A 51,330-nucleotide genomic window follows, 5' to 3' on the forward strand; every position below is an offset into this window, starting at 1 on the left:
GTGAAGTGATGCTGCAGTTCCAGGTGTGATTTCATGCGTGCTACAGAACTGATGTTCCTCACTTGTGAAATTCAGAGATGCCATCTCCTGCTGGACTCAAAACTCCACCAGAAATCTCTTGCTTTTACTTGCTCTGGTTTTTGTCCTTGTGGCTGCTCCTCTCCTGGCGGTGTACAAGGTGGCACCACTGGCATTTCTGCTTCCATGCCACCCTGCTGGGAAGAGCCAAACTAAGCAAACTGAGAGAGGACTGAAGCATCTCTCTGGAGCCATTTAGTGCCATTAACTCCAGTTTTCATCAGAGAAGCAAATAATGTTTTGTAAAGGTTTCATCTGGGTCCTGTTATAAAAGCAACAAACAGGCTTGTGCTGCTTTGAAGTGCCCTTGTGCCGCCTCCATTCCTTCTAAGTGAACCCAGATTTCCACACAGATGGTGACAGAAGATCATTAGCACTTTTATGGAAAAATCCTCTGAAATCTGTATCAAATTTGTCCCCCTTAGATTCAAATTTCCTAAGCTGTAATTAAGACTGGGCTTGGTTTTTTTTCCATTTTTTTAACCCAGTTCAACTGAATTCAAAACCTGCAAGTAAAGAGTTTCTTCATTCCTTTGAAGTAGCCCAAGGTCTTGAGAAAACTTAGAAAATACTTCAATGCTTTTGTTCATCCAGAAAAAAGAACGTAAACCCTGTACACTCTGAATGCCGGACTTCTTTTTCAGAAATTAGGATTCCGTGAAATCGCATTGGTTTTGTACATATTTAATATAACCTCTCAAAAGTTTCACTCTTTTCTAGCAAGTAATTCACATATAAATTACAGAATCTCTGGGCTGAAATTTCCTTCTCCCAGATTCATCATACAAATTAAGGCAACTTTTTTGTTATAATTTCTCATCAAAGATGATTTTCACAGACATGTAAAAGTAAATTCACTATATGTTCTGTTCCACAGAAGGTATGTTTTTAAAGCTCTTTACTAAGTTTTCCAGTGTGGTGAATATATATACATATATATAGATAGATAAATAGATACACATGTGTGTGGATGTGTTTGTATTTTCTGAAGACATTTATAATTCCTTTCTTTTTAGTAGGCATCAGATTTGCTTCAGCTAAATGCTAAGCAAGCTGACAGGCTACACATTAAAGAAATATTAGCTAATGGTTTGGAAAAAGAAACAATCTGAATTGTTTGAAGTTTTTGGGGATATCATCTGAGCCATTTTAGTTCAAAAAGCTTTTAAAAAATGCATTCATTTTATTCCTGTGTCCAAGTGTAAAGAATCCACATAAACAGATGGATTATCAACATACTCAACAAGGTCTTGTTTCAAGACTTGGATGATTATGTGCATGAATCTTCCTCAAAGTTTTTGGCAAGAACACTCTCACCCTTGAGACCCCTTTGACATCTATTTGGGAACATATCTGTGTGAGTCACACAGTAAGTGCCGTTAGTTTTAAGTACTTATTTTGAGACAGAAAGGAAAATATATGCTTTATTACTAAATTCCATAAAATTACATGAATTTACTCAACAACACATGACACAAGTGTTTATTAAAATAAAAAGCTTTAATGCTTTTGCATTTAAAAGATTTAGCAGAAAATAGTTGCTACAAACATGCTACAACATACATGTCCAAAAAGTTTTCAGTGCTTTCTTTCAAAGTTCAGCATTTTGGCAAAAAAAAGTTTTTCTGTATATACTTCAAGACTTGGCTATCATAATACTGATATAAAATACTTCATGTAGAGTAAGGTCAGGTGCATAAAATACAATAAGTAATAAAACATACTGTTTGTATAAACATTTAAAGTATAAATTTCATAAGATAACATGCAAATACTGCAATATTTTAAATGGCACTTAAATATAGATACTGAGATTCTTTATAATTTTGCATCCAATATGAGATTCTGAAATGTACAAAACTATAAAAAGAACACATCTCTTCACTGAAGTCAGGTACTAGCATGGAGCTTGATTGTCATTTTACAAGCAGTGAGCCCAATGTCCTGCAAGTCTTCACTAGTCCAAAGAAAGACATCTACTGAAATAGGTCCAGGGCTAGTTAGTTTTCTTCATAATAAAATATGAAATCATATTTACATGAGAATAAACTCTTAAATTTTGGTAAGGTAATTAAGTAGCAGCAATCTGTTTCTTCCAAAAATGATGTGTAAAATAGGTGCATGCTTTCGTTGTCACTGATACGCATCTGAATAATAAAAAATTAGCATTCTTTAGTAAACTCAAAACACTCTTTAGTTCATTGCTGAAAAAAGCCTGTAAGATCCCTTCTCCTCAAAACCATAAATTCATAATGTCAGAACCTTCCAGAGCATATTACTGTTTCCAACATCGATGGAAAACAATCTAATTGTGCAGAAACAGTCATCTGAGTAGTTATGAATAAGAGAATCATCTTTTCACATTATTGAAATACTTCTAGTTCTTCATTGAAAAATATAAGTTCATCAAATCTTGCACATTTTTTGTTTTCTGGTTCAGTGACCAGCAAGTCCAAATGTCCTTCACAATATAAATGCCACAATGCTCATGCAGTTTTCCCAAGCAGTTATATGTAATATATCAATGCTGATGGCAAGGTGAATAGAAGGCTTATGAGCAGGGAGTGCAGAGCAGGCACCACATGAGCAGAAGCAGAAGAAATGCTAAATGAAACTTGTACTTGAGATGCAATTAGAGCTGACAGTGGCACATGTGACGCTAATGTTGGGCTGTCTGAATTGATCAGGGACTCAATCTTTTCTGCTTCTTTATTGCAGGCTTCAATCTATGGGGTAAAAACATTATTATTTCTCTTCTTACCATGTAAAATGCCAATGCAAAAATATTCCCACCAGCAAGTTAGATTTACATAGTTTTGGGGAGCACTTGGAAAACAGATCGGAGGTCTTATCATAGAGTTTGGTACTACGAAAACTCTTGTGAAAGCCCTGGGTAGTAGAAAAGGAAAAGGAAGGACGCTATATACAAGTTATTGTGGGGTGATATGTTTTGAATGGTGACGCCAAAAAGCCCATAGTGAATTAACACTAAAGTAAGTGCCTCTGAAACTGAGGACTTCCTGACTGACTGACCAACTTACTGCCTTGAAGTTTGCAACAGTGGAAAAACCAAGATTTTCTCCTTACTGGGCTTTTTCATCCAAATCAGAGAAAACTGATTTCGTTTACAGGAAAGGAAGAAAAGAATGGAAATAATAGAACCTGAGAAACCCCAGGTTTCCATTCCCCCACTGACATGATGATGATAATAATGAATTTCTGTTAAAAAAATCATTTTTTCCACTTTACTTTTTACTGCACCCCAGAAAGGAATTTAGTAATAAGTCTCTTTAAAAGCATTGGAAGCTTCCTCCGGTGAAGTTTAAACTTGACAAGTTTAATATCTGGAGCTCCAAAGCTTTGAAAGTTGAGGAGGGTCTAGCTCATCAGTGGGCACCAGCAGTGAGGTGAGCAGAGGTAGCCTCTCTGATTTCAGAGTCCTCCTCCCCCCATGTATCTGACAGCACCTGCTGCAGGTAGACTGAGTGCTGATCAGGCAAGGTTTTTCTCCCTAAGTCCTGGTAACATTTTGGGCTATTTCTGCTAGAGAAGGAGACAGGAGACAGAAGTTGGAGCTGACTTGGACATAACAGGGCATGGGCAATCAAAATTCACACAATGTATCTGCCTGAGAAACAAGCACCATGGTACACGTACAAAAGTGAAGCAAATCCATGCTGGGTAAACAGAATAATAACGTCATCTACCTGCAATGGTTTGGGGTTCTGATCCACAGGAATGATGAGAATCACAATTTCGGATTCTATGCTTAAATATCCAAACACATCACACTGTGGCACTGACACATGCAGACGGATCTTTTCAAGTATGTCCAGTACTGTTATCGGCTTTTTATTTGTTACCTGGAAGAAAACAAAGAACTCTGTGGATGATGTGATATTATGGAAAATTCTCCTCCTCAGTTTTAATAACATCATGTCATGCCAGAAAATTTGTTTCAGCCATTGAAGTACTCAGTTCTAAACTCTACACTAAATGCTAGCAAAAGACCTGAAGGATTCAATGCTTCTAAAACATCATTCTAAAAAACGATTCACTGATTCTAAAAAAAACCTGAAAACCAACCCATCCAAAAGTGTAAAAAACAACAAAAAAAAAAAGGTGAAAGAAAGAAGGAAAAGGAAAAACATATACTTCTTCAGTTAACCATGGTTTTGATATGTGTTGTTCTCCACCTTCATGGTTAATGTATCTATGTATCACATACGTCAAAATGTGGTTTGTGCTCCCATGTTGGGAAACAAGAGGCAGAGCAGCCTAGATTTATAGAACTCTCTAGTTTTTGAACTCTCTAGTATTCACATGAACTAGCTGTCTGGACTAAAGGGGCAGACATTACAACCCAGGTACTAGGGTGCTTAGTAGGTGAGAGGAGAGTAGCTATCACCAACTGCTTGAGTAAGACTAATAGATTTCTTTAACTAGAAAGCCTTCTTCTAACAGAAACTAACAGTTCTTCACAGTCACATGTTGTAATGTATAAACTGAGTAGCTGCAGTAGCCACTGTGTCCCTGGTACCATTAGAGAGGACAACTGGAAGACATTCCAGGATGCAGTCAGGACCTAACAGACACTGTAACTCAGCAAAATTGGTCAACACACACACACACACACACACACACACACACACACACACACACACAGCACCTAGAGACACACAGTCTATGAGGGGAAGTCAGTAGAACCACACATGCTGTTCCCATATAATTTCTCTGCTCTATTACAAATCATAAACTGCAAACCTGAGTCTGCTTGTTTGTGCCTACTCTAATTCTGTTTTGTTTGCATTGTAACTCAATTTATGTCTCAGATAAAGAAATAAAGTATAAACAGTATAAAGAAAAAAACCCCCAACAATGACAAATAACTCCTAAAAAATAATGGCTTTTATAACATGTTAACCTTTCAGGAGAAAGTGCATAGTAACTTGACTTTTCATACACCATTTAACATTAGGCATGATTAAACTGTTTACCCTTGCAAAATTATCCAGCTTGTCTTTGTCATATAAGATTCTCAGCATGCCAGCACATAGTGGACAGCAGGCTCCTATGTGAATAAAAAAATTTCAGTAATAAAAGCAAGTAGTCTTTTCACTTTTAAGTAAGCAGGAGTCAAAATCTGAGTATTAACTGAGAATGAAAATAGCAAACCTACCAAAGCAAAGTAAATGTTTCAATTTGACAGTAGAATCGCACATTTCTAATATTTTTTTCAGTATTGAAAACATTTATAATGGAAAATCAGTCACCTTTCAATACACATTTAGTACTATGAACATGAAGCAACCAGATGAATTTTCATTAGTTTTAAGATCCTTCATTATGGTAAGCTAAAAACTGGAGGTACTGTGTGTACCACAAGCCAAGGCTTTGTATGGATGCATGCGTATCAGCTACAGAAGTGATGAATTTCAATATCTGATATAGCTAGTACATGACAGAAGTAATTGTGCACATTGCAAGCATTAATTTCTGCAGTTGCACCATGTTGGAGCTTAGCATCTTTAGATAGCAAGGGGGAAAAAGGCTTGTCTGACAGATGTCATATTTCTCCTACTGTTTTTCCTCACAATCTCAGAAACCAAAGGGATAATAGTTTGACTTTCTATTTATGCCTGTATATTAAATTCACTCTCCAACTTATATGTAAGTCACACTCACAGAGTGACTTTTACAGTACTAAATGTTATTACAAAGCACAAAGACCCTTTTTTAAAGGGGGTGAGAAATAAGAAAAATGAATAAAACTCTTTAAGAACAGAGCTTTCCTTGCTCTGTGTATTACCTGTGATGAGTTATTGTTTCATAAAGGAAACACTTGTGAAAACAATAAAAAACTGGTTCAAACCAGCACACTGCAGAACCATTCCTGCTGTCTTCCACGGTACTGTGAATACATGTGGCATTTTACTCTGTCTTCTAATTAAATACCATCTTTGCCCTTCTGAGAACCCTACGTTGATGACAGCTTTGTGTTCCACTGTGGTATTTATGTTGCCACTTCCGAAAAATTACTCACTGGATTCCTAGAGACATCAGACATCCTAGCCTGGACATCACAGACCTCATTCGTTTCTCCCAAACCCATCCCAACTGCCAGTCTCTAAAAACTGAAGGAGCATGACTCCTAAAGCCAAGGCCTTTCAAGTTCAGGATTACTCATATGAGTCCTGATACTGGCTTGTTCTAGTCCTAAGTAGAGTCACTACTTCATGCGTTCTCTCAGATGTCTCAAAGACATTCTGGGATATAACATTTTGAAGCCTAGGTTTTGTTCCAAGTATCACCCTGTTTTCACCCAGAGCCTGGAGACTCTACTCTGTCTGCAGTGAAGTTGCCCACCTGGTGCAATGACAGGTTTGCAGCCTGTGGCAGAGAGCTGGGGACACTTGACAAAGGCACACTCGGAGTGGAAGCCGTAGTCGGACAGCACCCCCACAGCCTGGCAGTGCCCCTGGTAGTCCACGGCCACGCGGTCGGAGTAGGCAGCACAGACACTGCCGTAGGTCTCCCCGTTGTGCCCACACACTGGCTCTGCTGACCTGCAGAATGGCTGAAACACAACAGCGGTGCTTTGAACATCCATTTAGCCATGCTGCAGAAACTTCAGAGTAGTTTCAACATGAGGAAAACCAAAGTTAACTGGAATTCACTGCTAATATTGTCAAATGGTTGAAAAAGTAGGAAATCCGGAAGAAATGACCTGCCGGTTTATGAATGGGTCATAAAGGAAAAGGGTAAGTACTTCAAGAAGGTGACAGAGTCTGAGAAATGTACAATAAAACATGTTTCAGAAAACAACTTTTGTTCTGTGTTAATGCTTAAATAAAATGACCATATTTAAATTAACTAATTAAATAAATTTAAATTATAATTTCACTAAATATTAAAATATTCTATTAGTAAAATTAACTTGTTAACAACTCATTAGTAATTTATTAATTCATCTTAGTGTGGTTTTGTGTGCTTAAAATTTAGTGTGCATGCACATGTATTTCTAATATGTTATTGTATGTTTTTATATATCACTTATTTACCCATATTACTTATATTTATGTGTGTGTTATTGTAAAATGACAGAAGTAGCTTGTATGTCACCACCATAGAGAGCTGTGGGTTGGAAAAACTAAACCTAATCCTAAGCATTCTCAAGGATTAATATGAAGACTAATCCAATCGGACTAACTAAAAAAGTATTACAGACTGCCTAGTCTGTAAATAGATCCTGGGCAATGAACTTGGTAAACTTGGGGCACAATCACACAAAAAGCTAAAGAATTTCTATGACTGGGCATTATTTTATATTTAGACAAGTTAAAATTGGTAAGAATTAGCATGTAAGGAACCAAGGAACTGCACTAATTACTGTAAACATTCCTTAGTGCAAGCTTTAATAGCATATATAGGAAGATATAAATATCAAGAGTATTACCCCCAAGAAAGTGTAAGTAGAGCTTTTGATTAGTTTTGAGACAACTGTTAACTAAAGCAGAGAACCACTTGGCAAAATTCTGAAGATTGTGAGAGTATTTTTTACACTAATTAAATTTTTAAATGACTACTTTCTATCAGAGTATTTTATAAGCTAATAAACCCCAAACAGAATACTTAAAGACCCAAACAATACTGGGGAAAAGAAAAATAAAAATTGTTAAGTTGAACACCATGGAACAAAGAAGATTTGATATTTACTGCTAGAACCCCTTCCTACCTGGCATGGTCCTTTGTATGCTAAACTTTTTCCTTTTTGGTACAAAGTACACAAGTTATTGTATTCCACATTGTCTGTGTCACAAACAGGATCCTGTGTCTGGTCACAATTTAGCTGCCTTGGCACACATTCATGCTGGCTACATTCAAACTTTTCAAAACTGGTCAAGCAAACTTGTTTCTTTGGTATGCACCTGCAGAAAGTAATGTCATATCATGTCATAGGATTTATTTTTATTTCATCTCAAAATGTTTAGGGAAAGTATTTTCAGTGAAATTTTCTTCTGTGCTTTAGAGCTAACTGGTTCAGCAGAGCTGCAGGAAAAAAAAGTCATACAAGACTGAATAGCTCATTTCATGTCTCATGACAAATCTGGAACAGTTTCACACCACGTTTACTCAATGTATGTGAACCCAACTAAAGTTTCCACTAAAAAAAAGTTTATCTTTTACCAAGTCTTTCTCAATGCATTATTGAAAAAGGCTTGGATAAACTTTTTACCCACTCCCATACTTAATTTTGTAAATGAATATTTAAGAACAGCTAGGCTAGAGAAAACATGACAACTGCGAGCAAGAGGAAAAGATTCTATTGCAGAGGTCTAGTCTCACTCTTCTCTGAGAAAGAAGTGAAAACAAGACCTACGAGATTATATGGTCTCAATTACAAATATCTAATTGGATTCTAGCTTTGTAGGTTCAGAATATTGTACAACATTCCATATAGGGGATGACTGCAAACAAACAGAAAAATCTCACATTTACACTTTCTTGGCATCCATTCCTATGCAGTCTTCACAGACAAATACAGACAGATATTCTTTCCCCTTTGTATTAAACATGTACTTTCCATGATCTTATCTGCAAAACATTTGGCATAGGCCCTGCAAGGCATCCTCTGCTAGAGAAATGCCAGCCAATGCAGTCTGATGAACAGAGTGATAAAAGGTCTCATGGCCTTTCTGGACAAGCCCCTCCTTCACAGCAGTGCTGCTACCACTTACTGGATTATGCACAGTATGTTCTTATTCTCTCTAAGCACTGCACTCCCATGCATTACAGATATGCCTTTGATATTAGGGGAGACTTGGAAGTTCTGAGATTCCAACATTTCACAAACAGAATGTAAGATCCTAAATAGATTCCAAGAGCATCAAGGGCATTTTTAGATGAGTATGTTCAGTTTGAGCTACATTATCAAACTCCTTTACTGAAACTACAAGCTGAGGTTCTAAGCATTATGGTATTTTGTAAAACTGGAAAGCCTCTCTGTACTTTCCAAATTTCAAACATAAAAAGTAAAAAAAGTTAATCCACAATACAGCTTTGAAACTCCAATTTTGAATGCCATAATGGCTGTTACAGCTACAAACCTACAGTGTTTCCTCAGTATTTTTCTGTATCATGGCATTTTAAGTGCAGAAAAAGGAAAAAACCCTAAAATTGCTACAATCAGCTTTTATGAAAGCACAGTATTACACAACTTATTTAATGGCTTTCTTTCAAAACATAAAAATGCACTAATTCAAAGGAGACTGCAGTTTTGCGCAACAGTGAGAAAATTGAAGACAGAGACCAATATTGTGAGCCACAGACTTTGATCTCTGTAAGAAAGGTCAGATTTTCTTTTTGCCTGACACCAGTACAAAGCATATTTTTATTTTAATATATTTGTCTACGCAGATTTTGCTTTTCTTGATATTGAAAAAACAGAGATTGTACAGACATAGTTTTCACAAGATTTCAGTCCAAGGGAAAAAAAAGGTGATATCTTCCTGTTCTAGAGACAAAAAGCATAGATTATTGACTGAATAAGCAAGACCAACTCCAAGTCTTGAATTCAGATGGGGCTCTTCTTTGTAAACTACTAAAAGAAGGTGTGAAACAAATTAGTAAAATGACAGTCATTGCCATTTCGACAAAATTTGATTCTCCCACTTTTGAAAAGTGTACGTGAAGTCTCCTTTATTGCTAAACTGAGACCTGCATAATGAATTTAATTGAGATAGCATTACAAAAATGGAACCAAGAACTGGCAGTTATTATAGTCCAATATTACTAACTATGATAAATAAAAAGCAGCTACTTCAAACAGTTATTTTTATTGGAATAGCCTCAAAGTGGAACGTTACTAATATAGACAACACATTCGAAGAACACGTAAATCTGCTTTATGAGTAGAAGAAGCCAAAGAAAAGCTTAAAGACACATTCTGCTTTTACCTTTGATTTTTATTACAAGGGTTTGGGTTGCAAGGATCCTTGGAAATACATGATCCAAATTCAAACTGGTTGTCCTGGAGCCCAACGCAGCGAGCTATGCATGCGCTGGGATACGTGCGCCCGTTCTGGCCACAGACTGGGACAAACTGGTCCACACAGTTACAGGGCAAACCTGCAAGAGCAACACACAGAACAGGGACTGGATGCACACTCACTTTCTATGACACAAGATACACAAGGGGTCACTCTGCCTTCCAGCACGGTGCCTTCAGCCCTTTCCTCCCACCTGTCACTTAGCAATGCTGGAGCACACAGGTACTTAAAAGGAGAAGGAAGGGAAGTTTGTGTCCTACCTCTTTGCTCATTCTACTCAGCTTTCTCCATTTTCCCCTAAACTCCTTATCTCTCATCCCCAGTGGCTTATTTTTACATATTATTTGAGATTTTCTTTTTTAGTATTGATTTTCTTTTTTAAAGTATGTGCTTTTTCTGAAGTGACAAATCATTGGGTAGTTTTCATTGATACTGTAGAAAGAATTTGGTTGATAATCTCTGCTCTAAAAATATTAAACTTACAGTTTTCAGGGTTTGGAAAGTTACCTGTAAACTTCCGACGTTCATCCTCTGAACTGTGCTCAGTTAGACACTGACGTGTAGAACAAATCAAGTTTCCAGCAAAACAGGAACAGACATTGCAATCTATATTAAAGGAGGTTCCATGGCCTTAAAAGAAATTAATACATACAATTAATGCAAATATACCAGAAGACTACATATTCATATGCACTACATAGACATTACATTCTCATTAATTGTTTCTGTAATTTCCCTTATTCAATTTATTTTTCAATTTATTTTATTTGGAATGTCCGTGTGTGTTTTTCTTTTCTTTTTTTTTTTTACATTTCAAGTTTTGCTTTATTCACTTAAATGAAAAGTCTGTTCACATGTGGTTTTGATTAATAAGTTAACCAGGGAAGCAAGCACTTAATCTTTTCAAAGCCTGTATAAATTAGGTTTTCTGGTTTTTTGTGGTTTTTTTTTTTTTTTTTTTTTAAGTACAATGAATTCTGGCTAGGAAGTTTCATGTTTTCTTAAAGGTAAAGCTTTTGTAAAGACACATTCTTCTCCTAAATTAAATTTACATTACACTGCTAAACTTTTAGACGTAGGTCTCACACATAAAGCACAACTCATTCGTGTTTGTCAAGAGGTAAATGTGCCAATGCTTCATTCCAACCTTCATTGGATTGAAATGTATTTTATAAGTCACACCTGAATGTAAGAATCAATCTGCAAATTTTGGGGATTTTTCTTCAATTTAGCAACTCCAGTTTGGTTTTCTGAACTGTCCATATGACTGCCCTTCACTGTGATGTACTTTTTGTGTAAAATCCATTCCTATTGATGACAGACTCTGATCTACCCATAACCAAACTGGTTATCAGAGACTACCAACAAATACACAGCTCTTAAGGAAAACGTGATGGTAATCATGCCTTACAAAATAAGGTAATTCCCTCTAATCTCTTTTCAAATGGTTGAGATTGAGAATTAGAATTTTTGAGAGAATATTATAGAGGCACAAGGAAACCCCTCAGCACTGAAGCAATACAGAAGATGTGCTCAGAGACAAATGAGGGCAGATCAAGAGTGGGTGGAGAGAAAGCCTCTGTAGCACAAAAAGCTCTCTTTATACCACAGCCCTACAAAAAGGACCAATGAATTTACCAGCAGGGAGGAAGAAAAGGTTAGAAGGTAATGCAAAACACAGGATCTCAGGTGATTCTTCAGACTACCTGACTTAGGATCCACATGAAAACTTTGCAAAGCTGTTGTCTTTCACTATCAAAGAGCGCATACAGCAAGCTGTCCTCATCATCAGTAGTCATTTCTTTAGCTGGAGTCAACTCACAACACAAAAAACCCAGCATCATATAACACTTTCAGGGTTGTTTGCTTTATAGAGAATGGCTTTAAAAACCACTGTTCAGACTTTATGTCTAAACCCTGGCTTTTTACAACTGACATATAAACCAATTAAATAGTTTATATGTTGCTGCATATAGTTGCTGCAAAAAGTTAACATGGTGACCATAAATTTTTAATTCTTTGTCTTCAATGCATCATCTAACAAATTTGGAACCTAGTAATTTTTATCCTTTATTACATAATACCTAGAGTCTTAATTACCACAAGCCCTTCATGAGTCAAGTCACTATGGCAAAAGAGAGGAAACTGTCTGGTTTTGGGGTTGTTTGTTTTAAAACGGACAGCATTTACTGAATACCTACAGCTACACATAATGTTATGGTTACCACAATGTGGTGGTTTTGATTGGCCCAAAACATCAGCAAGGTATCTTTGACATCGAAGGAAAATTTAAACCCCTCAGAAGCTGTTGTAGGAGGCCTGAGGAAGTGTCTGAGGGGTGGGGAGTGGCACAAAGAAGCCTTCTGTGTGTCCTGAGTGAAAGTTCTGGAAGTTTTTTCATCTAGTCCAGTAGAGCCAATCTCTGATGGCTCTGAAAGTGATGGACATGCTGCTAGCCAAGTTTGGGCCAATTAGAGGTGCTAGTTATGCCTCTGTGAAAACATATTTAAGAAAATATCAAAACATATTTAAGAAAATATCAAAATATCAAGGCATGCACTTCTTTGTAGTTAGAGAAGGAGGTAAAAAAACACCAAGGTCAGTGAAGAAGGTGGGGGAGGAGGTGCTCCAGCTTCGAGAGCTGAAAACCCTCTGCTAGCCATGGTGAAGACCATGGAGGGAGTAGGAGGTCCCCCTGCAGCCCATGGAGTCCACAAGGATGTAGAAATTCGCCCACAGCCCACGCCAGAGGAGCAGGTGGATGCCTGGAGGAAGCTGTGATCCAGTGGGAGTCTCATCTAAAGAGTTAAAACTGCAAAGGCCTTGCAAAGGAGAGATAGGCCTTGCTCCTGGGATGGAAGCAGCCTGGCCTCAGCTCAGGAGAGTCTGCACAGCACCCTATGGACAAAGAGACTCATGCTGCAGCAGAATTCGGGCGGGATGTTGCTCGTGAGATTGGACCCACACCAAAGAAGTTCCCAGAGGACTGTCTCTCGTGGGAGGGACCCCATGGCTAAGTAGATGGCTGTGGCAACACAGATTCTTTCCCATGGGAATTTTTTTCTTTTTCTTTCTATGTTTTATAAATAAAGTTTTTGTGTTATTGAAACGGTCTTTTGGATATCGGCGGTTCAAGCCTGGCCAGTCAGCCTGGGGGGAGGTTTTGAATTGGTTCAATCTGAACGGCTTGCTGATGTCTATATAATTGCTAAAATAAATAATAAATTCAGAATCTTTTTGATCACTTGAAAAGCCTCTTGACTCTTCACTCCGCTAGCGGTCCAACAGTGACATAGGACCCCTCTCCCTGATGAACTGACCAGAGAACAAACCCCTCTCAGCCTGCCCCCTGTCTGTGTTGCTGGTTTGGAAAGAGGGAACGGGGGGGTGAGCAGAGAGACTGCTTCTTAAGAGGGTGGGGGGTGAGAGCAGAGAAACTGTCTGGAGAGAGAAAGAGCGATAAGTAAAGAGTATTTGTAGTAGAAGAATTGTGGTGATTAATAGATTTATGGATCTGCTCTATGGACTAGACACATATCCCACACCCTGCCCCCCTACCCAAAGTGTTGGTTGGAAGGAGGAAAGAAGGTGAATAAAAAATGAGTTCGTAAGAAGTGAGAGCTGTACACTGCAAACATAAATTACAAATACAGCTTCAGACATTGTTGTGATTATTTTCACCAATAATTGGAAAAACTGCAGATTTGCTTGGATAGAATGGTCCATAAAAGGTTACAGTCACCATTTAAATACCGTATTTGCTAACAATTGTATCTTAAAAGTATCTGATTTTACCAGATACTTTCTACAACTGTCCATCAAATATATTGTTAATGTTAAGATTTTTCACTGTTCTGCTTCCACGAACAAACAGTATCAATTTTTGGGGGAAAAAAAAAGTCTGTTTGGCTGTCTTTTATCTTCTTTGGATAAACAACAAAAAAAACCCCAGATTCAAAAAAATCCCATTCTATTCCATGGAATATTGCAGGCAGACTTTCCTGACTGATGAAGATAATTGCACAGTTGATTATTTAGCTCTACTTGGTATCTTTTATGAGAAAGAAATATCCCAATTACCTACTTTTTCATGATTTAGGGTTTGGTTCATAGCCTGAAAATCATGTTTGTGACAAATGAAACTACAAGTGCCTTGATTCTTAAGTTTTACTTAGTGTGAAAGTAACTCTTTCATTACATGGTAAAAAAAAACCTCAGTTATTTTGGACTCATGAGATCTTTAATTTTCTTTAGCTCTGCCTGGACAACAGTTTTACCATAGTTTGAAAGGGCTGATTTACAGACACTAAACAATGTCCAGTGCTGGAATATGTAACTCTTCACTAGCAGAAAATCTCTTGCTTGCTGATTCAAAGACACCAACTTCAGACAGGTAACAGCCCAGCACAGACTCCATTTGATATTCAAGACCTTTTATAAGTTTTCCCCTACCTTAGCAGAAGCTATTTTTTTTGTTTGTTTTCTTTTCCCAATAATTCCAGTTTGCATGACAAAAATACGCATTTAAAGCTCTCAAGTAAAGAGCAGATCTGAAAATAAATCAATATAATATTCTAAGAAGCATCACCTGTCACATCTCCTTGAACTCCTTTGACAGTCCAATTTGGTAGAGCCCAATTAATCCTTGTTACACATGCCAATTTAAACTAAACAGAGGGCTGCCATGGTGAGGAAGACTTTAAAGAACCAAAGTGTTCAACACACCCTTATCATCATCATGTATTTGCTTACATGTTTATTTTTAGGCACATGTTAGCCCCATTGATGAATATCTTAAACTATAATTCTTATTTAATTGAGATTGTGCAAAACTTATTTAGGGATGTTTAGTGGAAGGACCACAGGTAAGGAAAAGGAGAAATTAAGATGAGTCAAGCAGGAAGATGTGTGGGAAAGCAAAGAGAATAGGGGAAAAAGGGAATGGCTCAGCATAGACAGGTAGCTGGACAGACTGCCTTTCTCACTGAACCCTGCACTTGATCACCACAACCTATCCTATAGTTTTATCCTATCCGATTTTTACCCTTTTAAGGTGTGTGTGCTTCCTACTCTGAATATGTGCATGAGTGCTAACAAACCTCAAGGTGGATGAACCAATATGTAGTGCAAGAGGTCTTTGTGCCAACCACCGGAGTGGAAACACAAAACTTGGGAGTTCGTGGGTCCAGATGCCACAAGCCACTGGAAGGAAGAAAAAAAAAAACCCAACAAATCCAAAACAAATACCCCGAACCATTTGGAGCTTGTAAAGAAACCACCCCATGCTGAAAAGAAATGGTGTTCTCAGAAGACTCTTCACACAGGGCTGTGATTGATCGAGACAGACACAGTTCAGTATTGATTTCAACAATGGAACCCTCCAGCATATGTAAGACTTAAGCCAGTATTAAACACAAGGATGAAATCATCAGCTTTTGTATTTTCTGATAAACTCTGAATTCAGATCCTCTGTGTCTTCTTAGGTAGCTCAAAATTCATTAGATAAGGAGCAGGTGCTGGATACATCACTGCTCTATTACTTACTTTTTCTTTGTCCTCCAACAATGCATGATTTCTGGAGGTCAACACAACGCATTTCCATGCAGTTCTCCAGCAATCCACTGTGTCCACAGGTGCAAATCTTGTAACACCCAACATCACCAGCTGAGGATGGAACTTGGATAAGTGTACCTTGACGGACAATAAAATCAGAGGCTTCACCCAGTTTGCAGCCTGTATAAAAGGAAAAATTTTAGGTCATAATTAGTAAACATGTAGGCAAGTGCCACTACTGAAATTAATTACTACTCTGACTTGCAAAAAACATAAGGTCTTCTTGAGCAGCCTTACTCTTGCCCTTTAAAAAAATTCACCCATTTCACAGAGGGAACCAGTAGCAAAAATAGAAGACACTTGCTTGAGAATGTTCTGAAGTACCTCTAAAAATGTTACTTTTGAGAAATAGACTTGAACTTCCAGTAATTCTCAAGTATTTTAATTTTCCAGCTCTGTAGTAGTATGAAACATGTTATATGACAAAAGCAATACATGCTTCACTCTCTCCAATACAGAATTTGAATTAAATGGTCTCATAAACAAAGCCCAGTCATTTCCCCTTTCTCACATATTTTGTTATGCCTTTCTTCCCTATTTGTACTTCTTGAGACAACACTGAAGTATTCTTACAAGCAGATGTGAAGAGGGAAGAAAGGGAGAAAAAGCAGGTAAAGCAGATTTAAAAAAGAAAGAATGGAAAAGAAAAAAAAAGGTTTAAAAAACTGCAAGGAAAAACAATAAATAGCAGATTGAAATAACCCTAACAAAGGGTCAACTGCAACAAATTCCCTGAAACTTTCAGCCAATAAAAAGACTGAATTAAAACACAAATGTCACTTTTCAACCTTCAGAGGAAGCAAATTGTCCCTTCAAAAGCTCTGTGTGAGCTTGTTTTCAGACGAGTTTGAATGACTTTTGCAGCAACCTCTATAGTAATAAAGCTCAGCTTTCCAGGAAAACAAAAATATTTTGTAAGGGTCACAGAAACATAACCAAAACAATGTCCTTAGGCTCACACAAAGATTGTGCTGAAATCTATCCTCACTTTTAATAGAGCACAAGTAGGGCAGATGTATAAGTGAGGCAAAATCCAGCTTTCCTCGTTTTAATTAAGAGCCACGGGGGAAACTGCTGATCAGCCACAGAACTGCTGGAAGAAAAGGGGCTCAGGGAACTGATGTGAGACAACTATGGCAATGGTCTCAATCACCGCCTCTAGAAAGGAGGCTTCTCCACGCAACTCAGTGTAAAAATCAGTGTTGCTCTCACTTGCTCAGTCACACAAATGTTCAAGTGGTCACCAAATGCAGACTTTCTGCTCTGCTTCAAGAACCACAGCTGAGCCCTCATGTCACTGAATGACAACTTCTGCTTTAAAGGAAAAGGAGAAACTGGCAAGCACTACCAGTGCCTAAGGCAGAACAATGAAGGGGCTGTAGAAGTAGGACACTGCAGTCTCTCACCTCCTACTGTAGGTTTGATCCTTGTTACTAACACCATTGAACTCTGCCATTTCAAAGTTAGGTACCTGAAACTTACTCTGCATGAGGGTCTCTCCCCAAGCAGCTCACATTATACATGGTACAGAGGTTACACAACACCAGTGTTCTAGAAAAGCAGCTCCCAAATGACCACGAATGTCTTTCTAGTGAGGTGCAGCCTCATTGAAAGTATCACTGAAGGGAGCAGAAGCATAAATGCCATTGGCTGCATCTCTGGACATCTTTGGTGGGAAGGGGTGGGCACTGGGTCAATGGGAGAGGATCAGTGGCACTGGGCATCTCTTGGCTCCCTTGGGTTGTATTCCTCTCTTTTTGTTATCTCCCTTTACATCATCATCACCATTACAATTATTATTACTATTATTAACTTTATTTCAATGACTAAATTGTTCCTCCCCAGGCTAGAGGGGATAGTGAGGAAGTGGCTGTGTGGTGCTTAGGTGCCAACTGGGATTAAACTATGGCACCAGCAATTCACTTTAAAACCTTCAACAACATTACAGTAACATGTTTACCAGCAAAATTCAGTAAAGAGAAGCCCAAACCCCCTTACCTGGCACACACAAATATGGAAGACACAGCTCTCCAGATTGACATCCTTTTCTATTTACTTCACATAGTTGATTAGCTGCACATGGATTTGGATTACATGGATGTGTAACATCTTCTACAACGTTGCCTAAAGAACTTGGGCCTGAAAACAGAATATACATAATCTGTATTGATTTAAATGAGGTTTATTCTCCTTCAGTAAATCATGGCATTTCTTATGTCCAGTACAATAATATTTTTGATAATTGTGTGAGATTTTTTTATTTTAATTATAGTTCCAGAAGCTTGATATGACAAGGCAGTTTACTTATTTCAATAGTTTAGTCCTCAGTCCTGGAAATAATGACCCAGATGATCCTACACATGCAAAATATATTTCCTCTATCTTGTTTGCCCAATAATTTTCTTGCCTTTGATGCCCAATACAAGAAGGAATAGAGGTAATGAGCTATGGCAACTTGAAAATTCCAATTTTCTCTAATACTAAATAAAATGTCTCAAATTCAATAAAATTTTCTTTAAAAGAAACAATGAAAATTATTAAAAGTAGTGACCAGCATTCAAAGTATCCTGGATTCTAATTTTGCTGCATAGGTATGTTAGTACTTACTCAGGTAAGTATCCAAGGGTATACAGTTCTCCAAGTCATCTGTTGGAGATAAGAGCTCACAAATACTCTCAGCTGAGTGGCCTTCAGGGAATTTATTATGATCTCCACACTTCTTCAGTATTTCCACACAATCTGATCTACAGATAAATAAAGAAACAGAACTTCTTGAAGACAACTTGAAGCAAAAAGGTCTTATATGAAAAAGATTTCTATGTTATTCCCTTCCCTGAATCCACAGCTTTCCCTATCTGCCTCACAGAAGTGTTTATATAAATATATATGTATATCTATATATGCTGCATTTTACATAGGAGGGAGGAACAAATTTGTGACACAAAGACAGAAACTACTACTTGCACTACTCCTCTTTGACTTCAGGCTTGGTGATTTTCATTTTCTATGGCATCATATTCATGTATCTTCCAAGACCAAGCATTTCCTTGATTTACTAATGCCTACTATGGCTTGAACTCTACCTCACTACCTGTACTATTAACTGATCTCTTTTCTACCCAATCACCTACTTTCCAAATTTATTAAAAAAACACCACAAAGCCAAAAAACCCTTAATTTTTTCCAAAAAAAGCATTCAATAACTTTTTTTTTTTTTAATTTTTTTTTTTTACAATGCAAGCATATACATCCATCTCATCAACAGGCAAATATCTTCCATTCTTCCATTTACAGTGATGGAGATTCAAGCAATGGCAACCACGCAATTTCATATTCCTTCCATGTTTGCCTCACCATGTTTTCCTAACAAAGCAAACACAATCCTACAGCTTTTTAGTTTTCATTAAAATCCTTAGAAAAACCTCTAAGCTGGTTTTTGTTTTCCCCACAGTACTTACTTGCAAATAATACTTCCTCTAGATTTGCTGTGACAAGGTTTAATCTGCAGGGAGCAGGCAATTGCCTTCCACATTTCTGGTTGGCATTTTTTAATATCAAGCACAGGAATATTTATGAACGGCATCTTAATACTCCCTTTTTCCCATAGCTTCATGTCATTCATGGCTCCCTGGTCTGACTGAGTATTGCAGCTTCTAAACAGTTCTGTTGGTCTTAAAAGAAGAAGGTAAGATATAGCATATATAAAAGAAAAAGAAAGTACCACACATTTTCACTTTTCACCATAAGAATTCTACAGCCTTCATATGGCTTGCTTTTTATGGTATATAAGAAATTTAATCCCTCCCACAGTTAAGCAAGATCAGAATCAATTTAAAATCTATCTCTAAGGAAAACAAGCTCTTTAGGACTCAGAGGTGAGAAGGGAGTTTCAGCCTTATCTCTTTGATCAAATAACACTTAAGTATATCTTACCTGAAGTTGACTTCAGTGCAAATATCTTAGATAGCCCAAATATCTATGTAAATGTTTCTTGGTGAATCACTAATGCAAATTGATTTATCATTTATATTTACGCAGGCTTGAGATTCTACTACTCATATAACACTCATGCCACTACATACCATTTGGAAAAAAAAGCCAGTGGTCTCTAATAGCTAACAAAATTTAGATCTTTTTAAGAAAACCTCTAAGATACTTGATTTGTAACATTGCAATCACTTTCAGACACCACTTTTAAATAATTTTGTTCTATAGAGTACAAACCCACAGAAACATTCAAAAAAGGAATTTTGAAAATGAGTAACATGTAAATTTAACAAACTTTTATCTTGTTCATAATACACAACATTCCAGTAACTATGACTCACGTGTCTATACAGCAGTAGGAATATGCAGAGGTAATACACTGTGGCATTTTAGAAGTTCATGGGTTAACTTTTATTCCTGTAAATTTTGTTACATCTGTTGCAAAATATATTTCCAAAAGTTCATTCTAAAGAAAAAACTACTTATTTTCAAATTAATTAAAACCACATTTGCAGAAAGAAAGCTACATACAATCTTAAAATAAGTCTGAAAAACATTTAATTTTATTTTTGAAATCAAAGCATAGGAATTCCTTTATAAAATATTCAGTGTCTCTCTCCTACCTGTTATTAAAATTAGTGCAGTAAGTAAGATTTCTACAGCCCAGCTGACAAGGTTCTCGTACATCTGCTAAACAGGTCAACATGGAAACTTCAACTGCATTATACTCACAAAAGCGATCAAATTCTTGCCAGCTCTGTGAATTGCCCCAGCTCGTGCTATAGAGTTTAGTGCAGAGCTCTCTGGAAAAAAAGAGATGAAAATAAAATTAAAAGAATAGCCATTCAGATATAGCAGAACTCATCACAACAGCCTCCACAATCCACAGAAATTGTGTTAGAGTCCACAAAGTCTGCAAGGGTACCCAAATGTAGTGCTCAAAGCAAATTTTGCTTAAGAATGTTAGCAAATCTTTGAGCTAGTTTGACTGAAAGACTTCAGGATATGAAACTGCAATATCCAATAAAAATGTAACAGCTGGAAACCTGAACTTACAGCTTTCAGGTAAAAACTATTCCAGCTAATTTTACTTTTAATAAATCTAAGTTGACATCACAATGAACAACTTCTAATGCCATCCTTCAGCTTCAAATCACACTTTCTCCTCCTACAGAAATGATTGTCAAGCAAAATACATTCCTTCTTTTTGTTCTGATTTTTGAAACAAGGATACTTGCTGCTTTTCTCTGAGGTGTTTCCTGGTGTCAGCAACACCCAGCTCACTTTGTTCACAGCAATATCTTACAAACTACAATTGTTCCCATCCCTAGGTATGGAACTTCACTGTACTATTAGATCTCCTGCCTATTGAAAACTGGATAGACTGATCCATTTTTAGAATTCCTTGTCAAAGCAAGGAACTAAAAGATATTTTATCAAATGTCCTATGCTACAACATTCTAAGAAATAATGTAACTCCAGGGCTCTACAACTAAACTCATTAAAGATCCTGCTGCATTCAGAAGTTGTTGTTTTGTTACTGGAAATTTTGATGTAAAATGAAGCAACAGCTCAAAAAATGTTTGTAATGTATTTAGACACATTGATGCATTTAAAATGTAATCATCATCTATTTTTAAAGTGGACAGAAAAGCACCCCAGACTAAAAAATGCCTCAATAATTTGCAAGCATGCAACAATTAGCTGAAAACCTCTCTTTTTTTAATGTCAGAATAGTTAGTTCCCTTATTTAATTACTACATAACCTAACTTACTTTTCACTGACAAAAACCAGAGCATCTAGTAAGGCATACTGCTAAGGTTTTAACATGAAGCAACCGGGCACTTGAGAGTTTGTGCAGCTCATTGTCCCCTTGTCTCTCTTCAGCATCTTGTTAAGGCCTCGTAACCAGAGGCTGCAGTATTGGCTATTAGGATTACAAATATGGTAACGGTTTCATTGACTTACTGTGTCTGCTATAAGCCAGTGCTAAATGTGAGAAAAGGTTGATTCCTCTTGTAAAACAGTATGTTTTGAGATACAAAGCATTGCACAGAATAGATTACCTAACAGATAAGCATCTGATTACCTAAACCTTTATTTTTTCCAAGAATTCCAGAACTTTCTATTTGATGTACACAGCAAGATTCAGGCAAAGGCCTGAAATGAGACAAATTTTGAAGTACTTTCACAATTGGAAATGAGGGTAGAGAGATACTGACCTACATGTGGAAGAATTTGCTTTAGAACAGCAATGGAGCTTAGCCCCATCGAGGCCTGTTGAAGGTGGAGGGTGCACAGTGACTCCTGGGTGCACAGATCTTGAACTCTCAAGAAAGCATTGCCAAAGTGGGTCCTGAGGGAGAGGCATGGTTTTGCAGCCTTCTATAAGTCCATCAACAATTTCAAGCTCTGTTTTCATTGACATTAGAATTCTTTTACAAGCAGTCTGACATGCATAGTCTTCTGCTCTATCACAGCAATACAAACCTGTTAACAAATTAAAATAATTTAATTATTTTAATGGTCAAGCACAAAACAACACTGAAGATGCGCAGCACAAAAGCCCTGAGAAACAGAAGTGGTGTAAGGTGGCTTCTTCTCCTCCAAAGACTTTCACACAACATTGCTTCTCCTAAACACATAATCAACTCCGGAAAAAACCTATAAAACCAATAAGCAAAAATGAAACGTAAATAAAAATCAATAAAGCACCTAAGCCCAAAAGTTATAATTATATAAATTCATATAATTCTAAAAATACAATTTAAACTATAGATTTCTACAGTAACACAATTTGTATAAAACATACATGAGGTACGTTTTCAGTATCTTCTGTAACTTTCAGGAAAGAAGGATTTATTTATACTTACTGTCTGTAGGGTTTCTCATTGGATATGACTGTGTGTAGTTGTTCACGCAGTGTATAAGCTGAGGGCTAATAGATGCACAGTAATTTTCAACTGCTTTAATTTGTGAAGGACCAGGAGAGGAGTCTGTCCGAAAAATTGCTTGGCAATATTCCCGGCAGTTCGTATGGTGACCTGCATAACTGCAACAGACTGACCCCACTGGGGAAGCAAATAAACAAACAAACAAACAACAGAAAATCTATGGGTTCCTATGCAGAGAAATGAAGAGATGAGCATGTCTGTACAACACAAAAGGATGCCCAAGGAAAAACAAAAAAAAGGAAGAAATTCTATGCTCTATTGAAATATCTCTGTCTACAGAATGACTGGAAATATCTGTAACTAGCCAAACTGCATTTGTTTGTCTGGCAGGAGAAAAAAGTCACTAAAGCTGCCTTGAACTCAAATTCAAGACATGAGCAAGCCAGCTGAATCTCATTTTCAGCTGTTTTGTTCTTATTTTAGATAACCAGACATGTCCTATAATTGAATTATTACAGAAATATTAATAATAAACAAGCAAATATGATAGTAGTATCATTCAAAAAATCCAGAAAGATGGTATTGTGATTCACCCATTTTTGCTATGTTGGTAAATACATAGAGTAGTTCTTGAGAACAACTTCTACTAGAATTAATTCCAAGACACTGATTTCATTTTATATAAACAGATACCAGGCAACAAAACATTTGCACGGTTCTTCAAAATTTCAACTATGCATTTAATTTTGCTACTTAGCATGCATCAAATAACAAGCAGAAGAAAAAGATGGTAAAAAAGACAAATACAGATACACAAATTAAAAACTGATATTAATTATACAAACAGCCCATTCCCTTTATTACTTGAGTAAGAGAATTTACTCATGTGGTCTTTCCTTCTGTGGATCTGAAATCCACGTTTGTGTAGATGTTCACCCACAGAATCTCTTATCGTTTAGGGAAAAAAGGATAGAATGATACAAAAGAAAAACAAAACAAACCATTATATACTTACTTTCATTTCTGTTAATACAACTAAAGAGAGCATTCTGAAATCAAAACAAAAACAGTGTTACAAGCCAGAAAACTTCAAATAAATATTTAAGTATTGAGTCATTTGTTATAATAATGAGCTAATAAATCTTTGGTGTTATTTGCTTCAATTAGATTGCAATAAAACAAAACCACTACAAACAGTGAAACCAGGAAATTAAAAGATGAAGGGTCACCAAAGCTCTGTGTGCGCAAATAACAAAATAGATAAATATTCAAGCAAACAAGTAAATTGGAAGACTTTCCTGGACTAACTTAGAAACTGCATGCATGGTGTCCCAAAATGTTGGGATATTTTTTAAGGACTATAATTTTAAAAATTCTATGTAGAAAAAAAGAATTATGCACAGATGGATACATGCAAATAGTAAATCTCAACAAAATTACTCCACGCCAACATACCTTAAAAGCTACAGCATGCAACCAACTGCCTTGAATGGCAGCCGAAAGGCACACCTAGGGGATGTACATATTAAATGATAGAAGAAGGGAAACACACACACCCTCCTGGTTCATTTCAGAGGTCTCTAATCTGCAGATCAGTCATGGAATAGTTTGGGTTGGAAGGGACCTTAAAGCTCATCTAGTCACAATCCCCTGCTATGGGCAGGGACACCTTCCACTAGACCAGGTTGCTCAGAGCCCCATCCAACTTGGCCTTGAACACTTCCAGGGATGGGGCATCCACACTTTCTCTGGACAACCTATGCCAGTGCCTCACTATTGTCATCATAAAAATAATTCCTCTTTGTACCTAGTTTGAAACTACCCTCTTTTAGTTTATAGCCATTAACCCTTGTCCTATCATAACAAGCCCTGCCAAAAAGTTTATTCCCAGCATTCTTGTCAACCTCCTTTGGGCAGCAGAAGGTGCTATAACATCTCCCTGGACCCTTTTCTTCTCCATACTGAACAACCCAAGCTCTCTGAGCCTGTCTTCATAGGAGAGGTGCTCCATCTCTCTTTGTGGCCCTCCTGTGGACTCACTCCAACAGGTCCATATCTTTTCTGTGCTGAGGACTCCACACATGGATGCAGCACACCAGGTGGGGTCTCACCAGAGCAGAGTAGAGGGCAGAATCCCCTCCCTCATGACTACTGAACTCTTGCCCAAAACCACAATCTTCCCCACACTAAGTGAGCACATTTCCCATTAAAAAAATATACTGTATATAAGCTGTCTGAAACTCTATGAAAAGATGAAGAAATGAGGTTGAAATTACAAAATGTAGTTGTCAATTATCCAAGACACTATAAGATTTATATTATTGTGAATATGATTGTGAAAAACCTCTACAATTGTCAGAACACCAGATTATAAAACATGATCAAATACATTAATACAGTGATAAAACACAATTGCCATCTTCATACATTTCCTGATCTCCGTTTTTCCCTTATTCCTATAATTAAACAAATCCACAGAGGAGACTATGTAGAGAAGAAAACAGAAACACCATCAGACTGGTCCAAAATAATGTGGGATTAAAGTCTTGCTTCAATATAGGAAAGTACCAGATGTGCCACTACTTCTAAGACAAGGAAGAGCACAAAATGCAGACCCAGTTGAAGCTCAGTAGCTTACTGGATTCTTCATCTATCTTAGTTACTAGTTATTCGCTGCATTGCAGAGCAGTGTGTATCCCAAATAATCTTTGGGCTATTTTTTGTGAAGACCTGCACTGCTGCAAACAGATGAAAATACAAACGTGCTAGGAATTAACTTGATTTTATTTTTCCTTTTGTCTAAGATATTGTTTAGAGTGCAGGAATTCATTTTTAATTTGTATTTTCTACTTGCTTTCTTCTGAACACAAGATTTTAAACAGGATAGTCACAATACTGTAATGAGCAGCTTCAAATTTCTTTCATTAACATTTATGACTTAATTTAAACCTTGGGTAAGCCATGGCAGATGTGGCAATGAAAGACACTAAGAGAATAAACACAAATCTAACTTGAAAATGTAAGTTATTTTTCAATGAACAACTATTTATAATTCTAGGGATTACAAATAAAGGCACAGGTCTATTGAATAGACCTCACACAAAAATTGAAAAGCCTGCCTTACATAAAACAAAGACCTAAATCTCACAAAGCAGCAATTCAGACATTTTATTTTAATCCCCAGAATATCCTCCACAATATTTTAGATCTTTTCTCCCAAAAGCATGGATACTGCATTATTTGTCTCAGACTACGGAATGAATTTGCAGCAACATTCTTCATCCCAGCGGCAAGTTTTCATCTCATTAACTTCAGATTTCCCCCTTTCCTACACACAAAAAAAATCCTGTTACCAATCCATCTGCATAACACAGATGAGGGACAAGGGAATTGATGGAAAAGGAACACACAGACAGGGTCACCATCCCACATCTCATAATAACAGATTTATACTGTTGCCTAAAGGCTCATGACATTTTTGCAGCAGCATACATCCTTCTCTGTTGATACCAGGCAAAGGTTATCAGAAAGGCCCTGTTTCGATGCGGACACCTGGTTTCTTTAGGACCTTCCATGTATGAAAAGAGAAACAACTGTGAGATAGGCATTGCCATGAACAACATCACTCTGCCCCAAAACTGACTGTCCTCAGAAGCTGCTGAAATTAGACTTCTCCACACCCACCCTGCATGGAGCACTGGAAGGTGGCAAACAAAACACCCAGGCAGAGTGCACACCGTAACTTTACCAATTAATGCCCTGTGACTGTAGAGGCTGTTGGAAAGTCTGAAGTCTGTCAGTCATGGTTATACCCAAGTACTCGACCATACTGTTAGCACAAACAATACTTAGAATCATACTCTAATGCTGCAATAAACTGAGATAAAAAATTGTCATATTATTTAAAAGCTGAATGATATAAAAAAGTGATTCTAAAGCAGCTCATGCATAATTGTGTCACTTGCCCTGTTCAGAGGACACAAAAGAAAGGGGAATATTGAGAAGATTATGGTGTCTACTAATGCTCCTCCTCTAAAGAAGGACTCAAATTGAGACAAAATCATCTTCTCACAGCAATTTTACACACTGATTTTATACAGGCAGAAAGTCCTAATCTGGTAACAAATCTTTTTGTATTTTGAAACTACAGTTCCATAGACTGCTGAATCACTGCAATAATCCTCCTATTTCTATTAAGAGGAGGTGGTCTGGCTTCTCTTTTCCAACTTGTTCTTCTCTTCCACCTTGTCCCTGGTCCCAGCTATATAGTCTTGTGTATGCCCTTACACCATCATCTTTTCATGACCTGATCTTTCTAACTGACCCTGCTGAAACGCACTTTTCTGATCTCCTAGGAATGTAAGTCATCAATATCAACAGGTATAACACTATTAACAGAACAGAACAAGCTTTTTTTAGATACCATCTTTTAGAAGGACCTGCCAGATGCCACAAGCAGAGTAAAGTAAGAAGTATATTTGTAGGGCTAGCAGTGAGGGGGAATGTGTGTGAAAAAATGGCAGTTGCAGGAAGGCACGGGAAGAACTTCAGCTGCACTGAGCTGTTACAACTCACCAGATTTCACAAAACTGTAAGTGCCTGTAGCCACCACAGAATACAGTGCTAGTTACGGTGCTGTCTTTGTTTTTTGTGTAGGTTTGGGTAACTGTTCACATATGTAACTGTACATATGTGAGCAGTATAGCTAGAGAGATATGACTGAATCTCAAAAAAATTTTAAACTTAGTGTCTAATCATCTGTTAGTAAATAAAGCCTTTAACAGCATTAGACAGTCAGTCTGGTTTGAATTACTAACCGTAACTTCTTCTTAGAACATAAGGTTCATGTCAATCTCTACTAAAGTAGCACACATATTTAAGAAGTCACCAGCTTTTCTGCCCACTCAAGGTTCCTTCTCAATCTTTGAGTGAACTGGCAGTGAAGAAAGACACAGAAAACAAAGGAAAAGGTAAAAGATAGATACAGGTAAGGAAAAACAAAACTAAACTAGCTAACCAACACAAAAACCAAAAGAGGAGAAAAGTATGTTCTCTTTGAAAGAACAATTAAGTCATCAAGATTTGGGAAAATGATAGTAAAAAGGAAATACTGTGTCCATGCACAGTCTGATACTCCATTTTTTACTTGAGTTGAATACTAAATTAAGTGAACAAAGATGGCAATATCGAAATTTCTAAACCACAAACATAATTACTTGTTTTACTTGTGCACAAATCCCATCTTTTGGACTTCTCTTTTTTTTAAAGCCAGGTGTTTCCAAACCTGGTGATTCAAGTCAGTGAGCCTATAAGCAGAACAAGTGGAAAGTGGCAAGCAGACACCAGCAACACAACCATGTACACCTTAAAGCAGAAAGTCTCAAAGATTTCTTTTTGGTGTTATGGAAATTGAAGAAGGCTATTAAGGTTTATACAGCAGTGAACATTGTTCAGTCTTCCTTACCAAAACCCCCCCTTGAAGAAAGATTTTAGCCAGTACTGCAGGACCTAACTGGTTTTGCTCTTTTTGGAGCTCATCAGCTGCAGGTAACGGCTCAAAACCCAAAAATGCACGCATCCCAACACAAATAGAGCAGAACATTTTGCTGAAGTTCTCTGCATTGTGAGGCATGCATTGACATTATAAGCACATTTTTTCTAAATGGCTGCCTCTTGTGTCTTGAATGAAAAGCGACAGTGAAGCTGTTCTTTCACATCAGAAATTAAGAGTATTTTGCAAAAAAACCCACAAAAAATTGTTTTCCTCCCTAAAAATTACCACAGTATCTATATTCTACTAATTTTGGCAGAAAAATAAGTTTAGTACTGTCATCTTGGCCAACCCAACCAAATGACAAATATTTGAATGATCCTATCCAATTAAGGCCGTGTTAATTTCCAAGTATGACCTACAGTTAACAAATACAATAGTAAAATGCTTAACTCTATGCAATGAAAACATTCTCAATCTTTCTTTGACTTCATTTAATCTTTAAATTTATTGAGAGAAGACAAAAGTCGGAAGGTAACATACTAAGGTTTAGTGGAGTCAGCTGAAGTGTCAAATGATGGGGAGCATCTGTTAAAAACTTAAAAAACTTGCAATAATAAACAAGTAAGGTCAAGATTTTCCTCAATTATGTAAACCAGTAAAGAATTGAGAACACTTGCACAGTGAAGTAATACAAAATTACTGGAACTCAAATTTTGGCAAGATCATTGCACGTTCTATCAACCTTCTTTGAACAGCAGAGAAGAGAGACAAAAAGCAACAGCAGATGACAACATTATCTACAATGTGTAGTGTATGTCAGAGTCCATCCTGAATTCCTTAAGCAGTACTTCCATAGGCCACACACAGTCCTGTGCCTTAGGAGTTCATTAAAACTGTTTAGGAACCTTTAGCTAAACAATGTCCTAAACAGTTCCTTGAGCTATTATCTATTGTCTTGGAGTAATCCACAGAAACAATTAGATAAGAGCTAAAACATGACAACTGCAATTTTTAGCAGGGGTAATTAGTAGCCAGCCTTCACTAAAATCTCAACATAAAGCAGGATCATATGAACCTAGAAGATAAAACAAACCAATACTGTAGCAGAGTGAATACTTCTCTGAATCCCCATTAAAGCACTTGAACCTGCAGGCACCGCATTTGAAGTTTCTGTGTTTAAAAAACTGTACAATACCAAAGTGAGATTAGGCTAAAGGGCACTCAGATCTGTGATAGCAAAATTACGTTTACACAGCCCAGAGACATCAGAAGTCTTCACTACTGTGCATCAAAAATAGTTTTAAGAGCAGAAGCTAAATAACTGGGGACATTTCCAGTTGCCTTTTGACTACTTGGCAGATGTTAATAGTGCTCAGCTGCAGTAAAGCTCTCACAGTGTCAATTAACTAGAGAAGCTTGAATGTCTTATTTGGAACACATGTAGTAAAAACTGGAGTTCTTAATGCTCAGAGAGGTGAACTCACAATATGCAGCGTACAAACTCAAGAGCTGCAATCTCATGGAAACTTTAGTGCTACCCTTTCCATGCACAGAAGAAAGAGAAGGGATCTTAAACACAATAATAAAGCCTTTACAGCTTATTTTAAGATTAATAAAGTATTTTAAGTTGCCTCTGCAAGCATGTATTCCATGTGGTCTTTTAAAAAGTGAACCTCCACTTTACACAAAAGTTTTAAAAATATGAAAATCAGAAAATCCTACATACAATCCACACCGTCTCCACTTCTTTTTTTCTTCTTCATTTGACTATTAACCTACCTTCTTTTTAGAGGAAGATGAACAGGATAGCAGAAAGCTGGAAGAAGTAGTGAAAGATAAAAGAACTGAGGTGCACAGAACTAGAGGAAAAATGAAGACGACAAAATGAGTATCTGAGAAGCAGACGATGGGAAAAAGACTATCAGAATAAAACCTTCTAAAGAAGGCAAATAAAATACCTTTTGGCAACATTCAAAAATACTGTGTAAATTGTGTTAAGTTTATTAATTTCTGTATGCAGTGCTAGTTGGAAAAAATTTTTTTTTATCAGGACACACAATCTTCAATGCACTGATCAAAAATGAGTATCTTACTCCAACACAATACTTTTCTACAATGAGTAAAATCTTCAAATTAAAAGAAACATAAATATTTACAGAGAAAGTAATCCAGAAACATATGATCAGCGGAAAAAGCATCTTCAATTATCTTGTGAAAAACTGACACATCAACACTGAAGTGATTCTGCTGCTGTACAACTGAGAGTCCATTTAGTGACTTCAAACTTGGTGACACCTGCTTGGAGTCTGGCTTTTTTCACTGCTCTGAACCCTATGCCTTACCCTAGAAGACTTACCTTGTTCTTCACCCTCACTAACTTAGTGGTAAGCTGAAGGGTAACTCATGAATTTGCTTCCCCAATCTCAAAAGATCACAAAAATGTACTATGCACAGTTCAATCTATTCTAAGCAGCTTGTGAAAATTCTCTGCGAAGTCTTTATATAAGTAAGCTATGTAAGTTAAGAAAGCTATGACAGTGTTTACAAAAAAGGGAATTATATTTTACATCCTTAATTAATCTAGTTTTTACTTTTATGTCATGTACTTATATATTAAATACCTCAGCAACAGACTTGAGAGCTCATGACCAAGCACTATGATCTATACTGCAAACTAATTTTCTAATCAGATCCTCATTTTTAGCAAAGTATGAATTCTTAAATGCAAAAGCAAACACACTACACATGATATTGTATTTATGTGATTCACATGTTATTTCTGATCTCATGTCACCTCTTTCAGTTTGAAGCAGCCATTCTTTCCCCAGTTCAGTGTTTCCCCAGCCAATTCCCCAAATGCAAAGTACAGTACAGGTCACAGACACAGAAGCTACTAAGACTACAGAGGCAGCAGGACTCACACACCAAAGCACCAAGAACCTCTTCCTTTTTTTATAAAAGGAGAAATAATGACTAGGGTGTGGGAAACTGCAGGCTTCCTCCAAAAGCATTATTTGGAATCTTCAGTGTGGGGCAAAACTTCCTTGAATTTTACATAACCAATAAGACTCTATAAGAGCATTGCAAGTTACTATTTTTCATGAGAACCTGTAAGCCTGGATACATATGAAAAAACATTGTCACACAAAATTCCATAGTAATTGAAGATCCAGCACATCAGATACTTAATTTCTGACCGCGACACACTATTTGTATCTACTACACCTAGTGCTCATTAAAAAAAGTTCCTCCCTTCTTCACTAACCAGAAGACTGATTCCTTCTACTATGATTTTTCTCCCTCTCCTTCTCTTTTAGTCTTGCACAGATAGAAAGCATTAAGGTTTTCTATACAGTAACAGCAAGATCACTCTTGATTAAGAGTGAGTGGCCCAGTTTTCAAATTCCAGATAAAAACTGGTAAAGTAAGTAAGATGACTATGACCATTTTGAAGTCATTCTTTATTCTCTTACCTTTCCTCTCCCGTTCTCCTTCAACCCATACTGGCCAACCTCCTACAGCAATGCAGAAATCCAGAAAAAAAAGAAGGAAACAGACCAGCATAATAGAGGAGAAGCTTCCAGATGTTGACAGTACAGCGTATTATAGCATGAAAGGAGACAGAACTACTTAAAATGAAAATGCATTTTTAAGAGAACAAGCTACGGTAACTTCAACCTACACTAAATTCAACAGCAAAGAGTCTAGGAAAATACTATGTAGATTGTTTAGATAAAAGGACTTAAAGGAAAAGAAATTAAAAAAAATAATAATTTAATGCTTCTTCAGGAAAGCTGCCACACTTCTACCCAAATCAAGAGAACAGAAAATTGTCTGATAACCTGAACTGTTGATTGTGAGCAGAACGGATGCAGGACTACCTAACTCAGAGCAGAAGGAAATTAGATGAAAGGGGGTGGGAGGAATCTGGCTTTTAATTAAGACAAAGATCAAAAGAAAAGCAGTCTTTGCAGAATAGCATTTCTACACACTGCATTAAAAAGAACATAGGTAATGACAGATTCCTGAAGATATTCTGATGATTAATTTTACCAGCAGAGCAGTAAAAATAACTCCAAACATTAACAGCTTCACTGTGTTACAAAAAATTTATATATTTGAAATTATTTATATTCAGATAGGATACTTAAAAGGCTATTCTTTCCCGAGTTTATTTCTTTAGGTCACTTTTAATCTAACTCTCTCACTGTCAAAGCTGAAAGGTTTCTGACAGATTGAATTATCACAATGAATGCTGACTTCAATCAAAACTCCTGGGAAGTAAACTTTTTGGGAATCCATGTCTCCAATTTGTAAGTTGCAACTTTTTAATTCAAATTAAGGTCCATGAAAGTCTAAAAAAACCAAAACCTTTTTACAGAAGGTGATTATACTTTTACAAAAACTGTGGAGAGGTAATTTACATTCAGATGAAAATGAGCACATTCAGAAATATGACTATAAAAAGACTGGACTGTCCCTCTTCCACAGGATATTTTTTACAGAATTTATAAACAGTTGCTTTTTTTGTCAGATATATTCGGACACATAAACACTTACCTCATATTCTTTCCTGCAGACCTTTAAAACATCAGTTTTTGCAGAAGCCTAAAACACAGATAAATTTCTCCATTTGTAGTAGAAAATAGTAAAATCACATTGCAAAATAAAGACAGTTCTACTCTTACATTAACTGCAATAACCACGGGTTCATGATCTATTCAAACGCTCCTTTAAGAACCTAAAGAATTCATGTAAGGTTTTAAGAAAAAAAAAAAGGAGAAGCCATGACTGTTAATATAATATTTAATGAAGACCCAAACCCTCATATTTCTGCACCAGGTTAACTGGTACCGGAAGCACACAAAACAACTTTGGTTTTGTGAAAGGTTTGCCAGACAGAGCAAAATACATGAAGCATTTAAGAAATGGAAGAGCTTGAGCATAAAGATCTCCCCATTTAGCATGCTAATTATCACTTCTGTGTCACTTTCCATCCTCCTTCCTCTTGTGTATTCAGTTCTATGGTTCCTATTGTCAAACTGAGTTGCAGAAATTCCCCCCTCAAACTTCAGATCACTTTGCTCTATACAAAATCTCGTGCTCCTTTTTCATATGGCAGATATTCAAAACTATTATTACTACTAACATGTTACTTGCCCCTCCAGTAATTTAAACCACCTGGGTAAAGCCTGACCTTGGAATTATTATATCACCTCTTTCAAAATGACTCCAAAATCCCCTCAAGTTTCAAGAATCAAGATTAAAATCCAAATATTTCCCATTATCGCTAATATTTGGCAAGTATTTGGATTTTAGCATAAATGAAAAAAAATAGGAAATGTTTTAACCAGAGTCTGCTAAAGTACAAAAAATAGCCAAGATTCTGAGACAACAGAGTCTGCAATCAAACAATATAATATCTGATTTGGAGAATAATGAGAAGTGATGTAACAATCATAAGATTAAATTAATAGAATTTCATAAGACTGCAATAAACAGAAATGTCTTTATCAGGTCTGGAAGACACTTAAGCATTAGAACAAACTTGAAAATATGGCTAAAAAATGCATTTGAGAATAAACACCTTCTCAGAGGATCAAAAGTATCCAGTTTGTTTACTCACTCCTCCCTCCCACACTATTCTGTGTACTCACTGCTCATCTCTTGCCACATAGCTTAAACTCTGTGCTTCTGGGTGAAAGTAGATTTTTTTTTTATGCCAGCAGTTTGCAGTAGGCTGCTCAGTCAAGATTAAGACTACATAAGCAAATTCACAAGTATGAGTATTAAGTACATCTGTGCTCTACAACTGAATTACAAGGATGATGATAAGTAAGAATATGCTCTTAGATTTTGAAGATGTTTTTAAAGCCACAAACACATATTTAGGGGGAAAAAAAAATCACAAAAATGGTTCACAGGTTTTTAATAAAAAGGTCAAATGCTGAATTTATGTATTATGCTTAAAACTGTTACTTGACCAAAACACTGGTTCTGTCAACAACAAAAACACCCCCTTTCTTCCATCTGATGAATGAAAACCTCTTTGAAGAAGCACAAAAATCTGTTTGGGGCTTTAACTGCAATGTTGTATTGCTAAACATGACACTTCAAAAAAAGAGAGCTTAGGATCAGCCACATGTTGCTTTCCCCTCAACCTTATTTTAAAGCAAGAACTTTTATGTAGAGACTGTGACAAAAAGGTCAAAATTAAGTTTAACATAACCGAAAAGAGCTTTAGAACCTGTCTGGATTCAGTCAGTAAGGTGAAAGCCTTACCTGCTTACACGCTTGGCGACACTCCACAGCAATAGCCAGCTCACAGCAGCCTAAACCAACCCACCCGTCAGACTTCTTAAAAACTCCTTTAGAAATAAGATAGCAGACTTATTAGAGAAGAAGGAGAAACTATGTCACCATCTTCCATTCCCTCCACCTTTTCAAATCCTGTTCTCATTCAAGAAATCTATGCACAGATTACACTTCTTTTGGAATTCCACACCAACTTTAAGCAAGAAAAGAACAAGTCTCTGCTTTCATAAACGCTGAAACTGGCAGTTAATGAAATACCTTCTGTACACTGAGTTTAAAGATGCTTTATGCAAACTATTTTATACGTTCAATGGAAGTATTAGATTTTGATTATCTAATCCTAAGTATAAGACAACTAAAAACATCAGAAAAAAACCTCATGAAAATTGAGAACATCATCTCTTACAGATAGATCCTGTTGTTTGTTTCAATAGCACATTTTTCTACCAACGTTGTCAATGCAGAAAATGGTTCTTATTTTTTCTCTGGGCTTCCTGTGGTGGTTTTGTTCAGGATGAAGTTAAATTTCTTCAGCTGAGCTGGCATAGGGCTATGTTTTCAATTTCTGATTTAAACAGTGTTGCTAACACAGAGGTATTTCATAGTAACTGCAAACACAAGCAGCATCAAGGCCCCTTCTGTTTTCCATAGGGGCTCACAAGTAGGCTGGCAGTGCACAAGAGGTTGGGAGGGGACACTGGCAGGACAGCTGACACCGGCTGATATTCCATACCACATGCTCAGCCATGAAAGCTGGGGGTTGAGGATGATGGGGGCTGCCACTGCTTAGGGAGTGGCTGGGCACCAGGTGGTTGGAGGCGAGCAATTATTTTCTTGTGCATTGCTTGCTTTTCTTGGGTTTCTTCCTCCTTTCTTTTTCCTTCCATTTTTAAGTTATAAACTGTCCTTATCCCAACCCATGGGTTTTCTGAGTTTTGCCTGTCTGATTCTCCCCTCTATGCCACTGATGGGGGAATGAGCAAACACTGTGTGGTACTTAGCTGACTCCTGGGGTTAATCCATGACACTTCCTCTGTCATTTATCTCCCCAGTAACATGGTTTCATAGCCAAAACTATCTCCAACAAGTTTCCCATCTCCCTGTCTCTCTTAATCCATTTATTTCACTATTTGCATTATCCTCATTTCTTACCATAAAGTTACATAGAAATATGGTAAGAAGCAAATTGCTGCCATAAGTTGTTTCAGCCTCTTAATCTATTAATAAATACAGATTTTCTAATGTTTTCAAGAAATCAGAAATAAAAGAACACAATCCTGTATCTATTTCTCATGTAACTTTAAAGACAGAAATAAAGGGAAGGTTTGATCTATGCAGCTGGCCAGCAGCTGTAACAAACTTGTTACATTCTTAGGACAGGAGGTAGAATTATTTAACTCAAATGAACCACTCATTTTTGTTATGAATATAAAAAAAAAGCAGTACTTCATTACATACACAAATTACATTCTTTATGTAGAAATAAAAAAGTAGAAAGTAAAAGAATCAACAACTTAATTTTAAAAAATGCTCCTAAGCCTAGTGGAAATGCCTATTCAGAAGAGCCACATGTGATGTCCAGCTTTAAAAAAGGGAAGTGAAAGAGCTAGGAGCAAGACCAGTGATCTTAAATTTAAATGCTAAGAAAACACTTGGAAAAAAACTGCTGGAAAGAAGTAATTAAAATTAATTCCAATCAATGAAAAGCAATGATCAATTGGTATTAATCATGAAGAAAATTGCCCTTAAAATACACTTTGTTGGCTTTACAAACCCAGGTGGCATAGAAAGTCTTGCCAGCATCTGTCTTGCATGACATTTCAATAGGCAAATAAGGAGAATGCACTAATGGCAATTTTATGAAGGAGGGGCAAAATCTCCACTAAATTAACACATTCTCCCTGGAAATTAAAAGAAGCATAACAGTTATTAAAATACAAATTAAAACCTTAATGCTTGATACAAGTAAGGTAGCAGCATTGCACAGCAGGTAGAGGGAGCAGAGGGGCAAAGGTGCAGAACAGGTTCTGGTTGTAGCCTGTATTCTGTCAGTTTGACCATCTGAATGGCCCAGACCCTCTGCAGGCACTGTGGGCCAGTGATCCATAGGTCTTTCTGGAGACTCTCAAAATCCTCTTGACATCTGTTCAGAGTATTGGCTCAGCTTTCCAGTTCCCACTAGTTGAAAGCAGCTGTGAAGGTCATGAACAACTGTAAGTACAGCTCACCTTTCACTTCCCCAGCTAGGGTGCAGAATTAGTTTTTCAGAGGCTGAGCATCTTTTTGACACTGTCAAAGAGATTGCTGTTGTGCATACATCAGTAGCTTGCAATCAGTGTTCAAAAAATTGGAATTCAATGCACCTAGGTTTGACTACATATGCACAGTTAATTGCCAAATCAACCACTCACTATGTTGTTTCAGGCATAAAATAACATCAGTTGTTTCTGCATAAATTCCTATGTGGGGATTCCTTTCAATCAGAACAGTAATGTTTGGTAGAACATTTATTAGTAATACTGATAACATAAGGCATAAGCAATCTAAAAACATCAAAGAAACAATGTGCGATTTGTAAGAAAGATTTCCAGAAATCTCTGCTGCAATAACTAGCTGTATCCAGGAGAAGCACACGGTAAATACAGCTGGACAGCTTTAGGGGCAAAGTCACCACTGATCAGCCACCAGTGAATCACCACTGAGTAATCAGGTAACCATATTTTGTGCAATATGGAGCCTGTGGTTTTCAGACATACTGAAACCAAACTAAACTGTGATAAAAGAATGAAGCAAGCTACAAATACATGCCAAATTAAGAAGACTGATAATTTTCAGCTGGCATTAATATTTTCTTGGCAAATGGCCCTCTCTCCAGGTTATACCCAACCAGCAGACAAGCTTGTCAATTAAAAAATCGATGTCCCATTCTCAAGAAATATTGAACTTCAGTCTTAATACAGCAACTTATAAATTAATTTTGTCATCAAGGTAATTAAGATGTCTGCATTTCTACATGGAAATACACTTTCAGTGCACGATTAATTGACTGGAGCTCATAGTTCTGATAATTCATCAAATTCATCTGTACGTTACAGATTCCTGAGCTATGAAAGATCATCTAGTTGCCTAACACAGACTCTCAGCCTGCCCTCATACATGTTACAGCTCCTTAATCACCTTACAGTGGCTCTTTGCTGAACTTGCTCCAGTGTGCTCAAAGTTTTCTTGTCCCAAAACGCTCAGAACTGGACACATCCCTGATGTGGTCTCATCAATGCTGAGTAGAGGGGATGGATCAGCTCCCTTGATCTGCTGGCAACATTTTCACTATGTTTCACAAGTTGGGATGCTGTTGGCCTTTGCTACAAGGGCACATTGCTGGGCCATGTTCCACTTGCTGGTCACCAGGATTCCCAGGTATGTTTCTACCAAGCTGCTTTCCAGCTGGCCAACCTCCTGTGTGCTGTGGAGCATAAGGCCTTCACCAAAAGATAATATATTTTACTAGTTTTACTTAACCAGTAAGACAGAAAGTCTATTTACAAGAATTGGAATCAACAGTTTGCTTCCAAGGCCTGGTGGGCTGACGGTAAGGAGAGGGAGAATCTGAGGAGATGCTGTAAATCTCCTCACTCCCACTTTTCCAATTGTGGGAGATCCTCACTCCCACTTTTCCAATTACAGCAAGCTAATTTCATTCAAAGTCTTTCAGAAATGACATATAACACAACGGACTATTTAAGCCTGATTTGGTCTATTTTTGATCTCTCCTTTTAACATTACAACCCTGTTTTGTGATTTATGCTTTAACTTTCTAAATCCACCTGTACCAAGCGGTTTGGTTCATGATCTGAGCCTCTACACTTAAACTGTTTGTCTAGTTCTTACTATTTCCCTGTGTTACTCAGGATTTGCTCAAATCATGATGCAAGTTGCAATTATCAATGATTCTGTAAACCAGGCTAAAATGTAACAAACCCAAAAAATCTTGAAAGGAAAGAAGCTGATATTTTCTGGATTTGTCATGGAAGAATATGTTTAAGTAAACAAACATATTAAATATTTTCTAACTAGGAAAAGAAAAGTGTTAATAAAATGCACACATAACTCATTATATACTACAGGAAACTAGACACCACATACAGTTTATAATAGATGCATAATGGAAGTTAAATTGTCATGAAATCTATAGGTGCAGGTGGCAGACACAACATCAAGACATACAGGGTGAAAAAGCAACATGATTCAATAGCCAGCTGGTATTTCTTACCTGGCAAAGAAGAATTTATACAACCCCACACTTCTCTCTGAAAAGTAAAAATGCAATTGAGCAAAAGTAAGTCTCCAGAATAAGAGAGTTTCTAGCAGACTCAAACCAGCAATTTCAGCATTTTTTTACTGGGTTTTATATATTTAATTGGAAGAATTCTTCTGTTTAAACATCTTTTAAAGAAGTGTTATGATAGAAGCTAAGTACCGTTTCCTTTGATGAGAACACTGCTATGCATAGACTATGGAATCAATAGCAGCATTTTTGCAGATGCAGAACATAATGTAGTTATCTAGAATACACAAGCTAGTCAACTCTCTCCATCAGAGTTTACAGAACCAAATAGCAACTTAGACACAGAATAAGACTTTTCTAGGACCAAGAACTGTGGAGAAGCCCTAGTATTACTCTCTACCAGCTTAAAAATACCCTACACACACCTGACCACACAGAAAACAAATTGAAAGAGGGTTTTAATCACACTGACACCGCAACCCATATTGTCACACAATGACACATCTATCTATCTATCATCACAGGAACTGATGACTTTCAAAAGTTGCAATGGATCTATTTTTAATGATCTAAACCTGTCCTCCTCTGTATCTGTTGAAGTTTTCCACTTAGACAAGAGCCAAAGTGAGATCAAAAGAAGATGGTAAAGAGCTGCTACTTCTGTGTGTTCCACCTCATTGATTCAGGTATCTTCCTTTATTTCATCAGAAGGTTAATGGTTGGACTCAATGATCTTTAGGGTCTTTTCCAACCTAAATGAAGCTATGGTTCTAAGATAAAAATCACCTCTTTTGTTGGCAGTTACTTTATAAATTAATACCAGGCAATATCCTTTCTATAATATTACTTGAAGGAATATACACAACACAATGTCTGCAACCAGTGCTCCAGAATATTGATCATCTAATTAAATTTAAACCTATCTGCTCATCTGTGAAATGGCACCAGAACACCTGTCCAACAAGACAAGGAGATATCCAAGAACAACAAATATGGTATTGAGTTGAACTGTTAACTATTTTCTGTCTAGATATTACCAGCTTAGTGATATTAATTTAAGAGCCACACTGGACAGCAAACTTGCCATTTATAAAGATAGAAATTGGGAGTTACAAAAATCATTGTGCCATTTTCCCCCTTTCAGATACTCTCCAATCCTGTGTCATAAAATGCACTTCTCTACTACACAGATAAGATTCTGCTTGTCTTATCAGGGAGTGAAAGATAGGGCAAACCAAATGCTATTGATCACTTTGATAGGTTTTCAGGTTTTACTCATACCAGGAGGTGTCTATAACTTTCCGAGACCTTAAAGCTGTTGGCCCTCAGAAACAAAAAACTGAAGGAACTTAGACACACAGAAGGAGAGGATCAATAAGCAAACACAATCTTGTGAAGTTGCTGATCAACTGTTATTCCCAGATTTACTACTCCTACTCATTGCCCACTTGAGCTGAGCATATGTTTGAGGCTTGCTACAAACAGTATTGACACTGTTCAGAAGTAACAGAAATTACCAGAAGAATGTAAGCTTTTCTGACAGCAAAATGTTGCCAAGACATAAGACTAAAATTTACAATCTGAATGACAATACTTTTCTCTGATTAGATTGTCCCTGGAAGAGGGAGCAGGTTACATTCTTTCTTTTAGTGAAACTAAAGAACTTCCAGGAAACCATAATCTTACTTATCCAATAAAAGCATTAATTCAGTTTCTCAGATAAGGCCATAAACGATTTGTTGCAGCTATCAGGGCCTCCTTGCCTTAGTCCAAGACCTCATGGCTTTGTGCCATACACGTTTTGGAACATATGATCTAATTTAAGTTGCTGCCATCAACATCCAAGTGACAATCACCCAGTTCATATTTTTACAACATGGATAAGCTTTCCACTGCATTTTATAGCTTCTACAAGCCACCGTATTTCAAGTAGCGTAATTTATGATGGCTTTACAGAAAACCAAAAAACCAACAAACCTACTTTGAGGTTCAAATCTCATTGTAAGAATTTTTGTAGCAAGCCTTACCATTGATTCTGGACAATATTCAGGTGCTCGCTGCAGTAAGTGCTTCAAACGAGAATCACTTTTAGAAGACAAAATCTGTCAGAAACAAAACACAGAGAATGTAACTGTACATCAAATACTTTTTTTCAATTGATTTCACTGTTTCCATTTTCACTAATATCTACTCTTCAACAACTTTGCCTAACAGTTAATATGTATACAATGCAAATTTAATATTTATTAATGTATTTGTAGTTTTTCAAATCAGTTGCACTTTTCATAAAGAAGCAATTTTTCCATTTAGAAGAAAATGAGAATTTCTTCCTTCGAACATTTCAATCAAAAAGTTTGAATGTGCAAGGGTAATATGAAATAGAGGATTTCTGCCTCATATATCAAAATATTATACAACTTTATTTATCTAATTAACCTTCTGCTACATGTTACATGACTGTAAGCAATTAAACTTAAAAAAAGCCCTGAATCAAGTAATTTTTGTGGAACAAGGAAGAACAAAACCTAGACAAGTTAAAGAGACAATCAAAACTAATGGGGGAATGCACAGTGCCCAGAGGCAAACTGAACATCCAGGAGCTTGCTAGGCTGGATGGGATGCAACTGAGGATATTGAGGTTGTTATTCCTTTAGCAACCTAATTTTTACTTATAAAGTAAAACAAGAAACTGGTCAACAAGAGGAATGGAAACAGACTTATTAATGTAGGATATGAATCTGGAAATTATATGAATAACTGAAATATAGATGAATTTCAGAAGGAAAAATATATTACAGTACTATTCTAAATTTGTTCTATTCTAACATGATAAACATGATAACTAGTTCTATTCTAACACGATAAAATTATTGAAAGAAAATCAAGACAGCAATAGCACTTGTTTCAGAAATGAGAGCAAAACGAGAACTGCAGTAGTATTTCAAGTCTTCTGAAGTCATTGAATCATAAAATAATTCAGGTTGGAAGGGATCTCAGAAGATCATTTATTTCAACCTTTTGTGCAAAGAAGAGTGAACTATGAGAGTAGACCATGGTGTCCATCTGTGCAGGTCCCTCTGGATGACAGTCCTGCCATTAAAGTTATCAACACTTCCTTTCAGCTTCACATGACCTAAAAACTCAGTGAGAGTCAAACCCACCACCTCATCCAGGTCGTTAACAAAGATGTTAAACAGGACAGGTCCCAGGGCAGATCCCTTTGATATTCCACTTATCAGCCTGCAGGCAAAATAGGATCCACTAACCTCTATCTCTGAGGTTGATTTTACAACCAGTTTTTTACTCAGCTAGTTATCCGTTCATCAGACCCATATGATCCTGAAACGGACACAAAGATATTGAGGGACTTGCTACAGTCAACACAAATGACATCCACGCCTTTCTCCTCATCCAGAAATCCAGCCTTATTATCACATCAGCTTGGCCAGGAATGATTTACTGACACTAAATCACAAGCTGCCTTGAGCAACAGTTTTATATTTTTCCTTCTTCAGCCTTTAACTACTGCCATAAAATGTATGGCTGCCCTTGACATCCTTTTCAAGTCTCAATTCCAGCTGAGCTTTGTGTTTCTCAATATAACCTTATTTGCCTTGGCAAACCTTCTAAATTCCTCTTGTATAACATTTCCCTGCTTCTGTACTTTCCATACCATATCTCTTCTGCACCAAAGCTTTTTCATGACTTCTCTGTTTAGCCAAGTCAGAATTGGAACATTAATGAGTTTTCCTGGGAACTGGGATGGACTGTCCTTATGCTTGGAGGAGGAATGCAGATGGAGATCGCTGGAGTGGTACAGAGACAAACATTGCCAGGAAATTTACCATTATGAAACTTCTCAGAAATAAAGTTAGGGGAAAAAAGTCAATCAAAGAAAGAAAAGCCCGCTTATTCCTTTCCACAGTATCTGATATGGTTAATCAAATAATTATGAAAAGGAAATGAGGGTCTTAGCTCCAAAGCTAAGGGTGGAGTTATTAAGAATGCAAAATAATTAGGTGTTTGAATCATGTCAGTTGACAAACAAATCTGTAATCCAAGTTCTCTTTTTCAAAGGTCCCACTTGCAATAGCTGATTTACTGGTTAGCAGCATTCCTTACCCTTAATCAAGCCTTTTTCCTTACCTGCCAGGATCCAGGGCAACATCACTGGGTCTCCTGTGCCTTTCACCCTATTCCCTGGGCTGTAGTTACCTTTTACCCATGCAAGGCCTCCCTCAGTACTATCACTGGTGTCCATATAGACAAGCAGACAATGGGAAACAGTCTGAGGGTCAAAAAACCCTTGTGATTCCTGCAACATCCTAGATCTGAGCCCCTGAAAACCAAATAACATTAGCCAGAAAGTCTCATCTGCAGATTAGTGCCTCCATGCTCTGCAGAAGAGTATTTCTTGTGGTGGCATTGTTTACAATCTGTTGGTTAGGCCAAGATGGCTCCCCAGTGAGCCATTTGTTTGGGGCCTGCTCTAAGGCCCCAAATCTCATCCGTAAGTGAGCATCCAAAGACAGGCCAAGAAACTCCTTCCTGCTGTCAGCTGCATAAAATAGTTAAGTTACAGAAGATGAAAATCCGGAAAACAACAGCAGACAGGTCCTTCAGCCAGCTTGTTGGACTGTATTGAAGGATCACTCAGAAAACGATGCCACCAGCATGATGTAAGGTAACCACGCCAGCTCCTTATAGGACACTCTGAAGGGCACCAGTCCAGCTTCAGACTTGTTCTAGACCTCTCACCACTAAAATTCTGGATATGTTGATAATCTGAGTAGAGAGAGATCATCCAGATGAGGCAAGATCAGAGTATCTTACAAAACCCACAGAAAACTATGCAATAATTAGAACCAGTATAGCAGAACTGGGACGGAATTTGACACTAAAAAGCTAGAGGCCTTTCATGAAGAGCCAACAGGAATTCATATGATAAGCTGGAACCTTCAAACCAATGAAACATAAGAAAGAAACGGACCGATTATTCCAAATGCCATATCAATGCAGCTACTAAATTCACTGATTATTTTTTTACATACAGGAATGGATATCTTTCTCTTCCTTATATCCAAGTTCGAACATGATTTTTAAGACTGAGTGCTATACTTTTTTTTATAACGCCACGTATAGTTTTCCTTACCTGTATTCACAGAGATAAACTTATGCTGGAAGGGCTGCAACAATTATTATAGGAATTGAGAGAATATCTTATGCAAAGAGACTGTAAGACTTTTCCTTGTTTGGCCTAATAATATGAAAACTGAAAGAAGACTTGATTGTATTCTTTAGATATATCAGGGAGGAAAAAGTGCAATTTATAGTGCAAGTTTTGCTAGTACAATAAAAAATAAATATAAACTTAATCATAAGCAGGTTTATTGCTCAAACAGCCCCAAAGTGGGCAATGAAGACAAGAAAAAAGGGCAGATATGATGTAAGAACACAATTTTAATATAAAAATTGGGCCAACATGTATGTAAGCTTTACTGATGTAAATTTTTTACATAGCTAAATATATGTATGTAACTACACACACACACACACAGAGCTGTACAAAGTACTACCCACAGGTACAAATCTAAACATAAGTTATGGAAAAATACTTTCCAAGCTTGAATTTAGAACAAACAGCCTTATGAATAGAGTAAGAGAGCAGATTTTTGGTGCATTCACAAAGCCATATATCATAATGAGATGGTTAGTGGACAAACAAGAACTGGAAGGAAGCACCTTGTTCTTCAGTTTAAATTCCTCAGAGCTTGGAAACACACAAGATCCAGAAATTCTGTAAAATACCTTCACCCCTCTCATTTCCTAATGTGCTTATCACATCTTGATCAAATTGTGGCCTCAAGTTGGTATTTCTATTTCTCCTCAACTTCGGCAGAACCAGTTTTCCACTACAAAAGGAAAGAGGACTAGGGTTTTAAAACTTTTAAGTTCTCATTTTGGTAACATTATATCTCAGATACAATTCACAGATAGCATCCAGACAGAAGATCATTAGCTTACAACCTCAATGTTGCTACATCATTGTCTAAAGGCACAATTTCAACTCTGAGAGAGTTAAATTTAAAACAAGCTTACCTGTTCACAGACATCACGGCACATTAAATTGTCCTTTGCATGGTAACAACAAGAGAAGCCTATGGAAAAGCAGGGGGAGGGAAAAAGATATTTAAAAGACTTGAAGCACTTAACCATCACTTCTGAACACAAGTACACACTTGATGTCCTATCAGGACTATTTGTCTGGTCCACAGATGACCGTGAGAAATTTTCCTTCCCAAAAGGCAAAAAGTGAACAGGAGAAATTTTTGTTGTGAAACTGATAAAGATCTTTAAAAGAAGCCTCACAATGATCCCTGAACACTCACTGCCACCTAAATGAGATCTCACTCTTATTTCTGCTTCTAGTCACATTTCTGCTACTTTACTTGCTCTAGCTTGGCATTTGGCAGATTCCTCCGTGAGACAATGTAACTTATTAATTCAGGGGAAACTTAAAAGAGAATAAATACCAAAACATAAACAAAAATCCCACCAAAAATCTCTGGTAGAGACTATGTGCCTTGGCAAACTGAATAATCTCACAGAACCTGAAAAGTGCAGGAATCAGTTAGGAACAGGTGGTGAAGGAAATCAGAGCAGGAACCTCTTTTCACATAACTGCTCATAGAACTCTGGGTTCTAAAAAACTTGCAACAAAATCGTAAATTGTTTCACTAGTGATGGATGAAAAGGACTGGATTTACCTGATTGGATGGAAGTCATAGAGCAAACACAGATATGAACACATCAAGAGGAACAAAAACAAGAGAACTGAAGCACTGAGAAGTCATGAAACACTGAAGTTTAAAGCAGCCATTTTAGCATTATCCTCAGCTGTGCTCTGTACCTCCTACCATTCAAATATTTTGTTCATTCCTGGTTAAGCTTGGCCAATATAAAACAAATTGTACAGTGCGTTGATACTCATTTTCATCCTCACTTCCCAGTGTTTGGACCAGTGTTTTAGAAAACAGACAGAGGCATCCTTCAAAGCTTTTCCTTCCACACACAGGATCATTTAATGATTACCCATTTCTGCTCAGTTTCATCTGGACTGTGTATCACACTGGTATAACAACAACAACAACAAAAAAGTCTTATTTCACAACACCTTACTAAATAGATTTTGACTGAACCATCAAGAAGGGACTTGGGCATGAATTCCTGGCAATATTAGTAGGTTTATCTACAGAAAGCTGTGCCAGAGTATGTCATATTTCATTCCACTAGCTTTTTACTGCCTCCCTCCTAAAACCAAGCCTCAATAGAAACCAAAACTACGGAACAACAATGAAATGCCCATAAACACCTTAGTGACTGCAGTCTTCTGCTTAAAAGTATTACATGATTTGTATTTTTCATTCCTGTGACAATAATGTGATTTACTTTTTAAAATATGTTTTCCAATATCTGTCTTGTGCTGCCTTTTTTCCCCACTACTCTTTTTTGGTCCTGCCAAGAAGTTATAGACTCAGAAGTCTAGAATGGTTTGGGTTGGAAGAGATCTTAAAGATCATCTAGTTCTAAGCCCCCTGCCATGGGCAGGGACACCTTCCATTAGACCAGCCTGCTCAGAGACCCATCCAACCTGGCTTGAAACATCCAGGAATGAGAAACCTGGACACGACTGGCTTTCTGGGCTGCAAGCATACATTGCCAAGGCATATGCTGTCACAGCTTTAATGCAGGGAGCTATTTTACCACTATCCTTCTCTTTATTAAATGACTTGCCTTCACTTTTTGAAGTACACGATACCTTGTTCGATATTACTCTTCTAATGAAAAGAAAGAATGCGAGCCCGGGAACACACAGCCTGTTCTGACACTACGTATGGCAACCCAGGCGTCAGGCTTTACCCGCTAAGACCATTTCAAGCCACAGTCCTGGAAACTCACCCGCAGGCAGCGTGACAGCCGAAAGCACACATCCCGGCCCAGAGCCTCGGAATCTGCTGGGGCAGACGGGGAGGTCTATGCCCGTCACGCTGCCGGGGTGATGCGGGAGATCAGGATGCGGAAGATCATGGAAGTGCCTCTCCCCGGCTCCGGTCCCCGCCGCAGGGATGCCGGCGGGGCTCCCCCTCCCCGGGAAGCAGGGGCAGGCACCAGCCCCGACCGGCACTGGGATGGGGCCGCTACCGCTTCCCGGGCTCGGAGCAGGTGCGGGGGGCGCAGCGGTGCCGCAGCACCGTCCCCCCTTTGCCTCAGCTCCCACATCCCGCCCCGGCCGCGGCCAGACAGGACCGTCCCGCGGCGCCGCATCCCCGCGGGCGACACCGCCCCTGCGCCATGTTGCAGAGAGGGACCTGCGGAGCCGCCTCCCCCCGCTCCCTCCCCCGCAGTCGCTACTCACCAGCCGCCGTGGGGCACAGTAGCGGCGCCGCCGCCAGGCACAGCAGGGCCCAGGGCCACCGAGCGGCCGCCGCCGCCATGGCCGGGTCTCGAACCCGCGGCTGCTCCGCCCCGCGACCCCCGCCCGCCGCTCGGACGGACGGACGGACGGACGGGCAGGATCTGCCGCCGGCAGCGCCCCCTCCGGCCGGTCCCGCGCCACCGCCCGCCGCGCCCATTGGCTGCACCTCCCAGCCAGGCCCCGCCCCATTGGCTGCACCGCCCCGCCAGGCCCTGCCTCATTGGCTGCACCGCTAGGCCCTGTCCGCCAGGCCCCGCCCCCTCCCGGCCGCTGCGGATATTCCAGCGGGACTGGAGTACGGCTCGCCCGCCTGGCGGGGAAAGGCGGGGCCTGGGTGGTCCTCGTCCTACTCCTCATTCTCCTTCTCCGGGCTGCCCGCGGACACACGTTCTGTGGTGCCGGGGCCGCAGCCTTCGTTCCCCCCTGCCCATGGCGCGGCAGGCCCATGTCCGGAGGGAGGGCTCGGGCTGAAAAGAGGGCACAGGAGAGGAGAAGGAGGCACAGACTCCGTTGAATTAGTTTATTTCCATTTATATATAGTATTTGAATTATGAACATATTTCTACCCATCACTTTTAGAGCACTGGTTGCAACCTTACAGTACTTAAAGGGGGCTTATGTAGAGGAGGGAGACTGACTTCTTATGTGGGCAAATAGTGACGGGACAAAGGGGAATAGTTTTTAACTGAAAGAGGAGAGATTTTGATTAGATATTCGGAAGAAATTCTTAACTGTAAGAGTGGTGGTGCACGGGAACATGTTGCCCAGAGAAGCTGTGGATGCCACATCCATGGAAGTGTCCAAGGCCAGGTTAGATGGGGCTCTGAGCTACCTAATGGCCAGGTTAGATGGAGCTATCTAGTGGGAACTAGGTCTAGGTTGGAACTAGATGGTCTTTAAGGCCTCTTCCAACCCAAACCGTTCTGTGATTTCTATGATTGTAAGGGTTATAACAATGTTTTTTGCTTGAAATTACTTTGTGACTGTGAGGAGAAATGACCTGACTGGCCCCAAGCATGGGTTTTGGAGGGGAATGACCCCTGGGCTGGGAGGATACCCTGAAAGAGTAGAGATGAGGAGGCTGTCATGGCTAAACCTTGATGCTGATCAATCGGCAGCATCAGATTCCGCCCACAGGGTGTACAGTTGCAAAAAAGAGTCTGTAACTGAAGAAACCTCTCAACAGTAGGGCCACCACTGCAGTTTATTTTCCATGTAAAAATCAAATTATGCCCTGCCCAATCTCCTTTTTTTTTTTTTTTTTTTTTAGAATTAGAGATTAAATGTAACCTATCCAATGAAGTTAAAATGAACTTAAGTTACTGCTCATCTGCTCATTTCATAACTTGTAACTGTTTTGCCTCAAAGTCTGGCCATTCCAAGGTCACTGAATCAGCTTCTGGCAACTCCAAACTTCTTGGATGAGCATCTTAGCATCTCACGATCAGATTTTCCAGCAATAGTAAACAGGCAAATTTTGAAGAACCCATAGAATTCAGTATGCCACAAAATGCTTATCCTCTTTCCAATCTGATATCCCAGCGACCTCCTTCTCCAAAGACAAGCTACCAAGCTATTAATGACTCCATGGTCTTATACAGCCTGGAGAATCTGTAGGAACTCTTTAAATCCAATATCAAGTTCATATATGGTCCACAAAACAAAATGAGCAAAAAAGAAAGCAAACCAAGGCAATACAGGAGAATGATAAGATGAAAGAGCTTTTTTTCCTCTGTCTTTATACACCAGTATAGAGGGATTAAAGTGTATCACTTCTTTGAGGAGCAAAGCCGTAAAAAAGAGCACTACATTCAGTTGTATTTTAATTTGAAGTCTTTTATTGCTATAATTGTGAATTCAAGAAAGTGAAAAGTCTCTAATGTAACATGATTACACAAAAATCTTTTCACAACAGGACAGAAATGATATTAGTATGTAAGAGAGGTTAACTTCTGCTAGTTTTCGATCTCGGGGCATAAAATTCACGGTGAGCCCACGAGGTGGCAGCAAATCCCAAAGGAAAATTAGCCCGCCGGCTGTATTTGTGGGCTAGTTTAGTTTCTCTGAAAATACCAGGGGCCTGAACAGTTTAGGTGCATTTTCCCCAGTAATGCTGAATGGCTTAATTTGGCTTGATTTTAGATGAGGGTGAACTGCTGTGCATCCTGATCCCCCCGAGAGCCACTCATATGCTAAGTTATTAGCAACAATAATTTGCCCCCCAGGCAAACAGGGAGCCAGGGAAAAAATGCAGGTAGGTCTCACAATTCAAAGGTTGTTCATTGTCACTCTGAGTCATCTCTTCAGTTCCAGATGAAATATTTGAAACCACTTAAAGTACTTCCTTTGCTTTAAAGCAGCAAGCTGAACTTTGACATAATATAAGCTTGTAAATTTGGCTTTCAGTAAGAGCAGTGTACAGTTTAAACTAATTGCTCTAGAAAGTAAAGACTTTTGTCCTTGAGAGTTTGGAGCTGGGACTTGAATCTGCAGGCTACTGTTTTTGAGTTAAACCATGTGCATTGGCTTTTTCAAAAAAGCATCCATTTGAAATGGATTCCTACCCAGTATTTAAGAATGAGAAGCGGAATTCTGGGACTTGAAATTATTAAATGCCTCAGTGTAAAGCAGTTCGCTACAAGTATGCTGACAACATCATTTTGAAGTCTGGTGATAAGACAGAAACCCTTCTTCAAGTGTTATGTTGGTTTTTGCTGTTCCTGTCAACTGCTAGGGGAAAAGGAACATTTTATTCCATGCACTGTATTTCCTATTGCCTAGAATATAATAATGTCTGCTCATTCAGCTATACTTTTGTGATATCTTGAATAGTTAGTTCTTTATATTTTGTGCTGAGTAACATTCGATCCCGCTTTCTTTTAATAAAAATTGCTGAATGTTACTCCATAGTTTATGTTGATATGTCACTCAGCAATAGGTGAAGATTCTGATGTAGTCATGGTCTGAGTTACTGGTCCAAACATACATTCTACTGAAAGAGATCTGACATGTTCAGGATCCCCTCAGAGAGTAAAATGATGCCACATTTTTCTTAAATCCAAATTGTCAATGTGCCAGATTTCTGTGTGTTTTGGCAGAGTACTCTGTGGACTGAAAATAGTGTGCTGTATTTAAATGTTACATATTGTATCTCACTTGAGATGTGTGGAGTTGCTTTGCTATAATTCTCAGGATATCTCCACCTTGCAATTGGAAAGGTGCTTACAACACTTGTGGAGTTACCCTAATTAGCATTTATTTGTCTAATCTGTTTATCAACAGTTAGATACCTGCATGATAAGCCAGTGCCGAGAAACGGAGGCTTGACAATCCAATATGAATTTACCACAAGCTTCAGTTTATTCATTTACAGCATACAATTTATAGTGTAGTTAACTAACTCATGCATATTCTGTAATCATACAATACTATTGGTTATATACTTCCACGCCCTAAGTTTGGCTACTTGCCTTAACATGTATCTATGTTTACCTATAGTGCCTGATTTCTGCATATTTGTTACCAATTAATGCATTCTTGACGGCTCCTACGATTTCCGTAAATCAGAAAAGTCATGGTGACCTCGATTGCTGATTGGACGCAGGTCTCTAATTAATAGTTGGCTGAATATGGCTATTGTTAAGAAGCGGCTTGTTAAGTAGTAATCTATCTACACCTGCGTGTCCCTTCTCTAGAAGCCAGCTTTCCACAATTCCCCTGTTTTCTTTACGCATTTGTGCGAGCCAAAGCTGATTCACTGTCTGTGATAATGATTTTTTCAAACATTGCAAAGCACAAGGTAGAATAACCGCTATGCTAACAAGGACAAGTAAAATCACTAATCCTACTTGCAAGATATAGTGAAGCCATCTTGTTATACCCCAGTCACCCCATGGAATTCTGAATAGGCCATCAAAAACCCGAGACGGTTTATTCCATAGGCCTACTTCATCATTGCAGTTTGCATCCAAAGTAAGACTGCGTCTCTTTCTGGACCACATTAAATTGGTTGCAGTGGTTTTATTCATGGCAAGTAAAGTGAGTTTGCCCAAATAACATGGTCCCCCATGAGCACCTTTCGGAACTCCCTGCCATGCACGGTCTCCACAAATGAGAAATACACCTGATGGAAGGGCAA

General features: G+C 38.0%; 1 protein-coding gene across 5 annotated transcripts; it reads right to left on the minus strand.

Annotated features, from left to right (window-relative positions):
- Positions 1-1,559: 1,559 nt before the first annotated feature.
- RECK (reversion inducing cysteine rich protein with kazal motifs) lies at positions 1,560-47,305 on the minus strand. 5 transcript variants are annotated; one of them, XM_085051754.1, is made up of 22 exons: positions 47,133-47,302; positions 44,816-44,874; positions 40,744-40,818; positions 38,702-38,738; positions 34,399-34,484; positions 32,677-32,724; positions 31,590-31,631; positions 23,638-23,671; positions 22,602-22,799; positions 21,951-22,218; positions 20,351-20,530; positions 19,199-19,411; positions 18,348-18,484; positions 17,739-17,879; positions 15,672-15,860; positions 10,635-10,757; positions 10,035-10,206; positions 7,814-8,006; positions 6,445-6,655; positions 5,076-5,149; positions 3,786-3,941; positions 1,560-2,804 (listed from the first exon to the last, which is right to left on the minus strand). In XM_085051754.1, exons 1-22 carry the CDS (start codon positions 47,209-47,211, stop codon positions 2,586-2,588), a joined length of 2,934 nt encoding a protein of 977 aa, XP_084907880.1. In that variant the 5' UTR covers positions 47,212-47,302; the 3' UTR covers positions 1,560-2,585. The 5 variants fall into 5 exon arrangements, with proteins under 5 accessions (XP_084907880.1, XP_084907876.1, XP_084907879.1 ...); XM_085051750.1 differs by lacking the exon at positions 31,590-31,631 and having other exon boundaries at positions 47,133-47,301; XM_085051751.1 differs by lacking the exons at positions 1,560-2,804; positions 31,590-31,631 and adding an exon at positions 2,819-3,621 and having other exon boundaries at positions 47,133-47,303.
- Positions 47,306-51,330: the final 4,025 nt, after the last annotated feature.

Source organism: Lichenostomus cassidix, chromosome 2 (genome assembly GCF_008360975.1).
Source record: "Lichenostomus cassidix isolate B80296 chromosome 2, HeHo_3.0, whole genome shotgun sequence".
NCBI lineage: Eukaryota > Metazoa > Chordata > Aves > Passeriformes > Meliphagidae > Lichenostomus > Lichenostomus cassidix.

What these genes read in the sequence shown, in the direction of transcription:
- RECK (XM_085051754.1), bottom strand. Translation starts at nt 47,211, where the DNA reads ATGGCGGCGGCGGCCGCTCGGTGGCCCTGGGCCCTGCTGTGCCTGGCG. An exon ending in TGCACTAATTTTAATAACAG is followed by an intron (nt 19,412 to 20,350) that starts GTAGGAGAGAGA and finishes TCTTCTTTTAAG; the next exon opens with ACCAACAGAACTGTTTAGAA. An exon ending in TGTTGGAGGACAAAGAAAAA is followed by an intron (nt 10,758 to 15,671) that starts GTAAGTAATAGA and finishes ATTTCTTTTAAG; the next exon opens with GCCATGGAACCTCCTTTAAT.